At 45.8% G+C, this 63,959-nt stretch overlaps 3 protein-coding genes across 3 annotated transcripts; all 3 read left to right on the top strand.

Moving 5' to 3' along the window:
* Window positions 1-4,022: 4,022 nt before the first annotated feature.
* dhx33 (DEAH (Asp-Glu-Ala-His) box polypeptide 33) lies at window positions 4,023-11,976 on the top strand. The gene is made up of 12 exons (XM_070843199.1): window positions 4,023-4,365; window positions 4,611-4,771; window positions 4,915-5,142; window positions 5,362-5,532; window positions 5,807-5,992; window positions 6,222-6,333; window positions 6,581-6,740; window positions 6,896-6,984; window positions 7,082-7,209; window positions 7,370-7,573; window positions 7,669-7,755; window positions 10,207-11,976. The coding sequence occupies exons 1-12, from the start codon at window positions 4,155-4,157 to the stop codon at window positions 10,513-10,515; spliced, it is 2,046 nt and encodes a 681-aa protein (XP_070699300.1). The 5' UTR covers window positions 4,023-4,154; the 3' UTR covers window positions 10,516-11,976.
* A 741-nt stretch (window positions 11,977-12,717) lies between these two features.
* On the top strand, window positions 12,718-15,432 carry c1qbp (complement component 1, q subcomponent binding protein). The gene is made up of 6 exons (XM_070843507.1): window positions 12,718-13,070; window positions 13,833-13,983; window positions 14,077-14,164; window positions 14,257-14,352; window positions 14,491-14,616; window positions 14,713-15,432. The coding sequence occupies exons 1-6, from the start codon at window positions 12,818-12,820 to the stop codon at window positions 14,860-14,862; spliced, it is 864 nt and encodes a 287-aa protein (XP_070699608.1). The 5' UTR covers window positions 12,718-12,817; the 3' UTR covers window positions 14,863-15,432.
* A 1,215-nt stretch (window positions 15,433-16,647) lies between these two features.
* Window positions 16,648-33,567, top strand: LOC139213318 (carbohydrate-responsive element-binding protein). The gene is made up of 18 exons (XM_070843994.1): window positions 16,648-16,675; window positions 17,079-17,424; window positions 18,550-18,656; window positions 18,944-19,026; window positions 19,185-19,274; window positions 19,913-19,954; window positions 22,756-22,930; window positions 23,763-23,843; window positions 26,676-26,827; window positions 26,935-27,547; window positions 27,658-27,731; window positions 28,687-28,957; window positions 29,255-29,370; window positions 29,549-29,671; window positions 29,872-29,999; window positions 31,008-31,131; window positions 32,557-32,686; window positions 32,790-33,567. The coding sequence occupies exons 1-18, from the start codon at window positions 16,648-16,650 to the stop codon at window positions 32,951-32,953; spliced, it is 2,847 nt and encodes a 948-aa protein (XP_070700095.1). The 3' UTR covers window positions 32,954-33,567.
* The last annotated feature ends 30,392 nt before the right edge of the window (window positions 33,568-63,959 follow it).

The following is a 63,959-nucleotide window of genomic DNA, read 5'->3' as shown; positions in this document are numbered from 1 at the left end:
GTCAAGCCTTATCGTGTCCACTGACACTCTTCCTGCATGCTAGGCAGAGACAGAATCCACGTAGCGTGACACAAACACACAGGGTGTATGCACAAGTTAGCTTGTTTGCTTACTCTCGTGTCACCATTGGCAGACATTAAGCCTTCTTATGTTTTATCATCACTTGTGTGGGGGCACCATGAGAAACATTTTGGGTTTCTCACCCTGCTCGCTCTCTCCTTTCATACACCGCCAGGTGCTTTGCATTTCTAATCCTCATTCTCAGAGGAAAGGGAGGAAGTGGCAAACATACAGTCATAAGAGAAGCGGATCACTCACTTTCAGTATGATGAAGTTGAAATCTTAAGAGTATTGTTTATAACGTTTCTTATCTGAAAAATGTTTATCTCACCAGTGTGCAGTACTTTCTAATCTCCAGAGATTATCCAATGGAACATTTTATTTTGGAATCATGTTTAAAATCCAAATCTAAATCTGGTTAAAGCCTATTCACAGAGGCACATGAATGTACATTGGAAATGGCTGCAAAATGGCCATGCCTAGAATTTGGACTGCAAAAGAATCTAAACAAGCTAAAGAATGACCTAAATGTTCTGCTAAACACAATGTAATTTGTGCCAATTGGAACAAAGTGCTATTTTTGAATGGAGCCTGGGAAATAATTGATTCTGTGTGGAGACGGTCTACAGCCATGTAGCAGCTCTGTGAAGCCATGTGAGGTGTGTGTGCGGTTTCACAGAGGTGGGCGTGAACATTATTTTTTTATACAGTTCATGATGTAGACGGGCTCAACTCTGACAACACTTTAGGTGATTTAAAGCCTCAGATGGTGTGCTGATCCATTTGTAGATTGTTATATGTTTAAGTGTATACTTACAGTGTACTTTAATAGAGGTGATCCTGTGATGTACGAGGAAGCAGCTCTCTACCTGGTCAGAATGACCATGTGGGAAATAAATGAAGAGTAAAAGAAGAGCAGACTCCAGTTCTGTTCTGGATTAATGTGAAACTTGTCTTTCTCTGTACCTTGATGCGACACTGCGTGCTGCTAGAACATTCTTTAAAGACAAGTTCTGTAACATTGGAAAAATGTGTATCCAACCACAAAAATCCCACCCCCTCCCCTCAGGCCTCCCTCCGAGGCCACTCCCCGACAATGCATGTTCACTCATTGACGGAGTACTGAGTCCATGATGGTTATGAGAAGACAGGCAGCCACCCCCACGGCTCCAGGGCCGGGTCTCCGCAGACAGACAGCCTGTCTCACCTCTTCAGTCTGACAAAATAACAACTCTAAATGTTACGATCACATTAATACAAACAGCCGATAGCCGTCACAACTGGAGCGCTACGTTCTCTCTTTAACTTCTGCCTTGTGGAAGAGTCCAGTCATGCACACTGAGTGCAGAGGCAGAGTGAGTGCAGGACGGCTGTCCAATCATTCACTACAGACTGATGGCTTCTTACAGGCCTCTGGCAGCCATGCATACCACACTTTATTCTTTTTTCTGTCTGTCAAACCATTTGTTTTATTGATTGCTGTCGGGCTGCTTCAACAAACATGACAAACAAAGCTTCTAAAAGAGTTGCATACCCTGCCTTTTAATGACGCAAGAAACAGAACCATGGGGATCATCCCCTGAATGTTACCTGTGTGCTGGGACGCCGTCTAAGTGGAGTCAGACTGGCAGGTTTTCCATAACTGTCAAAACAGGATTTTTAATTTGTGAAGACGAAGTGATGGGTACGGCAATAACAGCGGTGGGAAGTGCAGTGAAGTGGAAGAGAAGGAACATCAAGCGATTACAAAAGGCAGGTCAGCACTGAGACAATGGAGTCAGTTTTATCACCAGCAAACCTGCACAGAACAAAACAATGGCAGCAGTAGAACCAGCAGTAGAAATAGTCCTGCTGAGTACTGAACCATCTGAATACAATCCAGTCATGACAGTAACTGTCAATTCCAACCCATTTCAGCCGCACATGAGAAGCAGATTACACAGCACCGGTTTCATTGTTTCCTGTGCACTGTGACGTAACTTCTCTTTTTACCACTAACATGTCAGTGCTTGTGTTGTTTCCCCAAATGCAATCCAGAAGGGCTTTCAACCTGATAGTGAGTCTTCACTGTGCACGGTCATGGTGCTGCCCTGCCTGGACCATCACACAGGGGGAGTTTATACTGAGCTTACTGAGGACACATTGTCCTCAACGGCCTCTTCAAGTAAAAGCTGTTTGCTTCAAAGCAGAACTGTCGACAGGCCGACCGGGGGCAGGAGAGGGGGGCCGTAATATGTCTAATTACTATTGCTATTAATTACCATTACCATAACAACCTCTAATATCACATCATGGGCCACTAATTTCCAACCATGATACATTATTGAGGCTTGAAATATTTTACTGAAATCCTGACAATATGACCACGACATGTTATCCCTTTACAGCTGTCTGTGCTCTCCTCCAGGCAGATCAGAGTCTAGTACCTTTCCTGGCAGTAGGCTAAATCCAGCATCAAAGGGTTTATGAGAATCAGAAATAAACTGCAAACAGACTCTATGAAACAGACACACCGACAATCTGCAAGTGGCTCCCAAAGCTGATTTATAGTCCGTCTGATTGTGAGGTGAAGTCTCACTGTTGCCCTCTGGAGGCTGCATCAGGGCCAAAGGTTAGAGGGTTTCACATGCTTAGATATAAAGACGTCCAACAAAGAAATAAAGTTACACACCATACATGTTGTGACATGTATGACATATTTATGTAGCCATTTTCATAATTAAATGCAAATTATATGTCAAAAGACAATTATTCAGCTTTTTTGGTCGTTAGAACTGAATGGATTGTGTTTCACGTCAGGAGAATCAGAAACTCTGAGGGATCCTCTTGGTGTTATTAGTGTTCATTTACAGTAAACACAGCATGAATGAATGCAGTCACAGTGGCTTTTGTTCTGACAGCACAACAGAGTGTAACATTTCAGAAGACTACAGGAAGAGGAGGCCTAATGTGGGTGCCATGTCTAAAGTTCTTCGGGCAGCACCAGCTACGCTGTGTTAACTTTTCCTCCCTCATTAAAACAACATGGTGTTTACTAGCTAACAAAGGCGAGATCAATTCGCCATTAGCACCAGATAAGCCCTCTGAAAGTATCAGTTTGTGCAGCTTCCTGCAGCAAAATCATCCTGCAGCTGCAAACAGTGAGTCACAACTGTCCGGTTAATGTAATCTATGTGTGCTTGTTATGTGAAAGGCTGTCAGCTGTTGTGCCAATGATGGAAAAACCCATAATCAACATTTTTGTGCAGTTTGTGACATTTGGAAAAATGTATTCTCCATTTCACAGACTCTCCTTATGCAATGATTGTATATGGGAGGAATGTGTTTTGGGCCAGAGTCTGTCAAATGATGATCCTGCAAGCTCCAGTGCCCCCAGACTACCCTGAAATAGCTTAACAGCGAGCACTGCTCCTGGGGGTGTGTGTGCACCTCCATATGAAAATGAATGACAGTGCCTAGCATCTGGTACTGGCAGGTCTGTGTTGTTTCCTGCTGGACACCACTGACATTCAGACATGACACCTTCTCACTTTGTTTTCAGTGTTATCACTTATCACAATTTAAGGAGGCATAGAACATTCATATCACAAATATGCATCATACATGAAAAACAATTATTAATTAGTGAGCTAAATATTAACATACACACAAACACTACCTACTTATAACACAGATCACACACTGCATAAACATCAAGTACACTGTATTTTATTGTATTTTATTGTAAATCTTCCACACAGGAGGGTTGACAGACTAATGTAGTAATAACACTGCGGCCAAAGGGTGTGAGTGGAGCACCATGCAGCAGGATAACCCAGAGATCCTGTGCACTGTGGCTGCACGTGTCCACAGCCTGTGTGCCTGACAGACTGAACTCAGGTTACACTTAACATCCGCGCTGTGACGTCGAACGCCTGCGCCGAGAGAGACCACGTGGTGAGGACGTTTTTGCAGAGGCAGCAAAACATCCGCAGTGACGCCCGCTCGGCGGTCAGTGGGCATGAAAAAAACTTTTTTTTCTTTCTTTTTGACATTAAAACAAAGTCAACAAAGAGCCACGCAGCCTGTGGCACCACAGTCACTGTCTCCAGACCATGCCCCACGACCCCGACCCTCCTCCGGCTAAGAGATTCAAGCCGGGCTCTGTGTTTTTCCGCCTCGATAAGAATAAACCTGGAATGCTGCTGCCTAGAAAGGGGAATGCCACCACTCCGATAGACGTCCAGAGGAAGCAGCTCCCTATCTACCAGGCCAAACCTCAGCTGCTGAACCAGCTGAGACAGCTGCACAATGCGATTCTCATAGGTGAGCTGCTGCTAGCTAATGCTGCTACAGCGTTAGCCGCTCAGGTAAAGGGAGCATCCACTCTAAAGTAGACACACTCTGTAATGATGTGCAACTACTGTGTACTGCTCATTAACACCTGTAAACCCTGAGCTTCATTAGCTTTGCTTACTTATTAACAAGTGGGTTAAACCATGTGTAGAAGGAAATGTTACATTGCTGCACCTGAACTATCTCTAAGTGACCAACTGTCTCTGCCATATCAGGGGAGACTGGCTCTGGGAAGACCACTCAGATCCCTCAGTACCTGTATGAGGCCGGCATCGGGAGAGCGGGCATGGTTGCCATCACTCAGCCCCGAAGAGTTGCAGCAATCTCCCTGGCAGGAAGGGTGGCGGAGGAGAAGAGGACCCAGCTTGGCAAGCTGGTACGCACAGTGGACCGGTTTCCCACATCACTGCATAGATTGATTGATTACAAATCTAGGCTTTAAGCTGCCCTGGGGGGTCCTCTTGTAAAGAAACCAAAGTTGTGTTTACATTTCTTAATTTTTTAAAATGTCCTTCTAAGGTGGGTTACACCGTGCGCTTCGAGGACGTCACCTCCTCAGAGACGAAGCTGAAGTTCATGACAGACGGCATGCTCCTGCGTGAGGCCATCGGAGACCCCTTGCTGCTGCGCTACAGCGTGGTGGTCCTGGATGAAGCTCACGAGCGCACCGTGCACACGGATGTGCTGTTTGGCGTGGTTAAGACTGCTCAACGCAGGCGGCGAGAGCTTAATAAGATTCCCTTGAAGGTAGGAGGACAGTTCCAGGTTGCCTGGGTTCAATAAGATGTTTTACTTCAGCTAAAAACACCAGGCTAATCCCTTCTCTGCATCTGCTCCTCAGATAAAGAAGAAAAGCTTGTTGTACATTAATTTCTATAAGCTCATTTTCTGCCGCTGCTGCTGTGTTGATCTGTTGAAGCGAATCGCTTACAGTGCTGCTTCTCTCTGCCCCTGTACCCCGCTCAGGTCATCGTGATGTCAGCCACCATGGATGTGGATTTGTTTGCTGAGTACTTCAACAAGTCCCCCGTGCTCTACCTGGAGGGCAGGCAGCACCCCATTCAGATCTACTACACCAAGCAGTCCCAGTCAGACTACCTGCAGGCTGCGCTCGTGTCCATCTTCCAGATCCATCAGGTAGTGCTCAGTGTTTACCCTCAGGTGGAGAGAAGCTCTTGTATGTACTGTTGCACTTGGGTTAGTGCTGCGTTAGTTCACATGTGCCATGACTGTATAGACACGGGGTTATTTAGTCATTCACACAGAAGGGGTCGTATTTCCAATTTAATCATAACAAAATAAACTCCTCTGGTGAACCTGTGAGTAAGCAGCTCTCCGGCGTGTATGTTCATGTGCTGTGATGATTCCCCTCGACACTGGAACAGAACACGGTCTCCTTGTTTGTGCACAGGAGTCGCCTCCGTCCCACGATATCTTAGTCTTCATGACGGGCCAGGAGGAGATCGAGGCTCTGGCGAGGACGTGCCGGGACATCGCCAAGCATCTGCCTGACAGCTGTGGCCCCATGGTAGTTATCCCTTTGTACGCGTCGCTGCCCCCAGCACAGCAGCTCAGGGTCTTCCAGCCAGCTCCCAAGGTAAAGGCCACAGCAGACACAGTGCAGTTCATGAGGGGACGTGTTTGTGGGAAAAACAGCCATGTTGTTTTTAGACAGAAATATGCACACTGCTGTTCTCTCAGACGTGACGGGCGCCACATAATATCACCTTGTTTTCCTACCATTGTAAAACTGTCTTTATGATAGTTGAATTATTTCCTATGACTGTACAACCCGTCCAGAATGCTGCTCTTTGCACCTCTTGTAGGGCTGCAGGAAGGTCATCCTCTCAACCAACATCGCCGAGACGTCAGTTACAATCTCTGGGATCAAATACGTCATCGACACGGGGATGGTGAAGGCAAAACGCTTCAATCCTGGTTAGCTGACACAGATTATTTTTTATAGAGGGTTCACAGTAGCCAGTGGTGGACATTACCTGGTTATAACTATTCTCTACCAATTAATTTACTCTGTTTGCAATTTGATCCCTCTTCTAACAAGTACATCCTTCAAACCTCAACATTTAAAATGCATTATATTTTTAACACAAACAGTATGTTGTATGTATCTTTTGGTCAGTTACTTTGCACCCATCTCATTGCCCATGTGCCGTGTGACTCTCAGACAGCGGGCTGGAGGTGCTGGCGGTGCAGCGGGTCTCTAAAGCCCAGGCGTGGCAGCGAGCGGGCCGGGCCGGCAGGGAGGACTCCGGCTCCTGCTACCGTCTGTACACGGAGCAGGAGTTTGACAGCCTCATCCCGATGACCGTGCCTGAGATCCAGAGGTACTGCAGGGGACTCCTTTTATATCCGTACAGCTAACCAGGCTCAGCAATGTGATGATTTATTTAGGTCACTTTGATTGAATGGTCTGGTATTCTGTTTCTTTTTTCCTTGTCGTGTGTGTGTGTGTGTGTGTGTGTGTGTGTGTGCACTGCAGGTGTAACTTAGCCGGTGTGATGCTGCAGCTCATGGCTCTAGGGATCCCTGATGTGATGAATTTTGATTTCATGTCCAAGCCTTCTCCAGGTAAGATGCTACTAGTCATCATGGATGCCCGTGCGCCTCTGGTCGCCCAGCGGCAGGACTGAGAGTTGGTGGTAACCTGCTTGTCTGCTTATCCCAGAGGCCGTCCGCTGTGCCGTGGAGCATTTAGAGCTGCTGGGAGCTGTAGAGAGGAAGGAGGGGCAGGCTATCCTCACCGCTCTGGGGAAGAAGATGGCAAGCTTCCCTCTGGAGCCCAGATATGCCAAGGTAAAAGGTGTTAGGAGATGCTTGCGTTACACAAATAGATGCTGTGTTGTGTGGCTCTGACAGAAAGTGACAGTGTGTAGCCCAGGGCATCACATGGGTCACATGAACCCAGACAGCATTTGGTGTAACACTTCCCTGCGTTATTTGCTCCGTCTCACAGACCATCCTGCTGTCCCCCGACTACTCCTGCTCAGAGGAGATTTTGAGCATCGTGTCTCTGCTGTCAGTGGACACCGTACTGTACAACCCTCCGGCCCGGCGGGAAGAGGTGCTTGCCGCACGCAAGAAGTTCAGCTCCAGCGAAGGAGACCACATGACGATGCTCAACATTTACAGAGCGTTCAAGAAAGTTAGCGGTAATAAGGTGAGCGGAGCTTGATGAGCAGGGCACGAAAATGTCAAATCCAGAGATGAGATTGTGCTGCAGAAATAGATCATAATACTGTACGTGTGTTATAGGAGTGGTGCCGGGAGAACTTCGTCAACAGCAGGAACATGGGTCTGGTGAAAGAGGTCCAGGCACAGCTCAAAGATATCTGCCTTAAGGTACACATGTCTACGGTAAAGTTCTGTGTCGGGCTGAGCTAAATCACCTGACAGCAGCATCAGGATTAATTGGCACACCTACCTCAGAAACAAAGCAGGATCTTATTGGATACACAGACTCTTTATGCTTAAGTATTTAGAAAATCACAGTAATGTTGGCAATATGTTACGTCTAAGAAGTCACATTAGTTTTAGAAGTACAGTGCATCCAGAAAGTATTCATGCCGCTTCACTTTTTGTTATGTTACAGCCAATTCTTTTTTTCTCTCAAAGGGTTACCCCATACTGACAAAGTGAAAAGTGTTTTTTAGAAAATGAAGCAAATGTATTCACTCAAATATCACATGTACATAAATCTTCACACCCACGCTCTGAAACTCAGAGTTGAGCTCAGGTGCATCCTGTTTCCACTGATCATCATGACTGGAGTCCACCTGTGGTAAATTCAATTGATTGGACTTGATTTGGAAAGCACACACCTGTCTATATAAGGTCCCACAGTCAGAGCAGAAACCAAGCCATGAAGTCAAAGGAACCGTCTGTAGACCTCCCAGACAGGATTGTATGGAGGCACAGATCTGGGGAAGGGTACAGAAACATTTCTGCAGCACTGAAGCTCCTGAAGAGCACAGTGGCCTCCATCATGTGTAAATGGAAGAAGTTCAGAACCACCAGGACTCTTCTGAGAGCCGACCGCCTGTCCAAACTGAGCAATCGGGGGAGAAGGGCCTTGGTCAGGGAGGTGACCAAGAACCTGATGGTCACTCTGACAGAGCTCCAGCGTTACTCTGGAGATAGGAGAACCTTCCAGAAGGACAACCATCTCTGAGGCACTCCACCTATCAGGCCTTTATGGTAGAATGTGAATGTGAATTTCCCCCTATGGGGGATCAATGAAGAAAACTCTAAGTCTAGAGTGGCCAGAGGGAAGCCTCTCCTCAGTACAGAGCACATGACGGCCCTCTTAGTTTACCAATAGGCACCTAAACAACTCTCAGACCATGAGAAACAAGATTCTCTGGTCTGATGAAACCAAAATTGAACTCTTTGGCCTGAATGCCGAGCGTCACGTCTGGAGGAAACCAGGCATCACCTGGCCAACACCATCCCTCCAGTGAAGCATGGTGGTGGCAGCATCATGCTGTGGGGATGTTTTTCAGCGGCAGGAACTGGGAGACTAGTCAGGATAGAGGGAAAGATGAATGTAGCAAAGTACAGAGACATCCTGGATGAAAACCTGCTCCAGAGCGCTCAGGATCTCAGACTGGGGCGACGGTTCACCTTCCAACAGGACAACGACCCTCAGCACACAGCCAAGATAACGAAGGAGTGGCAAAGAAGAATGGGAGAAGCTCCCCAAATGCAGGTGTGCCAAGCTTGTAGCATCATACCCAAGAAGACTGGAGGCTGTAATCGCTGCCAAAGGTGCTTCAACAACGTATAGAGTAAAGGGTGTGAATACTTAAGTACATGAGGGCTTTATTTTTAATACATTTGCAAAATTTTCTAAAACATTTTTCACTTTGTCATTATGGGGTATTGTGCGCAGAATTTTGTGACTAAAAAAAGAATTTAATCCATTTTGGAATAAGGCTGTAACATGACAACATGAATAGTTTCCGGATGCACTGTAGGGGTGAGTAACTGCTGAGTGGCTGCTGTTATCTCGTCTCATCAAGGTGTGGACAGACATTATTTCTAATGATTAGGATTGTGTAATAGACTGTTGTGTCGGCCTCTGCCTCCAGACTGAGGTTAGGAGGCACAGGGGAGACTCCCTTACTGCTCCAGGGGGACGCCATTATAAACATACAGCTTTATATGTTTGGGCTTTTTATGCCTTTTATTAGAGAGTGACAGCAGGGAGACCACAGAGTACGAGGGAGAGGGAGAGGGAGAGGGAGAGGGAGAGGGAGAGGGAGGGGGAGAGGGAGGTCCCCGGCCAGACTTGAAGCAGGGATGTTAATGTTGCACTACAAAAAGATGACGTCTGATTCTGCTGCATCGATTTTGATCCTTTTTTTTTTCTCTTTCTTTTTAATGTCCATGACCTTGACAATCAGGAACTCTGTTTGATGCCTTAGAAGCTGTTTTTGACAAACACTGACTGTTACTTTCTCGGCTTATTGCTAACTTGACTCTGCTCCTGCTGCACAGCTGCCTGAGCGCAGACACACACACACACACACACACACACACGTGTTCAGAAACTTTTCTTTTGCCGTTGTGTTTGCAGACATGATGCACCGTAGAAATGACTGATATGAAGGTGCACCTCTTATTCATATCCACTTTCCTTGCATGTATACTTGTCTTATCTGTTGTGAATGTGCTTAAAGAAACAGCTGACAGTGTAGTTATGTTGCTGTGAAACAGTGAATCCAGCAGCTCATTTGACTGCATCAATAACTGAATACTAATGTTCACTTCCCGTTCTGCTCGTTCCACCAGCTGAATTTGAAGCTGGAGTCCTGCGGGGCAGAAACGGGGAACGTTCGTCGCTGCCTTGCCCACGGGATGTTCGTCAACGCTGCGGAGCTGCAGCTTGACGGCAGCTACTTGGCTCTGGACACCCACCAGCACGTGGCCATCCACCCGTCCTCTGTCCTTTTCCAGGCCAAGCCAGCATACGTAGTCTTCAACGAGCTGCTGCACACCTCCCGCTGCTACATGAGGGACCTGTGTTTGGTGGATGCCGACTGGCTGCTGGAGGCGGCGCCGGAGTACTTTGGCCACAAACTCCACCTCACCAAGAGCTAACCAACGGAGAAATCTGTCCCTGCAAGGACGCCTTCCTCAAACCACCCAGTAACAGTAAAACGTGTTCTCGTCACAAAGCTGAATTTGGATAAAAAGGATTTTATTGATTTTGTACAAGATCAGATCAGATCAGAACAGAACATTTTCTCTGTGGTAAACTTCTCTGGATTTCACTACCTCCCAGCTGACAGGCCTTTGGCATGTGTCACTGCTGCAGGAATCTGCATACTGAGGCCTCACAACTTAGACGACTGTCATTCAGATTTTATAAACTGTCTCTTCTGCCTGATGGTATTTCCTCTTTCCATTGTGCCACCTGTTTAACACCTTAAAAAAAGTCTTCTTGAGATGTCACATCATCGCATCAGTCCTGTTTAACATTTGCATGCATTTGAGCAGCACAGGCGACTTCACATGAGCACAGTTCTCAAATAAGCCACGTCTGATATGATTTACCTGTTCATCCTTCAAAAACTAACTCAGACTTCTACGCTCCATATGTTTAGTACTTAATTGTTAAGACGCCTTCCTGACCAGATTCAGAACATTACCATAGAGCTGTTCTTTCAGAGTAATCCTGAATGATGGCGAGGAGTTAATTGACTCATGAAATTTATTTTGCTTATGAAATATTAAACTAAGGAAAGCAGTCTTGACTCAAGCTTTCCCACCATGTAGTCTTTGGTCTATACAAAGTGGTCTTAAATGGTTTTATATATGCAAATCTATGAGGTTCCGTAGTTAGAAGATCACCAAAGGTGGAGTTCTGGGGTTTTTCCATGTCACAGTGACATGGTTTCTCTTTCATAATCACTCTACATGCAGCACTCGTCTTGTTAGCTTGTGCATGCCTTTTTTTACAACTATGATTGTATCACCAGTCCCCAAACACATGCACAGCAGGAGAAGTAGCATGCTTAATTCTCCTCCTCTACCCCCCTCTATCTGTCATATGTGAGTGAGCCCCGACACAGACAAACCACGGCTGTATGCTGACAGCAGGTGTATGCAATGCATGGAGATTATAGTTAATTAATGATCTGACCCCCTCAGGTCTTTCATTCTTTGTAGACTCACACCACGTTGAGGACTGGGATGGATGCTCCTCTTGTCTTTTTTTACACCAGGCTCAGGATTGTACAATATATACTGTAACCTGAATAAATTCCATTAACAATTTCTAACTTTTAAGAATACCAAACACCAAATGCATCTGGGGTTGCTGAGGGAATCGCTGTGGAGAGGTTCTGTGCCACACCATGTGCTTTATAACATTTGTTTCTTCAGTCTGAAAGGAAGAGCAAAGACCATTTCAGATGTGCACGTTATGAAGTTTGTAAGATTAAATGCACGCCTTTGACGACTTTATTAAGTGGATATAGAGAGTATATTTATTATGATTTGTTAAAGTCTCAAATAACCGCTGTTGGTATAATTTCTAATAAAAATCCAGTCACTGTCCCACTGAACAAGTCTGCTTGTACGGGGAGGGGGGGTTCACTGTCTGGGTCTGATTCTGGGCAGAGGTGTTTGTTTAAGAGCTGCTGTTCCGTATGTGACCTGTGCTGGGGAGAGTTTTGGATGTTACAGAAAGCATCAGTCACTCCTTATATATTTGGACTGACACACACAATATGTTCAACAGGATGAACATCAGTGTGGTGTACCGGTGATTCAAACAGAGAGGTGGTAATATGATCTGATAAATGATAGTTATTTCACTGACTGACCTGGAAGGTGCACACACACACATGAACTAACACCTGGTGACCCAACATCCAGTAGCTGTCATGTAAGAGAAATGGAGATCATCGAGGAGTCCACACGATGATTCTGGACTTAATGGAGCCCAGATCCACTCTCATGACACGAGCTGATAAAGTGGGTGTGCTGTGAGGATGCTGACCTTGACTGGATCTACCTGTCCTCTGGTCTCACGTGCTGCCTTCACTGTCCACCAGAGCCTGTGACCTTTCTCCTAATTCAGCCACAGGGGGGCGCTACTGTGCAGGTCGTGACGCACCACGACTTATACCTTTTAAAAAATATATTGTTTATTCCTTTATATCAGCCCACCTATTCATATGACACATCTATTGTTGTTTTGACATTTAATGGTCAGATCCACGCGGGACGTGTTCTGTCTGTCACTGCCAAAGCATTACTTCCGGTGCAGGGGTCATAGTTAGAGGAGGTCGATGTGTCCTTCCACACGTGTGTCCTGTAATCCTCCACCAGGAGCCCTGAGAGCCGTCACACTAACTTATTTCGTCCTGCCGAGCCTTAATATTCGTGTACCGCCATGCTGAAGTCGGTCGTCCGCGCGGTGGGGGCCGCTGTCCGCCTCTCCTCAGCCTCCACGTCCACAGCGCGAGCTCTGCCACTCAGCTGCCCGACTCTGGGCTCTCCGGGTCCGGCCACGACCCGGCCCTTCACCCGGTCTCTGTGGGTGCTGAGCAACAACGGAGCCTCGTCGGGATTCAGGCCGAAACTGTTCAGTTCAAAAGTGTTGAACCCCGCGGTGTCGTGTGGCTGTGGAGGACTGCACACTGAAGGTAACACCGGCTAGCACCGGCTAGCACCGGCTAGCTGCTAGCTCAGCTAGCTGCTAGCGTGGCTGCTGTCAGGCTGCGACACACACACACACACACACACACAGACACACACAGCCTGGTGAGGAAGATGTTGCCCAATTTAACCAAAAAATCATTTAATTTAACCTTTGAAAACAACTGGGGGGGTTGAGGGGGGGGGGTCAGAGCTCTGACATGTGCGACCCCAGAAGTGACGTCAGTGGTTGTCTCCTTGACAGACAGGATGAGTGAGGTAAGAGATAGAAGAAGAGAAATCCAAACAACTAAAACAGTCGTTCAGAGAAGTCCTGATGTTGTGTGATAGCTGCTGGACAGGCTGAACAGGCTGAACAGGCTGAACAGGCTGAGGTTCAAAGGTCAGCCACAGGAGGAGAGCTGAAGTAAAGCCTCTCTGGTGTCCATGGTGACGTGGGCTTTCACACAGTACCTCACCTGCACAGTAATAATGATCAGTGTGAGCATCGCTGTGTTCATAGTGAAGTGTCATTTTTCAAATGAAAACTCTGCAGCAGTGTGTGTACTGTGTGGTAAGGCCTGCCGTTAGCAAGGATTAAGCTGACAAACCACCCAATTTAAAGCTGGCAGCGTAGCCTTGTTGTAGGCACAAAGCCTCAGTCCAGTAACCCAGAGTAAAGCCAAGTCAATGAAGAGACGATGATCGCTGCTGCTGCAGGATAACAGAGGCTGAATCTTCTGTCTTAAATATACACTACTGTTCTACAGGTGACAAAGCATTTGGTGATTTCCTGTTTGATGAAATCAAAGAGGAGAAGAAGATCCAGAAAAGTAAAAACCTTCCTAAGATGTCCGGAGGATGGGAAGTGGAGATGAACGGCACAGAGACGAAACTCACAAGGAATGTATCGGGAGAAAAGTAAGGCTGGTGCGGCCGGTGGTTGTCTAAAGCCTCGTCGACACTCGGGCCCACTAATGAGCTCCTGACCTCCCTTTGTCTTCTCTTTTCCAGAATCACTGTTACGTTCAATGTGAATAACAGCATCCCTCCTAACTTTGAGGAAGAGGCAGAGCAAGGGCAGAAGTCAGCAGAAGAAGAGGTGAGTCACAGCACACCTGCGGAGTCACCTGATGGTTTAGACATGTAAGATATGAACATACAAGTGATCAGAATTCTGTTTCTCTTTGGCAGCCAGAAATTGTGTCATCACCCAACTTTGTAGTTGAAGTAACTAAACAGTCTGCAAAACATTCCCTGGTGTTCGACTGCCATTTCCCTGAGGACGAGGTAAGCACAGGCTGCGTTCACTGACACAGAAACAAGGCATCAGGCGTGCAGCACCCACAGCAGCAGCATGTCTCTGACCTCCCTCTGAAAGCAAACTATTTGATTTGCATAGAAAATGTAAAATGTTGGGTTTTGTAGATGAGCCACGGTGAAGGAGAGGAGGAGAGCGACATCTTTGCCATTCGTGAAGTGAGTTTCCAGCCAGAAGGAGACTCGGACTGGAAGGAGACCAGCTACACGCTCAACACAGACTCTCTGGACTGGGTACGAGTTGAGACAGAGACTGATAGTAACTTATAGTAACAGTAATACACAGGATAACAGTTGGCCGCTTTAACTGATGACCGCTTCGTTTCTCAGGCCCTGTACGACCACCTGATGGACTTCCTGGCTGACCGGGGGGTTGATAACACCTTTGCTGATGAGCTGGTGGAGCTGAGCACTGCTGTCGAGCACCAAGAGTACATCAAGTTCCTGGAAGACCTCCAAGGCTTTGTCAAATGTAATTAATGTTAGATATAAGTGAAGTTTTCCTTAACACTCATCCTGGCAAAGTTGGATGTATGAACACGCAGCGAGACTAAAGCAAGAGTTTCAGCACTGATTGGATGATGTGATGCTCTTGGCACTCTGAAGAGACTGATGATCGCTTGCTTTAGACGGTGAGCCGTGTTGCCAGCATGTGTCACATCAATACTTGTCCCCTTCTTGTTCAAATGTGAGTTTATTTTTCTGTAAGTTAACGGAGGCAGTTTAAATTAATTATATGGAGCCCATGAATGATGCAGGTCATGACGGTGTGTAGGAACCATCATTATCAGACATGACTCTCAATTTTAGTCTGAACTGCTGTGGTTTCATAAAGTCCAGTCAGTGATCAATATCCTAAAGCCAATATGTGACGGCTTTGGGTTTTACAGCTCGACAGTCCTGCTGCAGGTCTCCTAGGTAGCTTAGCAAGGCAGCTCGTGTTGACTGATACTGATCTGACTGTCAGACCACGATATGTGAAGGCTAGATTTGAACGGCATACATCAGCGTAAATGGGAGATCAGCATTCAATAAAACGGTTTGATATTATCAGATGATCTTATGGGTTTTTGTCCAGTTTGAACTGATGGTGTTCAAATGCACAAGTGGCCAAACTGTGTTTATTAGAACACACTTACAGTTCTGGTTTTAGGCCTCTGATTATGGATGCTCACTACTTAAGTCAAACCAGTATCCTCTCTAAATGTTCGATTAGCACCATTTTCTCTGGTGATCTTTGGTAAATATAGTGAAGGAAGAAGAGGCTAAGTTTGTCTTTGAAGTCAGAGTCCAATGTGTGCACAGATATAATGTCCATGTCAACATGTAGACACTGTTTCCCAAAGACTCAGAGGACTCTCTCAGGCCCAAGGTGGCTCTTCAGTAAGTCCAGAGGCACTAAAGGGATAATCTGGCTGGTGTGAGGTGCTTCTCCACAGTGGGTGTATTTCCTGAGAAATATATTATAGCCGCTGCAAAAAGAGACCCACCTAAAAAAAGAATCAATCTCAGGTGAAGTGTATGCTATCTTTAGAATATTCTCACCACAGACCAGTCCTCTTTCATTTCACCGTGCAGGACACAGGAGCTCGCTGGTCTACCGCTGCCTCCACCAGTGAACTAACACATCAGTTCACTTTGGAACCAACCGTTTAAAGTCACACCAGAACACAAGCCAACTAAGTGATGGAGGCAGCGGTAGACCAGCAACTCCTGTGTCACCTCATCCAACCCCACTGCAAATCCTCCGAACTGCCCCTTTAAGGCGTGCCTCACCAGATAGATAGTTGGGTCCCTCTTGTGGGACTTGGTGCACGTCTCCAGACTCAATCAGATCTGGATGATACAATGCAGACCGTCAGTGTGTCATATTGAAAATAAATCATGTAGAAACCTAATGGAAGCAAAAGGAGATTCAAATGAGATCAAAGTTTTGGAAAACGATGTTATCCAATTATCCAAATCACCCTTAAAACAAAATCTAAGCCTTAAAAATCACTTTTTTCTTAAAGAAGCTGAACTGAAATCAATCAGTGTGGCAGAATAAACAAACAGGTATTAGGTTTTTCAAATGAAATTCCTCCTCCTCTCCCTGTCAGTGTATCTTTGCTCATGTCCCTGAAGCCTCTTTAGGCTCAGACACACTGGAATAGGTTTTCTTCCAGAGGAGGAGGAGTGTGGGTTTAGTCCTCCATCACTTCAGGAGACCAGTGTGAGGATCTCAGCCTGTCAGTGTGTGACTGTTGCTCTAAGACACATGTGAAAATGGGTTCGCTCATCCTTCAGGCACAAAGTAATGTCCACAGAGAGAGAGAGAGAGTTCAACTAGTCCAGAGTGAAATCATGACTTTATTAATATGTTAGAGAAGTCCTGATGATGATGATGATGATGACAAAAACAACCATCCTCTTCATCTTTCCGTCAGGATTGGTCTATTAATAATTACCGTGCTCAGTGATTGGTGGTGAGGAGGACTTTACCACCGTGGGAGGTTGACATAATGATAGTAGGTGTTGCACAACAGTGGACACACACTGAGGCCGCTGCAGGGGGGGCACGGCCGGCCCTCAGCTGACACATGAGGGGCCTCACGGCTGGCGGCGACACGCACTTTGAGGACACCGAGAACAGGAGGAGGAGGAGGAAGAGGAGCTGAGGAGAAAGGTCACTGTGTGCTGGGTGTATCCTCCTGAAGGAAAAGGCACCATGGCGGCTCCGGCCGGACACAGCCAGCTGCAGGACTGCTCGGACTCGGACTCGGAGGCGGAGGGGGAACCCGCCCGGGTGTCCGGCTGCAGCGGGCCGTCGGCGGGCTCCTTCCCCCGCACCCAGGTCATCCACAGCGGACACTTCATGGTGTCGTCGCCCCACAGCGACGCGGCGCCCCGCAGGAGGAGGAGCGGAGGCTCCCTCAGATATGACTTCGACACGGTGAACAGGACCTGGTGCCAGACGTACCGCTACGGGCCGCTGAGCTCCGGCAGCCTGAGCATCGACCCCACTCTGACCCGCCTGTTCGACTGCATGTCCCTGGCCTACAGGTGGGTCCCTGTTCTAGTGGGGAGCAGGGGGGTGAACCCAGCTGGGGTCAGGTCAGATGGGATAGGAGCATTAACAAGTGCAAATGATTTAAAAAGTGAATCTGCCCCCCCCCCCTCCTCTGGAGCTCAGGGTTATGTCTGCTTTAAGAGCCATAAGATGCACATGCAGAGCTGCACATGCATATCAGATGGAGGTGTGTGGGGGGGCTGGCTCTGGTGTGTGTGGATGTGTTGAAGAGGACTTTTGCAGTCTGTTGCACAACAGTTTGGAAACTCTTCTCTGAAAAGTGGACTTTGATTGTAGTTGGCAGCGCCGGAGAGATTACAGTGTAACTGAGGGAAAGGAGAGAGGATCCTGGAGTGATGCCTCAGCTTGTTTCTAAAAAAGCCCCCCATGCTGCACACACTCTTTATGACATCTCAGTGTAGCACATGCTCTTTCCCCCCCCCGAGTGACCGACCTGCACTGCTCCTGCAGGGACGACTCACTCTTCACAAAAGAAGACGTCTTAATCTACCAGTGACTCTGTGCCTGTTGTGTTAGTCTGTATTGTTTGATGATCGCTGCCCAGTAAACCCTCAGCCAGGGATGGTAACCAGTCCAGCAGACCACAGCCTGGTAATGACGGACGTGAACAACTGTCCCTACATTATTGTGCCCAGCAGTGTTAACGGGTTCTTCTGTCCGGAGGTTTTTCCAGTGCTGTGCTGTCTCTGCTGTTTTCTGTGTCTGACATGTAGCGATGTCACTCCATTAAAAGCATGTTGAAAATAAATGACCCCCCCTGGCTTCCTAGCAACTCCCTGAGCACCTCACATTAGGGGGCCTCTTCTCAGCACTCAGCGGGCTGAGGGATGCTGGAACAAAGCGCAAACAGCCTGTCAGCGTTCTGGTGAATGAGCTGATTTGGGCCCTATTAGTCAAAACCAGGACAGATTTCCAGCAGGACTAAAGTGATGAGGCTGCTCACTTTTTCCACCGAGTCCATCTTCTTCTGGCGAGTGTGTCTGTCCCTCTGTCATGTCAACAGAAGGGAAAACTGTGCCGTGATGAGTCCCCATTTTCCATGAGTGATTTGTATGTTTTGGGGATTTCAGACTAATTGTGGATGTGTTTTTTTGCAGTGGTAAGATAGTCTCTCCTAAGTGGAAGTCTTTTAAGGGCCTGCGGCTGCTGTGGAGAGACAAGATCCGTCTGAACAATGCCATCTGGAGAGCCTGGTTCATCCAGTGTGAGTGCTCCCTGCTGTCTACATAAGACCCCTTTAACAGTGCAGAAGGACAGCACTGCCAAATAGTTAGTAAATAATCAAAAGACAGGAACAAGTATGGGATTAAACACAACGGGGAAGAGGAACCAGCTTTTACTAGCCGTGTTCATTAAGAAGACACCACAGTAAGAAGAAAAGAAAAGGTTTTCTGTCAGTTCAAACAGCTAGACATCTGACGGCTTGTTGCTCTTGTTTAAAGTCATTCTGATTCTGATTCTGATTCTGATTCTGATTCTCTGTGTGCTTAGATGTGGAGAAGAGGAAGAACCCAGTGTGTGGGTTCGTCACACCACTGGAGGGCTCAGAGGCCGACGCACATCGAAAGCCTGAGGTGAGTGATTTGTGTCTCCGTGAGTGGAAATACAAGCCGGCTTCTTTCACAGCTTTTTATATCCAATTCAGCCGCTCAGTCCCGTTTACACTGCTGTGCTTTCATTTCTGTATTGTCCGCTGATGACGCTGAACACGTGTGTGATCGTGGGTCAACAGGCGATCGTGTTAGAGGGCTGCTACTGGAAGAGAAGGATTGAGGTGGTGATCAAAGAATATCACAAGTGGAGGATTTACTATAAGAAGAGGGTGAGCGCTCGTTTTTACTGAACACATGCTTCATATGAATCCTACTGACTTCAGAGCCCCTGGTCCTTTTCCTTTAGAGCCACAAGCAAGTTAACATTTGTGGTTCACATCTTGACATTATTAGACAGCAAATCTTCAAGGTCCCCAGAGGATACATTCAAATGACTTTGGAGCTCAGCTGATGGTGTTAGTGTTAGAGTTAGAGTTAGAGTCAAAGTTTTCACATCATCACAACAAATATCTTCACACCTACCACGTGAAAACGCAGATGTTCATGGTTTCCAGATGATATATCCTAGTGACTGTGGTGATGCCCTGACTTCTCCTCCAACCAAAAGGTCCACACTTGTGTTCTTGAGTGAGATGTCCCACCAGGTATTGGATGGATCACCATGAAATTTGGTGTAAACATTCGTGGTCCCCTCATGATGAGTTGTGACATCATCAGTTTGCACTTCTAACACCAACTACCTGCAAAACTAATGCAATTCCCAAAAGCTTCAGCTGTAGTTAGTGCTAGTGCTAATTAGCAAATGTTAGCATGCACATCGTTAATCTGGTGAGCGTGGTTGATATTATAGATGCCGTCAGCGTCGTCATTATTTCCTAATCAAACTTTCTCTTTTCTTCTTTTGCAGCTTCAGAAAAAGAAGAATGATATTCTATCAATGCTTCAAGAGGTATGACAGAACTCCCACTTTCTTATTATTCTATGTTTTACCTCTTTCCATAAGTTTTGAAACAACACTAACAAGGTCAAATATTGATTTTGGAAGGTTGAAAACTGAACGTGGCCTATTGACCCAGGCTCCAGAGTGTGTGTTGTTTACCTTTGAATGCAGTTTGAGCTCAACATATGCTCGCCAAAGTCCTCCGAGCGCCTATTTTTAGCTCGTGGATGCAGCCTCCCTCGGTTAACTAGAGAGGAAAAGAGAGGATGGAAAAAAAATGGCAATGTGCAAAACAACTTGCGTCATGACCCGGCATTTGTAGGCAGTTGACACATATTGATTGTCAGCGGCAACAATACTGCTAAGACCCCTTCAGGCTTTATCCTTAGTCAAAAGAAATGGCCACAGAATTTAATGTCATTTAATCAAATCTGACCTACTTCCAGCTGAGCTTTGTAAAAGCTGAGCAGCGGAGGGGCAGCGAGTATGACGGTGACGTCACAGAGGCAGAAACACACAAAGGATCGGGAGGGAAGGGGGAGAGGTGGGAGAGAGGAGGGGGGGAGGGACCCTGGGGAAGCACCTCATTCATGATAGTATTCACATGAGAATGTGACATGTGCCAACTGTGCCGCTGTCTCTCATCCACTATTCCCTCCTTCACCTTTGGCACCAATCCCCTGTTTTTATTCACCCTCAGAGTCACTGTGTCACTGGAAGCCCACTTTTTAAACTAAAGTCAAAGTTACGACCCCTGCAGGGACAATACCTGCAGCCCAAACTCTTCATGCACTGTGCGGCACTTCAAATGGCACCTATCAGCACCAAGGTCAAAGGTTTTTATGCTGTGTTATCTCACCTTTCTCTTCACAGATTACACCCAGTGAGGGGGAAAACACCTCCGTAAAAACCAGGGCTTGTTTTTGTGCTTTTACTTGTTGATCATATAGTTTCTAACTGTTTTCAGCCCTCAAAGCCCCAATTTAAAAAGTAATGGGCTGTGTGATTTTAGCCTCAGCTGTGTTCACATAACATCTCTATCAGTCTGATTCTAGCAGGGAGAGTAGCTTTATCTGCTCTGACCAGACCTATGACAGCACACCACACTGCCAGTCCGTCTGTTTAACAGTGGAGCTGCCTGCCAAGGTACCAAATCAAGTCATAAACAAAGGCAATAGCAGGGAAGTGGACTGTACAACCTATGAGACTCTGTACTTTGATGAATATAGAATCTTACCATTGGTTTCCAGCCATGCAGTGTGATAAGATGTCTGTCTGTTTGGTCCAGACTGAATTCTCTCAGCAACTCATGAATATTTTGTGCAGATGTTCAAGGTGTCCAGAGAATAAATTCTAATGACTTTGTTGATCCACTGACTTTCCTTTAGTGCCACCATCAGGGCAGCATGTCAGTATTTCAGGCACTTTAGTTTATGGCCAAATACAAATAGCAAAACTAACAGTAAACACGGCACCAATTAGCAAATGTTAGCATGCAGACTGGTGAACCTGGTGAATATTACCTGCCAAACATCAGCATGGTAGCATTGTCCCTGTGAGTATATTAGCATGGATGGATAGATACACAGATAGATATCATCTCACTTCATCTCTGCTCATCTCCCCTCATTATCACGCCCTCATTGAATACAATGTACCACCTAGTTGCCTGAAAGCCCTCAAAAGATGTAAATAATGCCCGTTGGAAGTGAGAAATTGTGAGGGGCTCATCTCATATGCACATATATTCTTTTCCTTGCTGAGACGGAGGCAGCGGCAGCAGTGTGTGTTGGCAGAGGCCTCAGGTCTTCCTGTTTGTCCGCACGTGAGTGTGACTGCCAGAATTAGGTCAGGGACAAAGGCTGCTGCTCTTATTGAAATGGTGAGACATCAAAATAAAGAAATGAACAAAGCCGACATAATGATAACCTTTAAGGGACTAGTGTTTTTGAACAATATGACAAAAGTGCTTTTTCATCATGCACTACACACACACACACACACACACACACACACACACAGATGCATATGCACACACACACACACACACACACACACACACACACACACACACACAGATGCATATGCACACAACAATCTTACCTCATTTCTACTTGTACACTTACATTCTCCCTCAAAGCAGACAAATCGAGAAGTAAATGAATAAATTATAAGAGGGGATGTCGTGTGCTTAGACGTAATCAAAACACATTTCCGGCCCAATCTGGGCTTCCCTATAAATTTTGGCCTCACACTTAGAAATAGAGGGTAAAAACAAGGAGATCGGGGGGAAGCACAGCATCTCAAACAGACGGCAAACACCAGGCTGGACTTCATTCTCTGTGAGTTTTTTAACTGGGCTTTAAGAGGCAAAGGACACTTGGAAAAATGTGGCTTTACATGTTTCTGTCTGGTTTTCTAGACACTGGATGTGATAGAAGAGGAGATACCACTGCCACGCTTATGTCTTCTTGTTTTTGTGTGAGAGGATGGAAATTGTATTTTAATGAGTTAGCACTGTTGTACTTTTATGGGTAAGTGGAATCCACTAATTGTGCACATGGCTAATTATTAATAATATTTTTGGTTTTATTGTATAGCTTTTAGGTGTTTACATGCGTTTCTTGGTCCTTGTCACTCTTTCCACATAACATCAAATTCTGGACGTATCCAAGAGAAGCCATCAATGCATCACTTTGCCTTTTCAGTAATCTTTGCAGGGATCTTCTCTGGGATATTCTGGGGACTGACTTGCTGGGTCACGGGAAGTTGATCTGAAGTGTTTTTAAACTCTGGCCGATGTGCTCCAGGGTCAGATCTGCCAGGCCAGGCTGGAGAAATGGTCCAATCAGATGTATCAGGAGCCCGAGGCTGTGCCCGCGGAGGCCCACATGTTTGACCTGGACTGCCTTCTGTCCGACATCTCCGACACTCTGTTCACCATGACACAAAAGCCATGCCCCTGGGCCGGTGACCGACACGACAGTGAGTACTCAGCACTCAGACTCGTTTTCCCAGCGACTTTCAGCTGTGACTTTGCTCTAGTCTCCAATCTGTCTCAATTGCATGGCATGATTACATTGTGGATGAAAATACATTCCTTTATTTTCATTTTTGTTATCTAATAACTGTCTAAACTCGTCAACGTAGCTCCCTGCCATGTCTGCCACCAACAGGAGCCTAGAGGACAGATTAGCTGCATGTTATGTTTGTTATCATGTGATATTGTGAGATGTGGAAGTCCAGACACTCTAAGTTTTAGTGTGAGTGAAAATATGTGCACCTTTGAACAACACATTGTTCATCTTTTGTAGGTTTTGTACACAAACCAAAGAGTAAAACTGACAGTTTGTGGTTTTACTGGGAGTCACAGTATGTGCAGGACTGTTTCTTGGTCATTTTTGTGCCTCTGTTTTTGTATGGATCAAACAAATGAGATGTACTGTGTTAATTAGTAAGCTTTAGAGCTGCTGTGAGGGGATCTGAGGCTCGCGGTCTGTTCTGGACTCTATGTTAGGCTGTTTAGGTTGAATGGACAGATACTAGAATGGTATTGATCTTCTAATCCAACTATTACTTCACCGTTAGGGAAAAATACTTTCTCAGGAGCTTAAATGTTTTGTGCCACTTCCACAGTTTTGTTACCGGGTGCATCTGATGGTCACATGGGTCAGCAAATCGGCCAAAGAAACCCACCCTGCAAATAAGGAAATTCACTATGATGAAAGAAGACCTTTCAAAACACCACAGTGAGACAGACGCACTCACGTCTCCTCTCTCGCTCTCATGCCTGATATTATGTTCTCTTCCTCCTCAGCGTACACAGGCAATGCTGATATAATCCAGCCAGGCCTGACTCCACTGCAGCCCAACCTGGACGATTTCATGGATATACCAGGTACTTCTTACCCGCCTGTCTGTCTGTCTGCCTGCCTGTGGGATCTTCACATGCTGTCATTGAATGGCAGCAGATCAATAATCCCCCTTGACTTTGCTTGAGTATCGATGCAGCGTACACAGTTCTTGTCCTCCATAGTTAATTATTCGATGACACTGCGGTACCCGTTTTCTTGATTCGGTGCAGAAAAATATATTTGATATATGATGGAAAATGTCTGGACTGATTCTGATTTAACCAGATTTTCATGTCAGTTGTGAGACTGAAAGTTAAATATCTTAATTTCCGACAAAACAAGCCACAACTCCAGACACTCCCCAGACAGACACGCAGCGAAGACGATCCCAATAAAAGGTCGTGTTCTAGTGTTTGAGTGTCGAGTCGTTGGATGTGAATGTCTGTGAATGACTTGAAATGTGTGACACTCCTTTATCTATGTGCTGTGTCTGCAGTATATTGTTTGGCTCTCAGAGGTTAAAGGGCAGCCACAGGCTGAGTTGAGCTGGGAGAATGGGGAAGTGGAAGAGGATGTATTTAGCCACAGCCTCTGTGTTCTGGCACCACCTATGAGGCTAAATAAAGGGATGGGCTGGGAGATGGTGGAATATCCTTCTCCAAAAATATGACCTCTGATGACCTCTGTTTCAAGTCCTGAAGAAGATTAAAGATTAAAGTGTTGTTGTATTCCTCTGAGGTATTTGGTTTAAACCAAATAAACGTACCGTAACTATGATCATAAATTAACAGCTATAATCAATAGTTTTATGATAACTATGGACCAAGCAAGTTTTTTCTCAGCACATTGTTTTGGTTCCCTCTCACTGCTGTCATCAGTGCTGCTAAAGAGACAAATATTTTCATCAGGGGTTGGTGGAGACCAAAAATAGAGCTAAAAGAGTGACTATTCCATTTACATTCATTGTGCTGTTGGAGGTCAAAAACTCCACGGGGCACCTTAAAGATGAGGACAAGTTAGCGTTGTTTAGTGTTTACAGCTTGTTCTGCTGCCCCCAAGCGGCCACAACATTAACTAATGTATGTTTAAGTAAACTTCAAAGTAAAGTCAAATCCAGGTTTAAAGAAAATCTGAAATACTTTTTGGTGCAACATGAATCTTTCTTTATAAGTGAACACATCACAATGATGTGACCCTTAGAGTGTGAGAGGCAGGTTTCATCAGAGCAGACAGCAAGCGTGCAGGAAGACAGGGAGCTGAAGAGCTGCAGACAGTGGGGGGGGGGACAGGTTGGAGTAAAGTCACTTGCTCAGAGGCACAATAGATGTGGTTTTATGCCCCTTGTGTTACTTTCAGTGAAGCAATCCAGCAGCCCTGTAGCTACAAGTCAGGCCTTTGTAACCCAGAGACAACCTGCTGCCTGCTGCTGTAATGTGTGTGTTGTTCTCACAGCACTGGCAGGGTCCTCAGGGATCAGCTGTCTGCCTGTCTCTGGGTCACAAGGTCCAGGGAGCTGGTGAGTGTCTGTCAGTGCAGCACAGCTATGAGTTTCATTTCAATGCAGAATGCTTGTCTTGAATGGAAATGCAGATGGAGGCAGTAGTTTGTCCTCACTGAGATGAAAACACACACACACACACACACTAGTATGTATGTAGATGGGCCTTGTGTCTACAGAGCGTGTATCGTTCGTGTTAATCATGGCCGAGCAGCTCCAAAAAGCTGAGTGATTTAATATTTGTCTCCACAAGTTGGTTTGAGTTCAGTAACGTCAGATGTGAAGAGTCTGTTATTAACCACAACATGTCTTAGTCAGACGATAACGTGCCTCCAAAACTGTGTGACCTGGCAGATACGAAGCAAACAACCATCACGTACAAAGAGCTCTGCAACCTTTTGGATGTTTGATGTTTTAGCTCTGTGTGTCTGTTTTCTGAAATGAAGCCTTGCCTGTAATATAAAACTGATCTGAGATCATATATTATTTTTATATTTCAGACTGCATTCAGCCACATCTCTTAAAGAATGGAAGCATCTTAAGTGTGCGGTGGACATACTGAATTATCTACAAACATTCATTTAAAAGCTGAACCTTTTGTCCAGATTAGGTTTGATATAAACATTAACAGCCTTTGAATCTAATATTCAAGCATCCTTTTTATTACAATGTTGTATTTTCATTAGAGCTCAGCTGTGCAGGACAGATCCACCATTTTAATGGACTACAGCAAAGACATTTCACTTTTACTGTTTGTTATAAAAGACTCCTGGGTGTGACCATGCAGTAGATTACAGTCATTAGGGCTGAGTTATGCCCAAGTAAACAACTAACATCAAGATATTGTGGGTTAAAGTACGATACATTAGTTTTCTCTGGCTTTGTATTTGTAATGTTTATAGCCTGTAGCCTGGTTGTTCTGTGCTTGCACATCTGATCATATTAGTGTTTAACTAACTTGAACTAATAGCCACAGTCAACATGTTTCATTTCACTGATTAGCGGAACAAGTTGGCAATGTGTGATATGCAGAGTTTAGACTCTTACAGATTACAAATCCCACTTTCACCTCTGGTCCTAACTGCATCTACGCCACCTTCTTATCCACAGCTTCTCCTGACAAGAAAAGAAAAGAGGAGAAGCTGTTCCAGTAGTGCATGTGGACTGAGGTGACAGCATATGCTGTGTTGGGAAAGCTTGATTTTTCAGTGAATCTTAGAGGGAATATGAAATTTGGAGAGTTTTGAAGGAAACAGGATTCGTTGTTCTCACAGCCTCAAGCAGAGAAATCATTTCTATCGCTGCAGCTGTTTCAGCGCTCAGAGTTTCATTACACCTGACAGTCTGATTAACTGTGTTTGTGTGTGGTTTTGTTCAGATATCTTTCTGAATTACCGGGGCCAGCCCACTGAGCAGACAGGCTTTGCTGACTGTGGGTATTTTGATAGCTCATCCAGCACAGATTTCGCTCCTGTTCCCTCCCCCGTGGTAACATCTCCTCAGCTGCTCATCGACACCCCGCTGGCTCAGGTACGGCTGCTGTAAACAGCTCCTCGAGCTTGTCAGATGTGCTGCGGGAATGTTTCATTAGCAACTGTTGTTTCATCAGTAAAACAGGCCTCCTCTGTCTTTTCCAGCCCAGTCTGTCATCTGACAGTTTGCCTCAGCCCTCCTCATCCAGTACCAGGCCAGACCAGACCAGGCCGGACCAGGGATGTGGTGAATACCACACGTCTAGCATCATATCGGGCGCCGTGCCGTATGGACACCATCCATACTCCGATCCACCCGTTTCTCTGGCGTACACCAGCAGCGTCGAGCAGCCGGCCTCTGCCAGCATTCCCTTTTTGTACCCTCTGCCATGCCACAAGTTTGGTTACTACACGACGACCAGCGTGACCCCCACTGTCATCACTCACACCGCCTCCACCATGGGGGCCCAGGGCTCTGCGCACCAGGCTCACGTCTGCCCTCACACTGGAGACACGTACACCCAGACCCCCTGCCACTCTCTCAGTTACCCGGCTACGGTGTCTAACCCGGTCCACGCCGCGCTGCCCTCTGTCACCGCGGCCCACTGCTTCTCAGTCCCGGAGCAGGTGCTCGTTACAGGGGTCAGAGGGAAGCACAAGCAAAAGACCGGAGGAGCGAGGACAGCTGGTCCCCCTTTAGCTCTGTCTGGGCCCCCGTCTACTGCACCCACACCCACCAGCTGCCTGGCTAAGCTGCTCTCCTCCGTCGCCTGTGAACGTGAGTCAGTTCTTCACTCTTTAATTAACAACAATTGTTAAACCGAAAAGAAATGAGTGGGACCATGTTTCAGACACCACAGAACTAACTATTGGTTTCTGTGTTTCCAGGGAAGCCATCACTAGGATTTGAAACTACTGTAGTGACAACCAAAGGTCAGGGGTCATCATCTCCCTGCTCCTCGGTGAGCTTGTCCTTTAGTTTCAAAACAGCAGTGTCCTTTTGTGTTGAGAGCTGCTCGGCTCTGCAGCTCAACAACAAACATGTTCAACTTAAGGAAACTACTCTAATTTACTTTCTTGCCAAGTGTTAGATGAGAGAATTGACACCATTCTCACATTTGTATGCTAAAAGTGAAGCTATAGCCAGCAGCCTGTTGGCTTAGCTTAGCATTAAGACTGGCTCTGTCTGAAAACCAAAATGTAAAAACAGCACGTACTACAGTGTCTACAAAATGAACTGTTTCATTTAAAAGCAGAACCTTTTGTCTAGATTGTGTCTGATATAAAACATTAACAGCCTTTGGATCTACTATTCAAGCATCCTTTATTACAGTTTTGTAATCCCATTACCAATTTCCAAACCAAAATGAAAAAACAAATGACGGCAGCGTGTTTCCGGTGTCCACCATAGAAGATACACAGCACACTTCTATATGAGCCCTTCAAATGTGCAGGCCCAGTTTGAGGCAAAGGGAACGCTTATCAATCCAATACTTTCCTTTAAATTAGGTTTTAGATGAGGTCAGAAGAAAACAATGCTTTGAAAGGAAAAAAAGAATTGATTTTGCAGTTGTCTTTTTCACACACAGAGCAGCGACGTCTGTGGGACAATGAGGAAATAAAGACTCAGTGAGAGCTAAAGAACACACTGCACTGTAAAACACTAACCAGAACGGAACGGAAGACGATCATGAAAAGACTTAAAAACCCATAAAAAAAGTGTTGATGTTTTTACAACTAAACCTAAAAAAACCAAAGTATCTGTTGAGCAACAGTGTGTTCGATATGTGTGTATTTGATTTCATAATCACACATATATATATATATATATATGATTATATAAGTGTCTATAAGTGTAAAAAACCCAAACCTGTTTAAACAGGCCCTTCTAACTAGAGACTGTGTGTTGTTTAGCAGTCAAGCAGCAGCAGCACACATGTTGCAGGAGCTTCTTCGCAGCTGCAGCATGGAGCTGGCTGGCCTGCTGGGATCCCAGTGGTGACACCTCTGCACAGCCAGAGAGCCACCCTGGGTCACAGCGGACCCCACGCCAGCACCTCCAGGGGCTCGGCGGTGTCTGCCCTGCTCACCCACGGCTCCACGCACACCGGCACGACCCTCCTCATTCCCAAGACTGAGAAGCTATCACCTGTCCAGCTCTACGCCGTGGACAGGAGCAGCCTATCAGGTACGGCGTGCACAGCTTCAACGTGGAACAGTGTCTCGTGTTTTTCAGGTGCACACGAGGATTGTGTCTTTTTTAAAATGATCAGTGATAAAATGTTCACACACTGGGGACAATGACATGCTAAGAAGTCTAGTGATGAGAACACAGACACCAGATGAATCATGTACCCTTGATGGATTTGTGGCTCCTTAGTGTCTTTTCTGTTGCAAGCCACATGGTTGGGAACCACTAGAGATACGCTAGTTAGATACGCTAGAAACTAGAATGGCTAAATGTTGTTATCTGTGTTTCTTGTAGTGAATTTTACGGGACTTCCAGGCCAAACGTCGCCACCAAACCCTTTAGAGAAAGCTTCCAACCCCGAATCCTCACACTCAGGCTTCTCAGGACATGGAAAGATAGAATCAAGTAAGGTAGGACACACTGCCGCATCTCATCTGTGCTTCCATCCAGCACAGCATGGCATCCAGTCATTTTGTTAAATGTAAAAAAACATCAAGCTCCTGTTGAGTGAATACAGGAAGCTGATTGTTGGCTCAGTTCGTGACTCTGGGTGTGAAGGTGTATGTTTCCATGCTGTGCTCCCTTCAGCAAACAGAGACCAGGAGGATAACTCACATCTCGGCAGAGCAGAAGAGACGTTTCAACATCAAGCTGGGTTTTGACACTTTACATAATCTTGTGACAACACTCAGCTCTCAGCCAAGCATAAAGGTACTGTGAAAAGATGTGCTGGAAGGTGGGGGCGGAGAGCGTCGACTAAGAGATGGGCTGATGCACAGTTTGACTGGAAAGCTATATGAGATGTGAATGCAGGAAGGAAGCATTATTTATTTATGAAGGCAGTAATGTTGAGTAGTTGTGATTAACTGTGGTGAATTGCTGACATGTAATCCCTCTGTCTGCTGGCACAGATCAGCAAAGCCACCACGCTGCAGAAGACGGCCGAGTATATCAGTAAGATGCAGCAGGAGAGGGCGCAGCTGCACGAGGAGGCTCAGAGACTCAGGGAGGAGATTCAGCTCCTGAACTCGGCTATCAAGTAGGACCTTTAGCTAGGCTTAACTTCTGCGTGCGTGTGTGGGTATGAGGTTCAGCGCGTAGGATTTAGGGATCTATGAGCAGGAACGGGATACAGCATTTGTAATTATGTTTTCAATAGTGTATAATCACCCCAAGCTACGAAATGTTGTGTTTTCATTACCTCAGAATGAGTCCTTTCAATATGTATGTCTACATAGGGGCAGGTCCTAGTGCACATCACCATGTCTCTACAGTAGCCCAGAACGGACAAACAAGGGCTGTTCATGTTTTAAGTAAATGAAAGAAGTGTTGTGCTGTCATCAGGGGATCATACTTATTATTTAGCACAAGAAAAAACAAGGGAGCGTGAATCCATCAGCCACAGAAGTCTCACCGAAGGGAGGGGTGAGTTGAGGGGTGTTTAGTTAGTTGCAGTCTGCAATGTCACCACTAGATGCTGCTAAATCCTACGACCTGCTCCTTTAAATCACTGTCAGACACATACATGTTAAGACTGAAGACTGGGGGTGGCCTGGGACAGAAGCCATGTCCCCAACTTGTAAAATGCCAATTTTTGGGTTAGTAGTAAAGGAACTGGTTAGGATTAGGTTTGGTATGGTTATGGTTAGGGTAAGTCTCCTGTGTGTGTGTGTGTGTGTGTGTGTGTGTGTGTGTGTGTGTGTGTGTGTGTGTGTGTGTGTGTGTGTGTGTGTGTGTGTGTGTGTGTGTGTGTGTGTGTGTGTGTGTGTGTGTGTGTGTGTGTGTGTGTGTGTGTGTGTCCACTAGGATTAGATGAATATATTTAGGTTTATTATTATGTCAGTGTGATATTTTGATGTCATTTGAAGGATGTGTTCCCCATCACTTCAGTGCATTATCTCTTTATGTATGGCCAGTATAATAAGTAAAGATGATTACAGAACACAAGACCTGTTTCAGGGTCCATATGGCCACCCGACCATTGTTTTAAGACAGACAAGTTGTGAGGCCTTCCTTTGAAAGCACACCCTCGTGTCTCTTGATGCAGTGCGTGCCAGCAGCAGCTACCAGCCACCGGTGTTCCCATCACACGGCAGCGCTTCGACCACATGAGGCAGAAGTTCAGAGAGTACGTCCAGGTGCAGACGCTGCAAAACTGGAAGTTCTGGATCGTATCCTTATGAGGGTAAATCTGCCAAGGGTTAATTACAACACCACTCTGCCACAAACACAGTTTATAAAACCTACTTACTCTGCACAAAGAATATAATCCTTTGTTGCGTACTAAATGTACCCATCTATTCCCGCGTGAGGGGCTTCTGTTTCAGTTATTTGCAGCAGTTGGCTGCAGCATCAACTGGCTTCTTCAGACTTTGGAGCAATCTCAAATTTAGTTTTGTTCCCCAAATGTTCCTCTTTGAATCCAAATGAACTAATCGCAGCAAACGTTGTGCCCGTCTGGAAGGAGACAGAGTCACAGTGATACAGTGTTTTTTAACAGTACATGTGGTAGGTGACCAAATCCTGGTGCAGATTTCATTATGGGATTTTAATTTATATGATGCCCACTGTTCACATCTCAGTGTAATCAGGCACATACAATACAAATGTCTGTGAGGTGCAAATGCCAGTTGCATAAAAACCATAGTAATATTACTCCATAACTCTTGATGATCACCTAATATGTTACTGCTGCAGGCAAGACGAGCAGCTTAGCTAACGCTTTTAGCATCTTTGTGTGCTGCACAAAAACACCTTGGGAGTGTTTTCTTTCCATCACTGTTGAGGTGCTTTCTGTGGTTCCTCAAGGGATTGTGCATTTTTCTGAAAACAAAGCGAAGAGGATCTTTTCTCTTTACATGAAGTCAAAATAGGAACATTTGCCGTGTGTTCGGCTGCTAATGTCCCAGCCTCCCCACAGACCGCGCTGTTCAACAGAGAGAATACATTTACGTCTCTGTCACCCACTAGTTTAGTGCCGCTTCCAAAACAATGAGATACCACTGAAATAACCATTTTTAAACCACAGTTTTTCAAGCCTGATATATCCTTTCCCTGTGTGCCATAGAGCTCCATTGTTTCAACAACAGTTCAGAGCACATCAGTGTTGCACTGTTTGACATGTTCCTGTTCTACAGTGAACACACAAGCTGTAGTTTATGTTTTAGCTGATCAAACACACAGACCTGCTGCTGTAAAGACTCACTAGAACACCTGCTGTGGATTCATCCGCATCTGAAAATAGTCCCCAAAAATGTTACTCCAATTTGCTCCTGTTGGAGTAACATCTGCTACATACAGGAAGCTGCTGAGCCAGAAACCATGTCTTGATGAGCTGAACCTGAAAGTCAGAAAGTATCGATGAACACACTGTTGATTTTGTTCCTTTTTTGGGATTTGTTGACCACAAGGAAGCGATAAACACCACCAGCCATTAAACACTATGAAGAACTGTATACTATGAACACCATCTGAGTCAGTGTGTAATACATACTATCAGTTCAGCAGCGTTACGGCAACAAGACAGTTGAAGAACGTCCCTGAACTGTGTGTCACATTTAAATGAGCCAGACTTCTCTTCCTCAACTCAGCGTCAGTTCAGTATCATTATTGAGCCGCTGTTCGAGTCCTACAATGGGATGGTGTCCACTGCTAGTGTGGAGGACCTGTGTCGATCCACTCTGTCCTGGCTGGACCAACACTGCGCCCTGCCGGCCCTGAGACCCAGTGAGTCCAGCACAAGTGGCTCCTCAGTCCAGATCGACAGCCTTATTCCGTATGTTTGCTGTCACATCAGCCATAATGTGTGTTTCTCTGCGTGCCCCCTCAGTGGTTCTGAGTTCACTCCGTCTCCTGAGCACCACCACGGCCATCCTGACTGACCCCAGCCTGCTGCCGGAGCAGGCCACCCTCGCTGTCACCCAGGGCGACCCCGCTGCCGCCCCGGACCACTCCGTCCAGCCCGCCGCCCGGGACAACATACACACCATGTGACCGTGAAGGACAGACTCGGTGGAAGCTTAACTGCAATCCACCGCGATGTACGGGAGACTCAACACTCAGCTCTGCCACTCTTAATAATGCATAATCACATTCCAATAAAGCTCACCAGCTGCAGCGAGAATGGATCCCACTACAGCCGGAAATCACATGACCTACATGAGATCTGTGTTTAGATTCTCATGAAGGTGTAACACACTTGTAATATACATTTGTAATTAATTCATAACTAACTGGTTGATTTTCTTTGCTGATGGTAAATTTGTTTGTTAACATCAGTTGGCATCTGCATTATATTCTTCAATTAAGGACATTTACTGAGTGTAATATACAGCATGTCTTACTGCGCCGCTCCTTTGTCTAACGCTGTATTGGGATTTTCACCCCGTTGGAAAACATTAAAGAAAATCAATAGATATTAATGAGATATTAAGTTTAGTGGGTCTCAAAGTGTGTGAAACCACCGTGGGTCCAGAGGGGCCACAGCTAAATGAAAGAAAAACTGAAGTTGAGTGTATCAACGGTTCCTGTCGGACTGTGACAGGACAGTTACTTCAGTCTGTGGGTTTGCAGGACTAAAATGTGACCTGTGTCCCCTTTGAACTAAAGAGTTGGATCAAAATGGACTGATGACTGTCATGATTTACCAACACAGCGTCTTCACCCAAGCTACACTACACCTCACTAACACACTGCATGTATGTGAACGGTGGCTCTGTTCTATCCGAGTGTCCCGGTGAGCCAGCACACACAGGACCAGGGCCCTGAGACTGAAGCAGCTGAATGGAATCCAGCCATCATTCATTTCATGGCCTGACCCCCGCATGGCACTGCTGCCGGTGAGGCCAGTTATCCAGAGAAACACCGGGGGAGCCCCCGCGCTAGGTGGCGCTCTCCCAGTGCTCTTGGCTCTTGGCTCCACGCCTCCCCGGGCTGCGGCCGCTCCTCCGGGCCTGCAGGGGGCGCTGTGCTGCAGGCGGCGCCAGGGAAGCGCAGTGTGAGGGTTTTTTTTTTTTTGTTCCCAGATCTCTGTGCGCTGTCCACTTCAGCACCACAAGCCGAGCGGAGGCAGCGGGCTAGCTTACGCTGAAGAGGAGGGACTGAAGACACGGCTCAACATCAGCACCAGCACCCACCGGAGTCCCGCACACCGAAAAATACGCACCGAGACCCGCCAGAGACCCGGACGGCGACCAGGCGAGAGCCCGCGGAGGAGGTAAGAGTTTCCAAACAAGCCGAAGGGCTCAAGTTGGCGGAGGCAGCGATAATAACGGGCTTCAGTGAGGAGCAGCAGGCTCCTCTTCCCTTCCTGCTTCATCAATACTGCATGACCGAGCCGAGGCGGTGCTTACGGTGGCTGCTGCTCCCGCTTGTGCTCGTCCATCCACCCTGAGGTCCGTCCGTCCGTCCGTCCGTCCGTGCGGGGGGAGCGGACCCACCTGAGCACAAAGGGACCGTGCTCCTGCCGGACAGCCTCGGCTCGCGGTGCAGATGGAGCTGTGTTGTAACGCTGCTGCACCGGGGCCAGCTGCTGCCTCTGTGCTCCCCGGAGTCCTGTTGTCATTGTGCTGCCGTGTTCGGGCTCAGCGGTACCGACACTGATCCAGACTGCCTCGGCTGCAGATGTGGGTGTTGGTGATTTGTGATGGGAAGCTCTTAAATGTGCAGACATTTGAACCGAGTCTGGTTGATGATGTGGAGCTGGACAGTTTGCTCATTTGCTCTGAGCACCTCAGGGGTGGTTGTGAACAGCCTGTAGACTAATACTCTGGTCATGTACTGCTCTGTCACTGTGCTGGATCTGTTCCTTTCACCTGTTTTGCTCTGAATGAAAGCCTTTAAAAGCAGACCAGACACATCCTCTCACTGTCCCTGTTTCTAATGACTCACAGAGCATCCTCACTTGGCAGGGTTCACTCGGTGCCATTTTATTGACAACGTGTGAATCCTCTCATCCAGTGCTGGTGGGCTCAAGTGTCAGGTCCCATGAGCAGCCAGACGGTGAATTGCACGTGAATATTTCCTCATGCACAAAACTGTGCGCTGAGGGTTTGTTTTTCCAGCCTGTGGTTCATGTGGAGCTCTGATCTGTGCACAGAGAGAAATGGCAGATTGATGGAGTTTTTAAGAGAAAGATGAAACCACAAACTCCTTTGCTGTGAGAGCTTTTGCTGTCTTTCTATGTGATGTAAGATGTAAGATGACCTATGATACATATCAAAGCAAATGTATGTGCAAAGTACAATAATCCACTTGAATATTATAGACAAAGTGATACGGTGATAGCTGTGGGGACGGTAGAGGGTCTCAGGACCTCAGTGCTCTTAGAGGATTGACAGAAAATGTAATCAGCAGCTCATATTGGTCATAATTCAAACAAAACATGCCAAATAATATGGTATTTGGACTGTCGATTAGACAAACTGAGCCATCTGAAGATGTCACCTTGGGTTTTAGGAAATTATGATGGACATTTATTTGTTATTTTCTGGCAATTTGTAAACCAAATATTAATCAAGAAAACAACCAGCACCTTGGCTGATGAAATCAAACCCTCATTAATGAAGATAAACATCAGTGGCAGCGCTGACTGATGACAGAAACTCACTATCCGTCACGCCGCTGCAAATTGCGTTAGTCCATACAGCTGTGTGACTAAATGCACAAGTGCCCGCTGCAGACCATGGCGACCAGCAAACTGTGGCTGCTTGGCTCAGTCTTCACAAACACCCCATGAATCTGTAATCAGCGGTCAGCGGTGACGTGCCTGTCAGTCAAAAGGGAGCCAGCAGCAGGCCGGACAGGGACCGGGGCACCACTGCTGAAACGGCCAGGGCATGTTGGAATGCAGTCTCCCATTTTGTCAGAGCGCCGGTGCGACAGGCCCAGGTGAGGTAAGAGGCTGATAGAGGGATTAGCTTGTATTAGGATGTGGCTGCTCATAGAGGTGTGTCAGTCACTCTCGCTCTATCTCCCCCTGCCGTCTGTCTCTCAGCCTCTTCCTCCACACAGCATCTGCCTGCTGCCTGCTGCCTGCTCTACATTCACATTGTTCCTAGATGAGTAGTGATACCCCCCCATCACCACCACCACCATCACCACGCTGCAGCATCTCAGCGGTTCTCCTCGCCTCACCCCCCCCCTCTCTCGCCACATGCAGCCTCTGTCAGCGCGTGCCTCCCTGCGCTCGCCTCTCGTCTCATCCCGCTGGTAGACACACACCGCTCCTCCTCCTGTCCTACTTCCCTCTTCTTCAGCTCTCTTGAAGGGCGAAGCCACTGCCGGTGAAACCTCGAGGGGGGAGAGAGAGAGAGGGGCAGCCGAACGGGAGGCAGAGGGAGGATGGAACGGTAGTTTTCATCAGGCTGAAGTACCATTTACCAAGTGTCAGAGCACAATAACCAGACTGATAGTGTGTTGGGGAAAAAAACACACACACACAAATTCCTGCATTGTCAGAGCACAGGAGGGGTGTATGTTCTTCTTCACAGAAAGCCAAGCCAAATATATAGACTCAGATTTTCAGAAGCCTGAAACATCACTTCCTGGTTGCCCTTGTAGCGTAGCCAGGCTGTATGGTTTCACTGCAGGTGGGAACTCCTTCATGTTTTATTTAAAAGGCTCGTCTGTCTGTGTTCATGTCTCTGAGCCAAAACCACGTCAGGAGCATTTCTAGCTGAAGGGTCAAGTTTTACTGCAGTGTGAAACGTGCTTTTAAGGAAGCTGGGGTTTATTTCTGAAGCATACCGATCACAGCGTTCAGAGCAGGACGTTCAACAGGACCTTGCACCGCCCGTAGGAAATTAGGCCCCAACAAAATGTATTTCACAGATATTTGAGACAGTTTGTTCCAATAAGAATTTGTCCAATTAAATTCCATCATAATGATTTTTGTTCCATCGGCTGTCTCTGCACAGGAAACCCTTTAACTTTTGTTGTTGTTCTTTCATTTTGTTATTCTTCGCACCATTTGGCAGCTGTGTTCCTTTTGTTGAGTCACAGTGTGCTCATACAGGTTCTTAACACACTGAAGAAAATAAACTAACTACATAACTACACTTTAATGACATGGATTGTAGATGTTTCACATTTTTACTTACTGTAACATGAAGGATCATTTTGCAATTTGGCCGGTCTGTCTTAATAATCAGGTGTCCGTATCATCCCTCCTGTCCACACGTGCTATTAAAAGATTCTTTCCTCTGGAGAACAAAGGTCTGCTTAGAAATGAACTCTAATGTTTATCTGAAGTTAATATGAGGCTTCAGCAGTTGGTCAAATCAGCTAGGTGTTCTTCAAAGCTCTGGTTTTATTAGTATAAAAGAACGTAACTTTGGAAAATACCCACTTGATTTATATTTTTTATATTCATATTAGCTTCAGATAGCCTCTGAGCTTTTGTCCCTCATCACTGACTGTATAGTGACAGTGCACGAAAAGGGAAACTCTGAATGGTCTCCAGTATGAACAGGAGGAAGGATCACAGCCTGAGGTCCTGCTGTATGTGTGTCTGACTATGGTTTTACTCTAAAAATGGTGAACTTGTCCCTTGATGACAATAAAACCCAGAACAAGTCAGACAGGAATAAATGGCTTGCCAATATTTCTCAGACCTGAGTCCCCTGGCTGATAAGATTTTAGTAGCCATCAAAATAATTGAAACGAAACAGGTTGAAACAATTTTATTTTACAGAGTTTATAATGTCACCTCCTAGCAGCCACCACCAGAGACATCCTGATGCTGTAACCTCCAACCATGGTGACCTTAAAGAATTACTAGCAGCCACTAAAAGGCCCCGGCATGATATAGATCGACCTCCAGCACACTCTACACCGGCTGCGGTCCTGAGCGGCGCGCTGTTGTCGTGTCGGTGTTGTTGCCGTGATCAGCAGCCACAGCGGCCCACTGGTGGGCAGAATGCGGAGCCTCCCTCTCTTCCATTAAGGTCACCTGAGATGAGTTATCCCCATAAGAAAATCCCCCACCCCTCCGGGTTCGCAGCAGAGCCCGTGTCACAGCGCTCAGGCTGACAAAATAGCACGCCACTCTTCCCATGTTAAAGCGCATCCATTTTTAATCCTCCCCACTTTGAGGACACACAAACAGACGCAGACAAACAGGTACGCTCTCTCTCTGGCTGATTCGTCTCAGAGTTTGCTTTTGATGTTTTATCCCATTTCTCACAATCTGGCAGTAGAGCAAATGGATCATGTGTGGGGGTTTCTTTTTGTACATTTCCAATGCTCGCTGAAGCAACACTCCGCTCACTATGGGAGCAGCTCTGAGGTATTACTTTGATACTGAAGAAAACGTATATAACGTGACGATTCTCAGCCAAGTTCTGGAGTTAGAAGACATCCAGACTCTTTGTGAGCTCATGCTTTATTTGCTCTGGTCTCCTTCCCGCTCAGACAGATTTCCAGCCGATCTGGATCTGTGTCGGGCCAATCACATGGCTTTATTGAACATGGGGCGGGGCTGACATGATGACTGCCATTGAGGCATCTTTGTAAACCATCAAGATGGCCGCCACTGATATGGAACATTTTGCCGAATTCAATATCACGTCAGTATTTAACGAACTGGGCGCTATATTTTCTATAAAAGAACAAAAGCGCGTGAAGCTTTTGTTGATAAGGAAGTCCTCCTGTGCTCCTGACAGGAGTTCTTAAAGTCACATGTTTGGTTGCTCTGATTTTGGTCTGCACCCGTTGATAACGGCCCTTGAAAAACGGTTCCAGATCCGTTTACATTTGCAAATTGGTCTGCTGATGCCTGACTAATGATGATTACTAAGCGGATTTATGGATGATTATACGCACATAATGATATCCTTGGAAAGTCACGCTGAATCTGAACACGTCTGTATCCTGTTTCTGTGTCCAGGAAGGAGTGCCATTTTGACACAAATTGCAGTAAACAGGCACAAAGGGTTTTAAAGTACTTCACTTAGCTCTGAGCCGTGTGTCACAGCTGCTGCTGCTGCTGCTGCTGCTGATCGGCCACATCAGAAATAACTAAACCCACAGTAACTAAGGTCCGGTTGCTTTGTGAACACCTGAACGCTCCTGTCCCTTTCACCTCACACGGGATCTTTGCCTCTCCTCTCTCTTCCTGTGCCCTCCCCCAGGCAGTGCGTCTCTCAGTTCCCAAACCCCCGCTATAGAGTGTGACTCATCTTGATAACCAAATCACACCGTGAATCTCTCGTACGGGGATAAAGATGCCAAGATTAGCCTCGGCTCATCTGTTCGGAGCCCTTCCTCCTCTCACGTCCTCTTGAAATCACGCTTGACATTCAGAGGCGATTAAGTTTGTGTTTGGATAGTTTGGATTTAGATTCTGTACATCTGTAATGTAGCTTTAGGTGCGAGGTCAGCCTCCCACTGAGGAAAGCATTTAAGCAAGTTGGAAGATCAAGAGAACGCCTGCTCCGTCTCGTGATCAAAGGGAGCTCAGCCCCAGATTCATCCTCATCAAGAAGCAGAAAAACATTGGATAAAATTTAGATCAAGGCCTAAAAACTGAATAATTCAACTCAACTTTTTTTATGGGGATGGGGGCTGCTTTGCAATGAACTTTGTCCTCTGCTGCTGATAATTGTTGAATAAGACAATGTTTTATTCATTGGCTTCCTCAGATCTGTTATTACTAAATTAAATATTAGACTTATTATCCATTAAAATCAATGCATTCTTTTCCGCCAGACAGATGTGTTCTCTGTGTGTGTGTGTGTGTGTGTGTGTGTGTGTTAAAACCGGGACATGAAACTGCATTATTGAAGTCAATACAGTCATGAGAAACGGCCTCGCCCTTTTCGAGTCTGCCCCGTTTGAAGCTGTCACCCTGTTACTGCTCAAAGGGCACTGTTTGACTGCTTGTTAGCCATCTTTGGGCTCCATGTGTGTGTACTGTGTGTGTACTGTGTGTGTACTGTGTGTGTACTGTGTGTGTACTGTGTGTGTGGTACTGTCCCCTAGGGATCCCCTTCCTCTATCCCACTGACTTCAGAGCTGCTTTGAAGTTCTTCCTCACAGCAGAGGTGAAGGGGAGGGGAGAGAGTGGGGGGGCGTGGTAGACCGAGACAAAGACTGGTGCTGGTGGTGCTGGTGGTGGTGCTGGGGGGGGGGGGGGGGGGGGGGGGCTTATTCCTGCAGTCAGCGTGCTCATTGCTTAGCTTTTTCCCTCATCATTTGGGATGGTGTCACAGGCGGCATGGTGTTTTTTAGCATGACCAACAGTAGCTGAGCACACAGTCACAGGAGAGCTGGGGGAGGGAGAGTGGCCGATGTTAGGGGAGCGCCGTGTGAGGAATTTACAGCATATTAGGGTGGTCATGTAGCTGCTCTCGGTCAGCTCATGAATAATGGAGGGGATCGGTGTCTGGTTCCATCAGGTGATTCCGGTGTACTTTTCAGGAGCGCCGTGCGTGAGTGGGAGTGGGAGTGGGAGTGGATGTGAGGGCGAGAAGAATGGAGAGAGGCGCAATGAGAGCAGCTGCTGCAGCCAACATACCCTGGACACAAAACCATCTGCCGCACTGACTCCAGAGAACCAACACACACTCTCTTCAGCAAGCACAAACCTCGTACAGACAGACAATACCATACAATACAATACAATACACCCCCCAATCAACTGTCTTTACGTCTTGTTCTGTGAAATTAGGCTTGAAAACATTTTTATTTGTGCAATTATGAGGGGCCGGGAGGACAGTGCTCCCCATTTTGAAGTGATGTGCAAGAAAAAGACACATAAGCTAATTTACCCACAATGAGTGAAAGCTGTAGAAATTAATGACTAAACTCTGTTTTAATGAAGAAGTATAATGCTTTTTCCAAAATCCACAAAAGACATGAAATTTAAATTAGAACTCCATAGTTCTTGAGGTCTTCAGCTCTGCATTGAGAGATTTACACACACACACACACACACACACACCCACACACACACCTGCTGTCGCTGCATGCGTTTGGCATGCAGGAAATGATTGTTTTTGTGCCTCAGTGTCCTCAGCGAGCCTCCTGAACAGATACTATAGATAAAGGAAAAGAGTGAGTGGGAGAAATGATCCTCTCAGGAGTTCACCCAGAGCTGTCAGGATCCTGAGTGGGTGAGGTGGTGGAGAGGATGGGGCAAAGATAAGATAATGACTCAGGGAGCAGCGCTCACATGAGGAAATGAGTTAAAGCCTCAACAGTGGCCTGTTTGGTGAGTTTCTAACCTCTCTCTGTCACCCATTAAAAACTGTTTTACAAGGGTAAACTCATATAATCCCCCACTAGCCTCGGCTTGCAGTTTTGTGGTCTTATTAAATCATGTTGGATTTGCATATTCATTTGGATCTCGTGCAGTCCTTTAAACAAACAGCATGTTAATTGCTGTGGATAAACAGTATTGTCAGAGGGTGTGTGTAATGAGTGACAATGGGTCATCGTGAGTGAAACCAGTAGACAAAATGTCATCAGTGCTGAGCTGTGCTGCGTGGCAGAATTCCACTCAGTTACCCCAGAGACATGGGAAAAAGGCCAAGGACGCAGAGGAATAAAAGAGGGAAAAGGTGATGCTGCGAGCAAAAACTGTGCTGAAAAGATGAATGCCGGCTCTGACCTTTTCCATCTTTTCTTTGCCGAGCTCACTGGGAATTCATATCAGCCTCGCCTGCTGCAGTCATCATTGCCCCCCCCTGTTTAGAGCGGGCCAGACCTAAAATAAGAGTGTGTTCCCTTTACGGCCGCTCAGAGCCGGCGGACTGCTGGATGCAGATTGACCTGGGTGTGAAGTCTATACCTGCGCCTGGTGTTCAGTTACACTGTTATTTCCGTCTTTGTGTGTTATTGTCAGAATGGTGTGTGTTCAACTCACTCCTCCCTGTCAGAGTCATGCAGCCGCTGTGGGGGAGGGGTGAATCAATCATGCTCTCTCTCTATGATTATGTAAAATTGTGAGTGTCTGCATGTGCCTGCTGATGAATGTCTCTCTCTATGGCTCAGTGTACATGTGGCACGCCTGTGTGTGTCTGTCTGATTTAATGATCATCCATCTGAAGCCTCCATAGTTTGTTAGATGATTATGAGCGTTGTGACCAAATGGCTCTTGGTTAAATAATAAATAATGCATTTAACAGAAAGACCTGAGTAGCATCTTGTCCATTATTCACAGCTACCTCTCATGCAGCTTGGGTTTTATTTCACCCTTTGATTGCTCTAATAACTTGGATTACTGGCCACTTAACACCACCTGGATGCTTTTTTTGTCTTCAGGAAAGTGTGATGTTCACACACACAGTTCTACAGGCATAGCGCCGCAACCCAACGTGAGGATGGAAGCAATTTTACATCAACACAAAAATAAAGAACATTAAGTGTAAGAGTATATTTTAGTGAAAAGTAATCTAATAACTCTGTGTTGATGATTAAGCAGTCAAGATTATGTTATTGTGAATTAGCCACATGTATCCCCACACCTTTCCCATAGCGCCATCATCAGGTCAGACTTTGAACTGGCCCAATATTTTTGGTTTGTTACCAAATACCTGCAAAACTAATGTCAGTCCCACATGCAGATCAGTAGCTTCTGTGTCTCTTCATGGCTAGAAAAAGAAAAGAAAAGCAGCTACAATGAAAGTGATGCTGTATGATGTTGTTCAAACAACTGCAGTCTCTGAGCCTCAACACACGCTGTTGTTTTTGCAAAGCATCAGTCGGTTCCTTTAAATAACGAGGCTTCCCACTGTGTGTGGATATTCATATAGTACGCCAGCTGATTTTACTACCAACATTCACGCAAAAACAAATTGGCAGCAGACACAAGTTATATTGAGAAAAAGAAGTCATCACAATAGATGCACACAAAGAGAAAGCTGGACAAAAGTGTCTAATTTGTGAAACCACATCGATACGCAGTGCTGTGAGTGTACAAGGCAAACACAGAGAGAGCCTAACGTGGCCGTACCCGTCAAACAGCAGGGTGGCCGGTGTGTATCTATGGTAACTACTCTCTTCTGAGAGAGAGTTTACAGGTATATGGACATGGATAGTGGAGGGTGAATTATTTAGAAGCTCTATCAGACAGTGTCTGCCAGACACAGCCCCAGACTGTGAATACCAACCTGATATTGGGCTGCACAGAGGGAGAGATATTAGGTGGCGGCCCCCACCGAGCCCCTTACCTCAGAAATATCCACAACCTATTTTCGAAACAAACAGTTCGGTGTAAAGTTGCATGCAGTGTTTTATTATGGATGTGGGAGATAGGGGCTGTCAGACGTGAGCGTTTCCTGTCATTTGTCGCCAGATTAACACAAAATGAACGCATGGATGTCTCATTAGGAATCAAGCTCTGTCTTTAGTGTCTGAGTGACCACTGAAGGTTAGGTGTAACCGGAGAGAGAGCGGTGTGTGTGTGTGTTCAGGTGCAGTGCGGTCGGCTGAGGGCATCGGTGCCCGTTGTGTTGTGGGTTTTGTGCAGACGTGTTCTGCCAAGTGGTGCATTAGGCATGGTGAAGTAACACACTACTTCTGTCAAGAGAGGACATCCTCTTAACATCTCATACTGTCACCTCCTTTAATGTCTCCAAATGTCTGTCGCCGCTCTGATCAAGCAACCGCAAGCAATTACTCGGACTAATTGTGTCCAATTTACAGAATGAAAGCACTGGCAGCATGGGAGGCCTGTTCATCAAGACCTCTGAAAGGAAAATTGCCGCCACTATCGGCAAGATTCTGTCCAGATTGCCTTCGTTTTCTCAGTGTTGCTATAGTGCATGCATTTCATTTGGCCTATAAAGCAATGTGTGCCAGTGAATACCAGTGAGCACTTTCACTGATTCCTGTACTCAAGTACAATTTTGTAGGTTCTTGCACTTTATTCTGGGTATTTCTTTTTTACACTAATTTATACTTTTTACTCCATTACATTTATTGACACCGATACTTACATTTCTTATCATGAAAACTGGCCCAGTAGTTTTTTCATAATGCTGCTGACAGACGAGCAAACGGCTCCGAAAACACGACCTTAAAATACATTCTGATTCAGTGTGCACTGCTTTGGCTCTGTAACAACTGTATGCTCTCTTCCTCCCCAGTGTTAAATCTGTGTTCTCTGTAACGCCACAGCACATGAACAGCCTGACTGGTCTTTTGCACTGCAATGATATATGAGTGCTCATAAATACAGGAAGTAATTGTGTTGTTTCAACTGGTGCTGGTTATCAGCTTTAAAAACTGCTCAAAACAACAATTGCAGTCCACATATTTGGAGACTAAAGACATCTTCTCTGGAGACATTATGTCAATATGAAATCATAAAATAAAACAATTGCATTTTCTTTCAATTTCCATTTGCTACCTGCCCAGAGTAGTAATATTCCTCTTTTACGGAGCCATGGTGGAGGTTCTTCCTGCGGGAATTCAATAATGTATTGTTCATTTTGCAATTTTACTATTCAATCTTTGCTAGCAGACTCATCGGGACTTTGTAAATGTTCACAGACGTGTGGTACCACTGAGCTGAACCATGTCTTTTTTTTATATAAAACAGGGGGAACAGTAGCTCCATAATAGGACTATTTCAGAACTCAGTAATAGTCGGATGATGGCTGGTATTACTTTAATTTCCAATCGTGATTCAAAAGTTTTATCACATCAAATTTTTATAAGAAGTTTAGGAATATTAGTGGAGTTATGGTACGCAACTCTTCAGTGTGGTCAACTGTAGTCAGAAGCAGTTTTAATTCATGCATGCATAACTTGCATACGTCACTGTTGGTCACAAGCCTGTAACTACATTTTATGAGCTGCAGTACTGCTGTTTTCTCTTCATTATAGCTTCTTTCTAGTGATTCCTATGTTTTGGTGCCATGCCACCATCAGAGTTTCTCAACCTTGATTTAGGAAGCAATTTAAGCTTCCGCAATCAGTAGAATTTGCACTGAAGTCAGAAGTGAAATGATTCCATTTGCAGTGCCTTATGCTAATAAGGCTGATTAAAGTAGATGAAATCAGTCTCCAGTTGTGGCCGCAGCCACAGCAGAAACCCTTTGTGGAGTGTTAAAGTAGAACAGTAAAAAGAAACGTTCAGCTTTATCTACATACATACAAACATTAGACTCCAGAGAATACAATGCAGAAAGTACTGATAATGAGCAAGCTGACCAGAGACAGTAATACAAAGAGCCTCCAGTTCAAATAAAGAAGGAAAAACACAGTGAAACAGAGCTGTTCTGGGAGCTCGGCGAGGCCAAACACCAGCAACAGGCTGCAGCAATTCACACAGCAGAGAGCCACAGAACATTTATGGACCCTGGCTGCCAATTTCTTTTTGGGAGAATGTTTGGCTGCATTGCGCTCTGTGGACCTTTACTGGGAGAATTAGGAATGGGCATGTGTTTAGAGGCAGTCACAGAGGCATGAGGCGAGGGGATGCTGAGGCTGCGCTCCTCCAAGGCTGCAGCTTCACCCTTGTTAAGCTACGTCGAGCCGTGATATCAGACAGGGTCTTCAGCAAGAAGACGGAGATAAAGTGGGACATTTTACTATTGCTAGTGTGTTTGCGTCAGAGCATTTGTCGCTGCCAATACAGCACCGCTATTTACCAAAGGGACCCACTTATATTCACCAATCTGATAAAAGAGATGCACTGACAGCCTTTCTATCTGTGAGGCTCCCAGTAGCCATAAAGGAGCTTTTGTTGACTCACATTTTGAATGGGTATTACTGTGAAGCCTGTCTTCCTTGGCTTACATCAGAAGTGTAGACCTTACAGTCCTTTGATTCTCCGTCGTATTGTGATTGTTTGATTACTGTTTTGCAGCAGGGAGGGATTGTGTGTCCAGTCTCATCTCCTTAGAGGGCACAAGTTCAAGAAATCACGATGATCAGAAAGAATGAATGTCTGTTAGAGAGGCACCGACTCTAAGCTTTTCATGTGTTTGCTAGTCAGATAGAGCTCTGTTGGTTTAATGCCAACAACAATCTGTCAGCTAAACATCTTTTCAAACATCAGCTTGACAAGCAATGTTCAAAAAATCCAGCTTTCCAAAGGAATAAACTTAAATGCGACCACGGCTTGCTTTCTACTGTGCGAGTCCTCTTTCAGTGGACAGTAATAATAGTTTATGTTTTCGAAGTGACCCTGACCTCCTCCAGAGCTGTGCTACAGGAAAAATGTCTGACCTTTACCCGCACAGTAAGCCAAGTAGCCCCTGGGTGCCAGACTGGGGTAGAATGAATGCCACCGCAAAACTGCTCGGCACCCTAGCAATTTTTTTTGTCCCGTTCCACAATAGGAAATGTCCATTTGCAGGCCTGGAGCTCTAGCAAGGTAATATCACAGCCTGAAAAAAGCAGGTATGAAGCACATACATTTGAATCTTCAGCTGTTCCAGAGCTCCGTCAGAGGCAGATGGGACGGGACAGTGTTTGTCTGGTGATGACGTCCCCTTCTGCACGTCTGAATCTGACTCTTATCTGTATGCTATCCGCAATCTTCCACCCTCATCAATTAACCCCACAGTGTAGAGCAGATCTTTTGCTGGGTTTAAAGGAGTCATCTGTCAGGGGAAATTTCATGCCCAATGCCTTTTCCATTAGGGAGAAACGGGAGAATCTACCTCCTCGAGGGCATGCAGCTAAAAGTTGTGGACTATAAATCCTATAGGTTCTTTTAAAGCTCACATTATGAATCAGATAGCGTAGAAGGCCATACAGCTCACCAGGGACAGATAGAAAGCAATGCAAAGTTAATCTATATTCAACCCATCTGCAACTCAGTAATGAATACACAGTTCAGGGAGTTCAAGCACTCAAGGCATCGGACCCTAACCGTCTAGCACTGGCAGCTATGCAGTTGTTTTAAGGGAAGGGTTTGTGAGCATGTTGGCCATTTATTCAGCGGCAACAAATGTGATTAGCAACAGAAAGTGTGAAATGTTGGAAATGGACAGGATTAGAGTGAGTTAGTATGGACAGAAATGGATCTGTGATGCAGTTACCCTCAGTGTAAATGTGTTAGAACTTGACACTGAATTTCTAGTCATGCTGCAGGTTGCCTGAGACGGGGAAAACTGAGCCACGCCTCTGATTGGCAGCATCATGCATCATGACCAGTCTCTTACCAGCCCTCTGCTTTCTTGCTGAGAGGTACCACTCTCATGTTGTATGGTAACAGAATCTACCTACCAGCACCTCTAAGGCTCAGAAAGTAACATGGTCCCTAGTTTGTTTAATCTGTCCAAAAACTGTGTAAAGTGTAAATACGACCAGTCAACGTTTAATAAAGAATAGAATGAAATGTCTGTCAGCTGAGCAGCTAGTTTTTCCAAACGTTCTTCGTTGCAGAGGAGTGCTGAGGGAATCTGCAGTGTGCTAGCTGCACAGTGAGGGAGCCATAAAGGCCAGAGCAGACCCCCTGCAATGCTGGATTGGAAATGGGGCCCCAGGAAACATGTGGGGAAAGAGAGAACGATGGATTTAAACAGCAGCTGAGGTATTCACTGTACAGTGGGCCCAATTTGTATTTGCACACTGTAGAGTGACTTACTGACGGTTGTAGTGAGCAGCCCTCGCTGTCGTCTGACTGCTCGACAGTGTGAAACATAAGTGATTTTGCATTTTTCAGTCTAAAATAATACCATAGAACTGACTAAGTGAATCCAGAATCATACAGTGATAATGTGACAAACCAAAAATAACACTGCACATTCGGAGCGTGTGTGTTTGAGATGGGCTGTCTGGCCGTCTGACTGGGGCAACATTTCTAAGCGACGCAGAAGAGCAGGAGAGACCATGGCTCAGCAGGGACTTAAGCCAGAGTGCCGGGCAGGAAACAGATGGCATTGGTGGAGGGAGTGGGGGTGGGCGGTGCACACATAGACGCAGTGCCTGCCCAGAGGATATTACAGCAAGCCTGGACACACTCATCCTCTGTCCCCTGCCTCCCCGGGGATTAATAAGCCCATCGTGGCTACTGCCCATATGGGAAGCCACAGAGGGGATGTGATATTGGGGGGTTGGTGCTGTTACTGGTTATCCATTTTGTCTTAGAATGTCTCACTTTGACTCTGTAATGTTTGGGGACCATGTTACTGTTGTAGGTCTTAGAATTAGTCAGCTTCACTTTGTCTGGTGATGTAGGGCAGAGGAGGAGAGTCAGACGGAGGTGAGGGCTCGGACTCGGCCCACTGAGAGCGCTTAGAGGACTGCAGGTGTTTATCATTTAGGTTATTTTTACACCAGCAGAGCCAAACAGGTGGCCAAGTTTATGATTGGCATAAAACCAAGGAGGAGCACCTCCTGTCTGGTGTATTCCTCTAGCTGTGGCCTCCACACAAGGGCGATGTCCCCACCTTGACTGAAGCAGCTTCCTAACAAAGTCTGTAGCACTCTGTGGAGCTGCTGCTGCTGCTGCTGTGTCAGTATTGACTTTGTCTGGAGCCGTTTTGGTGTTGGTGACATTTCTTGTATTCTCACATCACCTCCGGTGGGGCCAAGGGCTCTGTCTAACCTTTGAGGCGCCAAGTGGTAGCCCACCGGATGAGCAGCAGCCAGCTCACCTGACCTTTATGAGTGCTTTCGCAGCGCACCCTCCCAGCAACCCCCCACCCCAAGCCTCTCTCCAGCCAACTCTCAGTCCGCTGTCTCCTCTAGAACCCGGTGACGAGTGCTGACAAGCTGGATCTGCTGCTGTCCTCGGCTCCCCAAAGAGCCGAGCGGCCTCTGCAGCCTGTCTCTAGGTATAGGCCTGCAGACAAGGATGGCAAAGGAGAGCAGACAGTGCAACCTGACTACCAGGCAGTGAAGATAGATAGACCAGGGCCTCCTCTCTGTTGGGCTATGTTTCATGTTACTGTGCTCTCTCAAATTGATGAACAAAACAAATCACTTCCACGTCACAACCACTTTTACCCAGCCATAAACTCATTGTGTTATCATAAAATGAGAAAAAACGAAAACTGAAAATCATCAAATTTGTTACACAAATCTTTATTTTCCTCATGAATCAGTCACCACGGTGTAAAAATAAATACATGTGCATGCCTGTCTTTTGTTATTCAGTTAAAATGTCAAAGTAGGCTTAGATGAAGGTGACCTCCAGCCAGAGGAATGAAATTAAAACCCACAATAATAATAACAGTCATGCAGCCCTCAATGTGAATGCTCTTCTAGCTGGTGTTAACAGTCTCATTAGGCCCTGGCTGAGCGATTAAAATGCATTATGATTTTCCTGGAAAAGCCTATTTTCTAACCCCACTTCAACTTAACATCCGTAAAACCATGATCTTAATGTTATTCAAACCTCTTCCTCAGAGTAAAAGTTAGGTCATCCTAGGACAGACCCTCCCTTACTTCTCCTCACTGATCAGCTCTGTTCATGCACAGAAGTGATCCACAACTGCTTCACTTCCCCATCTGTGTATGAATATACAAACTGTTGTTTGTACAGAGGCCGGGGATTATAGCAGGATGCCTCCTCTGAAAGGTGCCTTAATCCTGCTCCCAGCTTGCAGATTAGAAGCCCCTGCTTTTTGAAGATTTTATTCAATATCAGCTCCTTCCCCCGGCATGTAAACACATTTCAACACTGATTAGCCCAGAAATATTGCTTTGGACCCCACAAAAAATGCAGCATTTGCATTTGTATATACATGCGTGCATCGCCTCCCAGGGCAGCACGGTCCAGCCTGTGTGTATGCTGGAATATCTGCTGCTTCGTAGCCCGCTAGCATGTAGTCCTCTCTGACAGATGGCCGGAGGAGACGTGAGATCTGAGCAGGCTGACTGAGGTGGGATGTCCGCCGTGGCATTATGGTTTGTCTCATGTTATCTCCCTTCTTGCCATGACCTGGGCGTTTCACGCATGGCCGCCAACACCGGAGCGCCGTGGATTGAGATGTAAAAGCACAGGGAGGGGTGGAAGCAACACAGCGGAGAAGGGAGGAGTGACCGATCTCACCTTGACAGTTTGAGGGAAGCTGCTAAAGTATGTGTTTTTTCAGCTCATCTTTCTCCAGCTGCAGGGTCCACGTGTGGAGGTGTGCCCCCGTCGGCGTGCCTCTCTGCCGGGCACCGAGGTGTGTGAGGAGCTGATGACAGATGGCCATCACTGTCAGAGTGTGTCCTCATCTCCACCTCCCCTCCCTCATTTTCTGATGGAGGCCAGTTTTTCCCTCTGTGATCTTGTTTTTTTTTTTTTTTCTTACGATATGGGGATGGGCTGGAGGTCACAGGAGATCAGAGATGATAAGGGTGGCCCGTCTATGGTGTCTCAGGCCTCCATCAATCAATCGGCCAATCAGTTTCTCTTTCACGGCCCCTCCTGTTTGACATTCTCTGTCTTTTTATCACTCTGTTTCTGCTCTCGGTCAGTCGATATCAGTGCCAGATTAATCTTGCCCTCGTCTGTGGCTGCCTCCAGTGGCTGCTGGGTCTGCACACGCAGGTCCAGTATTAAGCTTAGCATTTGTCAGAGGAAGCCATTATGGAGAAATCCTGTGGAAACAGGGCTTTTTGCAGGCTGACCTTGATTCTGTGGACGCTATCTGTCCCCTAGTGTTAGTTAATCAGTGTGTCTCCTTGCTATGAAGAGAATGCTCCCTTATCGTGACAGGCAGTGGACCTGTTAGCGTCTGTGGAGGAGGGGGGAAGACACCAACTGAGGGCCCGAAAATATCAGGAAAAATGACAAAACCCTCCCTAATCACTCTCCTGTGGTGCAGCATCAGACAGTGTTCCTGATCTGTCAGCATTCTCTGGTGCGGCCCCAGTGGACGCCCCCCCCCCTCCACCACCACATCATCTCCACACATACAGAGCAGAAATATATAATACACACAGGACGAATGCAGACCGGGACGATGGCGCAGTGCACGGTCTGGATGGACTGCACGTGTGAGGGCTGAGGGAGCCCAAGGCAGGAGGAGAGAGGCATGTTTGTGTCTTATCTTGGTGAGGGGAAGGGCAGTGTATGACAGGCGACACAGTGTACTACCTCTGAAAAGCCTCCCCCAGTGACACTTGTTCTCTCTCATATCTGTGTCTGCTCTATTATTGTCGCGGAAGCCGGCGTCCGCCAGCGGCGGGGCCGAGTCTAGATATCACTGGCCGACATCTCTAATTGGAGCACGCATACAAATTATACCCGTTTATTCATATAGATGATCGTGTCCAACAGCAGCCGGCCGTGAAATAGAAACCTTTACGCTTCAAGGTCAAGATGGCCATCTTCAGAGAAATTCAATGCACTGGGTACACACTGTGTTGACTGCAAACATTTGACCAAGGCACAGTGCAAGCGCTGCTCACTCAAACTGAGAGACTGCTATCACAAAAATAAGAAACGTCACCACGGGGACTTTAACCATCGTCGTCATCAAACAACCACAATCAAAGGAATTACAAACGTTCAAACAGCCACCTCATGATGTCAAGAGGCAGCTGACGGTTTGCCCCGTGTCTTTTTTTCACCCCTTGAAGATGGAATGAAGCCGCCGCCGTGAGCTCGATTTATAAAAGCGCTACTGTCCAAATTAATTTGAGATGGAATGTCGGGGTTGCCTTGGAGACACGCTGAGGTGGAAGCCAGCCATTGTAACTCACCTGGGCTGTCACAGGGACGGCCGCCTCTGCATTTTAAGAAATGAAATAGTCATTTCATTGTTGGTTGCTGGGAAGAGGGTGAATAATACAGGGAAATAGTCAGGATTTGTCGTTTCCATTGATCTGTCGAGGCCCATGTGTATTCATGGCCCCTGCTGTATTCTGCTGCAGAACTGGGAGGGTTCTTCAGCCGGGTACAAAGCACACAACAGAACGGCAGGGGAAATTATTTAAAGACCCTGAAACGTTCTCTCTTTCTCTTAAAAATACTCCGGGGGCTTCAAAGGATCATGCCAGTGGCATTTCAAGTATTAGACCATTTACTACAAATTTTTTCACAGGTTATCATTTTGCAAGACGGGCTGCTTCGGTTTAAAAAAGTGACGTACATTTTCTTTCTACCGGTCATTGATTGGTTTGAATCCATTTCCATGTATGAAACCTAATGGAATAGTTAGAATCAAGTCTGCTCTTATCTCTGTGCCATGTTGTTTCAGTAGTATAGAATGCATCAGCAGAAATGTTGAGTACACATAATTTAAAGTTAAATAGCTCAAAGTTGCAAACACATGTGGTGCTTCAGGAAGGTAAACACATTCATTTGGGCTACGCTTGTCCAATGTGCTGATCAAGGAGGTCTGCCTAATGAATCATATAGCCCTGATTGTAATTAGCTTACTGTTGCTGTGCTCTGTCTCATTGTTGTATCTTAGCTCACTGCACTCTCAGGCGGCTTTCCTGCTTAGAAAAAAAACAACCTTTCTTCTAATTAAAAGGAAATGCAAGTTCAGCTTGTTAGACACAGGCATCAGTGCTGTTCTTACAGTAGCCTCTTGATGTTCCAGATGTCACAGTGCTGTTGTGCAGCCTCAGTGAGGCTTGCTGAGCATCCTCCTATGTGTGGCTGTATCCTTCTTACTGGCTTGTCTCAGTGTTATCCAATTAAGTAGGTTTCTGGGCAGCGCCACGTGTTGGCTTTAGCTCTGACAGTCTTTGGTTGATTTTAAGAGACATTGTGCAAACTGCTCCTGTCAGTACAGTTGCAAAAATGCAGCAAAGAGAAAAGGTGTAAGAATTTCCTTACTCCCCCTTTGATTTTTTTTCTTTTCTCATAAACTGGCATTTTCTTTTTCTCCTTTTCCCATTAAATTGTCTGTAGCAAGCCCCCAAAAACCCATCTGTTCTTTTTTTTCATTCCTCTCTCGCATGCGTGGTCTTTGTCTCGCTCAGCACACACCATTCTTCCCCTCCCTTATCCTCTCTATTCTCTGTCTGAGGCGGCCTGGTGGACGGTCGTAGTACAGTGTCTCGCTCTTGTTCAACCTTGTATCTATAGCCAGGAGGCCCGCTGATCCTCAGCCAACGTGGCCCTAACCCTCATAATGCCCACTTTCATCTCCCACTTGCTCTTTTTTCTCTGTCCTCACATGAAAGTTGGGGAAGAGAAAACTGCATCTGAATTGCGTGCAGGGTCATGGCTCGAGAGTCCCTCGCTGACAGCTGTGAATGCCATGACTCAGAGGACAAGCCAACAGCACATTCACCCACTGAGTAGGGCGGCAGCAGCCATCGGGGGTCCGTGTGTGCCTGAAATGAAATGAATGGCTTTTCAATAATTGCTGGATTGCCGGATTAAATCCATCTCCACAGGAGCTGATGCAAAAGCTCTATGGATCCATTGTTATGATTAGAGAAAAGGTTGTTACATTACCGTAGTGTAGAAGTGAGAGATACGTCTCACACCCCCCCTCTCCTCCACTTACTACAGTTGGTGCTACAGTGTTGTATGAGCTACTCTGCTGTGTTTCTTCTTATTGGCCTTGAGGAAAGATTTTTCTAAGCTTCTCTCAAAAGCCAACTTGAGTACCATAAAATGTTTGAAAAGAAAGTCATTTGATTTGCAGTTGTACAGCACAGCTTTGCAGACACTACAGCTTAACATTTTATTGCCATAGCAACCAGCGCACAGAACTTAATTTTTAAGCATGAGGAAAAACAGCCGGGAAATAGACAGCAGCACACACAAAGCATAATTATGGCTATTCTGATTACCTTTGGACGAACGATGGAGACGCTGCCATCAGATATTATCCACCTCTTTAATCGCTCCTCTGTTACATTAAATGAGAGCTGCCTTCAACAGCTCACACGGCTTGGTCTTCCCATTGTCTTTTATGACAAGAATGGAGATATAGTCTTTTAAAATGCTGGCAATAGTGGTGCTGTAGTGCTGGACAGCTGATAAATGGCGTGTAGTTGCCCTTGTCTAACCTAAAATCCACCACCGATTTTTCTCTCCTCTTACTCCCACAGTTTGAAGCCCAGTTGTGGAGCACTGTTTATACTGCAGAGCTCCCTGTTGTCCGTTACAGCCCTATGACCATGAGGACAGTGTCATCTGTGAATTCAAATGGCCATTTATTATGTGCAGCATCTGTAGTTACTGATGTTATTCAGTTAATGTTGCAGGTAGACACTCATAATGATAATAATGTAGTTTTGCATTATTTACTAGTCAAAATTGTACTTTGCCAAGACTGAATATCAAAACAGTGGCCTATTTTGATGACTTTTTCTATATAGTGCTGCTTGTTGTTTTGAAACAGTACATTAGAGAAGAATAAACTGTATTTACTGGATATTATTAAAGCTTGTAAACATGTTGGGGGGAACATCTAATTAGTCAGTGCAGGAGGTAGTGATACATATGGACGAGGCACACGAGGCTGGAGCTATAAATAAGACTGTGGCATCTCAGTCAGCATGCCAGATTTAATAAGGATGAAATGCATTGTTGGCTATGCTCCATTTTGAGTCATATGCTATACTCCAGCAGCAGATGCGAGTATTACAATCTTATTACGTTGAAAGGAAATGGAGCTGTGGATGTGTCCGCCATTGACTAGAAGCAAGAAGTAAGAGACAGTGGCTTTACCCGCACCTTTCAACTGTACCACTGCCAAGCATCCAGCAGGCACGTTTATAGCCACGTTAGTGACGTGGTTCTATAGATCAGGTCATCAGGCAAGAGCGCCTCTGTGCCAAAGTAGAGCCTCACAGAGCAGCGAACACGGCTGCAGACACTCTGTCTTGTCTGATGTGTGTGGGCTGTAATTCAGATGAAACGTATGTTTTAAAAATCATGTTGATGTATTGTATTAATCCCATTCAAATGTTTTATCAATCAAAATGTGAAGAATGTAGTATCTAGTAGAGGCTTTACTCAAAACTGAATGATAAGTTAGTCAGAGTTGAAGCAACAGAAGCCCTCACACTGTACTACAGGAGACACCATCAGTAGCAGCTTGTATTCACCACTGCTCTGTTAAATGCTCTGTTACGTTTTGGCACAGGGTAAGAAACTGACATGAGTTTGGTGCAAAGTAGTTAATCTAAATAGATGCAACATAAAAAGAGCTTTGAGAGCCAATAAAGCAGCTTGGAGAGTCCTTTTACATCCCAGCTGTTATAATTTTACATGTAAAAGTGCCCTCTGAAGCAGCAGAGATGCAAAACCAATCAACACAGCAAGATGACTTGTTTCTCCTTCTTCCTCCCCATCTGTCCTTACCTCTCTCCTGTTGGATAGTCATGTATCATTCTTCTCTTGATTAGCTCCAGCTTTGCACAGTACCTTAAACCCTTCATGCGTAATTATTTTTACATTCATAAAAGTCCGTAACAGTGTGAACAAACAAACGATGATCATAACTCTGTAATCCTACCAGATGAGATCTTTTTTACTCGACCTGAAGATGATCAGGTCATCGTGCTGATGAGCTACAGCTCCATGCTGCTAATTCTGTGCTGATAAATGAGAACTGTCATGAATTGTTTCCTTCTGATTTTCATTTATCAGTTGTGGGTCGGAACATTTGAATCAAAAAGAAGAGAATGGGCGTGAGTTGGTCGGGAGCTAATAACACAATCATTTGGTTCATTCGCCCGGAGCTAAGTGACAGAGAGCCTGAGTCCCCAGCGTAATTAACCGGAGGTTTCAGCAGCCTCCGTGATTTTTGTTATGCGTAAAGCTGTGTGACAGCAGCCGAGGGCCGCTGGCTGCCGGTGATTACAATCCTGGAAAGGTGTAGGCAGCAAACCCGTATTTAGAATCAGCCCTTTGGCTGCTCTGAGCAAAACAATACCTCTTTAAACTCCTGACAAGTTTTATCCCTGTGGGAAATGAAAAGGGGCATTGTCTGAAAGTTTGAGAGGTTTGGTTGTTGTTGTTGTTGTTGCTGCTATGTTGTGCTATGGCTGGTAGAAGGCGGTTGTTACATGGGATGAAAGTGGGCGCAGCACTCGGCTGAAGTGAAGGTGCTTTTATGCAGAGATCCCGAGGGGTGTCCCTGCAGTCCTGGGGTGATTGCAGTCAGGGCACGAACGTGTGCCGGTAAGTGACAGGCATCACTTTGTATCAGGAAGCGGATCGCTCTGTGCTCCACAGTGCTGTGTCAATTAAAGAGCAGCAGCACAGGCAGGTGAAAAGGAGGACGGCCTCATTTCTGTGCTGCAGCGGTCTGGAGATTGGCTTCAGATTGCTGCAGGCACAGACTCTATTGAGCCAACTCCCTCTTTGACTGGCTCAATCACCCGCACACAGCAGGCAGGTGGATAAGAGAGAGATTTCATCCATACCAATACCATATCTTCTGATGTCTTCAAAGCACACTGCATTAAAACGTGATTAAATAGTGTGGAATTTTAGGAGAATCCCTCGCTGCAGCTCTAAATAATCAAACAGAACCTGACTTGGAAAGGCCACCTGTGATGAAAATGCATTTGTGTTTGTGTTTCCTGAGCCTGAAGTGAACATCCCTGTGGGCTGTAAGATACTGTAACCCTGGCCACTCCTCAGTGACCCTTTGAGGAAAAACCTCTGCCATCTTCAGGCCGCCCTTTACCCGGGGCACGGCGGGCCTACTGCTTTAAATTAGATTTTTCTTTGAAGCTGACTGTGCTATAGATGTTGGAAGCTGCTCGGTGCTCCAGCATCCCTGCCTCTCTGAGGAGCGCATACTGAAACTTTCCCGTTCTGCCCGAGCGAGAAGCTGCTCTTAGCTTTGATCATTATCGTACAAGCCAGCGATAACTTCATGGAAGTATTTATGGGTGAATGATGGATTTTACGGAGTTAGGAGTTCAGACAAGGGATGTATATGTATATGAAATTAGAAAACTGATGTTGGGAGCTGAGTATTTGAGAACACATCAACAGAAGCACTTGCTGGTATGGTGATTGGCTAATTGAAGCTTGGCATGTTCGCTGGATGTCTGATAAATTCCATAATGGATGGTTTGGAGGAAGAGTGCCTGGGGCTAATCTCCAGATGGCTCTCTGACATTCCCAGCATGAGAAAGCAATGAGGTGAAAACGAGGGCACAGCTGAAGACATTGCTCTTATCTTTAACCATGAATAAAAGAAGATGACTTTGTTTAAATTCTACTGTTCAGGTCCTGCTGCCCTCTAAGCAGGAGGAGTCACACGGAAAAGTTTGACCCAGGCTTTGTGAACATCACTTCATCCCCGTGGGATTAACGTGCACTCCAGGAAGAAATAGAGTAATTTATTGCCCCATTCTCAAAACGCAATACGACTGCAAACTGAGTGTGGAAGGAGGTTTTCAACACCATACAGTGTTGTGTTTCTGCTGGAGTGTCTCTCAGTAGCACACTGTGCCTGTATCAGGAAAACTGCTTTGTCGACTAAAAGAACATTAAAGCTTATGGTGGTGGAACAAAGGCCAAAGCAGCTGATGATGAAACCTGAAATGCAATTTAAGATGTCTCTGCTAAGTAAGGGAGGGCACATGATGGAAGCTGAATGCATTAATGCTCTCACCATGGACTGTACTAAAGCATAAATGTTTTAGTTTGTAACTAATTTGAGTTTTGTCTTCAGTCTCACTTGTTATTCTCTAATTGAAACAGTAGGCTGGCAGATTTAGAGAGGACTGAGTTTGAAATGCGATGGAGAATCCTAGAAGGCTTCAGTAGGGCAAACACACTTGGAACACGCCTGAGAGACACTTAGATAGAGTCTGTCAGGCATGAAGCACACCACATATGTGGATGCAACGCTTTATGGTTATGCTATTGGTAGTTTGGCAGTATTTAGTACCACATGACTTGTTTTCCCAGCTGATCAGCTGGTTTTATTGGTGGTGGGGGGCAGGACAACATCCTCTATCTTCACATAGCTTCCCCTGGAGACATCTCTTCTTGTCATATCTCCAGTTGTACCTGCAGGTCTCCCCAAGACCTGGAAACAGACTTTGAGACAGTTCCCCTCTAATAATGTGCATTGTACCTTTGAATAGAGGCCAAATCTGGACCATCTTGTTTAAAACGATGAATCTGTGATAAATACGTGCCACTAAATGTCTGCAAAAAGAAAAACAATTTCACTGAAACAAACCTGATTCCAGATGTGCTCAGCCTGGAAGGTCAGCTCGGGCTGCTACATTTGCAGGTGACGTTACACAATTATGACATTGTGATTGGATGTACAATTCTCTCTTTTTTAATCAAGTGCTGTGCATAAATGTCTTGCCGCAGTCTTTAAAAAAACAACTGTCAGTGCTTCAGTGCAGAGATTCTCCATCATTATCTCGCTGAGACTGAAAGAAAAAAAATCTTAAAATCTGATAAATGATAACATAGTATCACATAACATTATCACACTGTGAAAATGATTCATATTTTCACAGTCAAACTGATAAATTCTGCAAAACATGACATGCATTCCAACAAACTGAACGCAAAGCTTACTCGATGTAGATCTCCTTCTCTACGGTCAAAATGTGCTCATTTAAATGGCCGTCTGTGGCTCAAACACGCAGCATCAGTACACTTTCTGATCAACAGCCAATCATAATGTCATAATGTGTAACGTCATCTGTAAAGGCAGGACCCTGAGCACGTCTGACAGGAGGAGGTCATTTGATCTGCAGTGACTTTTTTGTGCAAAGTTTTAATAATACCATTTGCTTAAGAAAAATAATGTAATTGCACTTTTAAGATCATGTTTCTGTCATGCAGGAGAGATTAGAGAGATGATTAGGGATAATTTGGAATCAATATTCCTAAACGAACAGTTTCATCTTCATTTGCCCTTCTCCAGACTTCTGCAGGCCTCGTAGCAAACACTGATGTGTTGTGGCGTGCAGTGTACCGACAGGCAGGGACTGACTCAGGCACGCAGACCTGAGCCCATCTCTCCCCTGCCAGTGACCCCACTAATCGCATCAGAAGCGGTACTATGCTAATCATTTCTCCCCTGAGACGCTGCACATGGCAACACGGTGGAGTTTATGAGTTTAAGCAGAGCGACTGTAGTCGAGCCACGAGCCAGCTGGAGCAGATGTAAACCTGCCGAGGAGCTGAGGAAAGATTAAAAAAAGCGCAGCTTGATCCCAGAGGGGCAAAGCGGGGCAAACTTTTCAAAGCCCTGTCCTGAGGTCGAGCGTGGATTCTTCCGGATTGTCAACCCACTGCTGAAACCTGTGCCAGGATGAGCCCAGATGTCACCTCATAGACGGCATCTCTGTCTTCCTCTGAGGTGACTCACAGTGCTCGCTCTGTGTTGAAAATGGGACAGGGGTGGTTTATTTCTGTCACACTCTGTCTCTGAGGTTGCCAAGGATGTTTCTCCACCAAAGGCCCAAATTATTCAGCCGCCTTCTCTGCTTCTCTGCATCTCTCCCATATGAGTATGTTGATGTATGCTTTTTAACATCCTGTTTGACTCTTACTAGTAGCTCCACACATGAAAGTGCAGTTTTTGCGGAGCTCTGCATCTGAGAGACAAGGTGTTTGCAGTTCTAAATGCTATCGCTGGAATTCTTTTGCACAGCAGCATTAGCAGGCTCCAGCAGCTATTCCCTCCTCTGCTCCAGCCCTTTCTGTCTCCCTGATAGAGTAGAAATCTCTCTCAACTACAGTCGGAGCTACGCTCTTATTTCACTCTGTGCTGCAGCTCCCAAAGCACCAACAGAAAGTAAGTGAAGCACTTTAAAGAAACTACTCATGCTCAATCTCTTTAATAAAGTCAGCTGAATGGTGGGCCGTGTCTGGGCATGAATTTACCAAGTCAGAGCTGCCGTCGTGTGAAAATGTAGCGGCGTCCAAACCGAAGCCTGTCTCTCCTGTAGTATCCAGCGTGGTGTCATTGTGACATGCTGAATTGCTGGAGCACAAAAGGCAGAGCTTTGGTAAACAGCAGCGAATAAGAAATTGCATGCGTCAGAACTTTTGATCCCCCATTTAAACTTCAAACAAGGCCACTGTGCATGACTATTTCTATTACCATTCCCCAGACCTCTGCTGCTCACTTGGTATGCACCTTCCATCCAACAACGATTGAAAAAAAAAAAAAAAAAGTTGAGGCTGCTTGTTTCCCAGCACCCAACAGCAATCAAACGTGCCTGGAATGAAGACAGCTGACCTTGGGAGAACTAAACACATCCTCTGGGTGCCAAAGTGCTAAAAACAAAACACAAGCTTCCAGCCACGGGGCAGATTATTTTGGTGGAAAGGTGTGATGGAAAGCGGCAGATAGGAGGCGGAGGGAAGGGGGGGGACTTTAGCGAGCGCTGTTGGTGAGAAGAGATGGAGTTCGGTCTTACTAAGACATGTGCACACAAAGTATATCTGGAAGCCCTACCTTGACTCGGAATATTTTTCTTTTCACGGGGGGGTTGAGAGCTAGCCACCCGGGATGTTTTGTCAGCTTCACTTTGCCACTCTCAGTCAAGGTCAGGCCCCCTGTTACTGCCACCCTGCAATCATGGTGGAGGAGCAGCCACCGCTGAGTGAGATCCAATCATTGGAGCCTTTGTGCACACAGCAGAGTGACCTAGAGCGCCGTGAGAGTGGGGAGAAGGGTTAGAGGGGGAGAGAGAGCGGGCTTTTACAGAGGAAAGTGGCTCCAGGGAGACCAGTCCCACCTTTTCTCCCTTGACTGTTGCAGGTGAAATGGAATCCAGTTAAACAAGCCTCTGTGGAACAAGGAATAGAAGCATGCTGGTGTCTGTCGTTCAACAGATTTCAATTAGGTGTCAAAATAAGTGCGGAAGATATGATAAGATGGAGCGAAAATGATTCCTGGGTGGCCAGCAGGAATGCAGCAGTACGTAAGAAACAGTTTTACCTTCCTTATTGATATAGTGTCAGTGTTGGATGATATAGAAATCAATATTGGCTCAAAAAATCTGATTTCCCTGCATACAGGCAAGTGCAGACTGTAGTTAACCACCACCTACAATATCCAATATTCATTTATAGGATTTACTGCAGAATGAAAGATCTGTTGACTCTCCTTTAGTTTTACATACAGGGCTGTGTCGGCAGTGTTTGTATTAATTGGGACCATATGTACAGATGGCCATACATATGTGCTGTACTGAAAGCCCCCTGCTGCGTTCATGTGTGTGAAGAACGAGCTGCAACATTTTCTATCAGATGTGATGGAGCTCATGAATAATTAAAAAAACCAAATCTCTTAACGTTGTTATCGATACAGTTGATAGTGATTGTAATGATATCTAGACCGATCACCGGTGTATCATTTAGTAATTAGTTTATTGACTAATACTACTTTTCTTGGCTGACCAATGCTTTTATATCAATAAGACAGGAAGCAGTTACAGTCATGTAGCAGCTCTGTGAGGCTGCACAAAGTGATGCTTTGAGCTGCACGCCAACATCAGCCCATGACCACCATCTTAGTTTAGCATGTTAGCATGCTAACATTTGCTTATTAACACTAAGTACAAAGTACAGCTGAGGCTGATGGGAATGTCATTAGTTTTGCAGGTATTTGGTCACAAACTAAAGGAAGAAGGAAGTTAGATTTACAAAACATCCTGAGGTGAAGTTTTCATACAAATGTAGCCCAAATTTGAACCATAATTCCACATCATTGGCAAAATGAAATACGTTTGGCACTACTATTGTGATGCAAATATCAGGAGTTAGACAAGAAGCAGCTAATGGCGACACTAACACTCCAGTAAGGGTCGATTAAGCCGCTGCAGAAGAACAGGTTACGATGAGATGATGTAAGTAAAAGAGCACTAGTCAAACCTATGTAGAAACCAGAGACCATGAACTCTTCAGTGTGTCAGTCACACGCTTCCTGCTCATCATCTTTTATGTGTTTACTCATAGCATACTGTTAGATTGGTTTGTGCACACATTTTTTCAGCTTTTGGTGATATTCATTAATGTTTGTGCATGAAAACAGAAGGATGGAAGCGCACTTAATGTTTGTAGCGACTGTTATGTTCCTGCTGAACCACAAACGTCATCCTCATGGTGGCGCTAGAAGTCATTAGGATTCATCCAGTCAAATGTCATGACAACACATCCAATACTTATTTATATATTTCTGTTAATAATAAAAATTGTGATGTATTGCAAATTGCACTCTTGTTGCCATGATATAGACATGTGCATGCAGTGCACTGTCACAGTAAAGACGCTAAGCAGTAAAATGTATTGCAGTGACAGATTGTGATGCTAAACAAACCACTGCATCACAAACAGGAAATCACTGACCTGCTGACTGCCTTCATTGCTCCCAATTTGGAGCTCCTGAGGTCCAGTCCTTGTGTAAATTTGCTTGTAATAATAAAGGCAGTCAGCTGGTAACCTATCCACCCATAGAGGCAGACCGGCCTAGTAATCAAATATCCCAACAGATTGATGCAGATTCACCAGATTGACGGCGCCCAGGGGGCAGGGGCTCCACAGCATAATAAAAATGATGTGATTTACTTTTTGTTAATGATATATTTAGATAAAATCCCCAATGGAAGAAAAATAAAAAATCACTGTAATCACAGCGTGGCTCATGTCCAGGCAATACCCTCTAATGTCTCATTAGCCTAATGCAACATTAGACTCCTAATGAGACTATGATTTTTTCACTGTGTGGCCACGGTGAATGTTATCCTTATTAATTGAGCTTTAAGTGTGTTATCCATCTACTGAATGTGATCAGATGAGTCAGCCCGGCGTGGGCATCCAGAGACCGTGTCATTGAGAGATCATGATTCCTGCAGGGGAATTACAGCAACCCCTCAACATTTAGCGTCATTTTACGCTGCAGGCTTGTTTAATGATGTCTGCTGAGGACGGGCTGCGGTGGCGACACCCCAGAGGCCTCGACAGCAGCAGCATCCAATCAAGGATCTGCTGAGGAAACTACAAGTACAGGTTAGGAAAAGACAGCGGGAGGCATCTTCCTGCTCTCAGTGGAGAGAAGACACGATGGCTGATGGCTCTTTCTTTGGTTATAACAGCAATCAGCGCCATTGCTCCAAAAACGACTATTGAATATTCAAGTGCACATTATCTCTTAGTGATATGAGAAAGAACTGATGGGGACACTTGCTGCATGTAGCTAAACAACTTCACTTAGCATAATGACTCATTACAAACTGGGTTTGTCTTAAACACCCTCGCTATAATATGTTGGTGCCACCATTAATGCAGTAGCTCCAGATAACCTTCAGTCCCTGTAGAGGACTCCAGCACAATTAATTGTGTGCTCTGCTGCCTTATCAACTCACTGACAACTCTCCCTTTCTGCTCTGATTCTTTTCATTACACAATTAAATGATTTAGTTGTCTTAACTTGAAAGAGAGCAGATTTTTTTTTTTTGCGTGTCCCCTTTGGGAACGAAAGGACAGACTGCAGAATGATGCATTGGCATAATGAGATGGCTCGATATTTACAGCATGAACACAGGCTGGCGCTTGGCCTGCAGCCTCTGACTACCACATCTGGTGCTGTGGAGAATTTCATTTGAGATAGGAGGGTCCTTTCCCAAAGATGTTCAGGTGATATCTATGATAGAAGAATTTCAAACAGCTTCTTATGTTTGGTCAGGTGCATATGGTGAAAATCGTAGGTCTGTTAGCAGGAGCGACCAGGTTTCCAAGACATGATGTCCAGCACAAATGGGATTAGCAGTGTCCTCCCCTCTGGCGGAAAGATCCAGACCTGAGCAGTGCAGCTCAAGCTTTCACAGCCACTAACCAGCTGGTGTAATAAAAAAAAAAAAAGTGGAAGGCAGGAAAGAGAAAGAGAAGCCCATTGTTCCTGTTCTGACATTTCTGCTCAATTAGTAGAATACAAGGTCATGTTAACTGACTTCCTCCCCATCTCATATAAAGGTCCTTTGTGTTGCTTGCGTCAACTCGGGAGAGAAATTTTCCCTCGAATCTTCTACAGAGATGTTTTGTGACGAGTGTTTGAAGATGAAAGATTGCTGTCATGGAATATCAAGTGCCGATTTACTGTATAATAGATTCAGCGATGATGCCTCCTGCTGTCCTGCCACCTGTTCTGTCAGCCAAGAGCCGTGTCGCTGCGTTCAGATCCACGGCTCG

This window comes from Pempheris klunzingeri, chromosome 14 (genome assembly GCF_042242105.1).
Source record: "Pempheris klunzingeri isolate RE-2024b chromosome 14, fPemKlu1.hap1, whole genome shotgun sequence".
Lineage (NCBI taxonomy): Eukaryota > Metazoa > Chordata > Actinopteri > Acropomatiformes > Pempheridae > Pempheris > Pempheris klunzingeri.
The sequence above is the reverse complement of the archived record's forward strand: the minus strand, read 5'-3'. Positions and strand labels throughout refer to the sequence as shown.

Coding starts and splice junctions, on each gene's coding strand:
- dhx33 (XM_070843199.1), top strand. CDS start 4,155: ATGCCCCACGACCCCGACCCTCCTCCGGCTAAGAGATTCAAGCCGGGC. Junction 4,772..4,914: donor GGACCCAGCTTGGCAAGCTG/GTACGCACAGTG, acceptor TGTCCTTCTAAG/GTGGGTTACACCGTGCGCTT. Junction 7,756..10,206: donor TCAAAGATATCTGCCTTAAG/GTACACATGTCT, acceptor TCGTTCCACCAG/CTGAATTTGAAGCTGGAGTC.
- c1qbp (XM_070843507.1), top strand. CDS start 12,818: ATGCTGAAGTCGGTCGTCCGCGCGGTGGGGGCCGCTGTCCGCCTCTCC. Junction 13,984..14,076: donor AGGAATGTATCGGGAGAAAA/GTAAGGCTGGTG, acceptor TCTCTTTTCCAG/AATCACTGTTACGTTCAATG. Junction 14,165..14,256: donor AGAAGTCAGCAGAAGAAGAG/GTGAGTCACAGC, acceptor TCTCTTTGGCAG/CCAGAAATTGTGTCATCACC.
- LOC139213318 (XM_070843994.1), top strand. CDS start 16,648: ATGGGTTCGCTCATCCTTCAGGCACAAA. Junction 17,425..18,549: donor TGCATGTCCCTGGCCTACAG/GTGGGTCCCTGT, acceptor GTTTTTTTGCAG/TGGTAAGATAGTCTCTCCTA. Junction 19,275..19,912: donor GGATTTACTATAAGAAGAGG/GTGAGCGCTCGT, acceptor CTTCTTTTGCAG/CTTCAGAAAAAGAAGAATGA.